The sequence below is a fragment of the Apium graveolens genome, chromosome 3, assembly GCF_009905375.1.
Source record: "Apium graveolens cultivar Ventura chromosome 3, ASM990537v1, whole genome shotgun sequence".
NCBI classification, from domain to species: domain Eukaryota; kingdom Viridiplantae; phylum Streptophyta; class Magnoliopsida; order Apiales; family Apiaceae; genus Apium; species Apium graveolens.
The window spans coordinates 15,679,509-15,751,597 of NC_133649.1; the positions used below are offsets into that span (position 1 = coordinate 15,679,509).

Below are 72,089 nucleotides of genomic sequence, written 5' to 3' on the forward strand. Positions count from 1 at the left end.
GATTTTTTAGAGGATCCAACCGTACGGATGTTAAGAAATACTCATTTTAGTCACATGAAAAAAGTACGGATGTTAGGATATATCGATTTTAGTCATACGAAAAACTTATTAAAAAATTTGAAATTCATTTTGCATGCCAGGATTAGAAAAATCTGGTAAAAGTACCCCTCCCGACAACCAGACTCGTTCCCGATTTACGGGATTAATTTTTTAAAATGATTTTTTGACGATCCAACCGTACGGATGTTAGGATATATCGATTTTAGTCATATGAAAAAATTATTAAAAAATTTGAAATTCATTTTGCATGCCAGGATTAGAAAAATCTGGTAAAAGTACCCCTCCCGACAACGAGACTCGTTCCCGATTTACAGGATTAATTTTTTAAAATGATTTTTCGACGATCCAACCGTACGGATGTTGGGATATATCGATTTTAGTCATACGAAAAAATTATTAAAAAATTTGAAATTCATTTTGCATGCCAGGATTAGAAAAATCTGGTAAAAGTACCCCTCCCGACAACGAGACTCATTCCCGATTTACAGGATTAATTTTTTAAAATGATTTTTCGACGATCCAACCGTACGGATGTTAAGATATATCGATTTTAGTCATAAGAAAAAATTATTAAATTCATCTTGAATGACGAAAATTGAAAAATCTGGTAAAATCACTACTTCCAAACACAAGATTCGTTCCCGACTACCAATATAATTTTTTTGTATAATTTTTTCAACGATCCAACCGTGTGAATGTTAAGATATATTGATTGAAGTCATATACACAAATTATCAAATATAAATATATGAATACATATATGTGTAAAATAGTTTTTAATATTTAATTTACTTAAATTTTAATAAAAATTCTATTGAAATATAAGCTGTATAAGGGCAAAACATGTGAAAATTGAAGCGGCAAATGGACCGCTCTTTCCCATTTTTCCCCAAATGACACCCCGCCTTAACAAATAGTGCAGTCTAATTGCTTCACAGATCTGAATGTCTCTCTCTCATCTCTCTCTTCCTTTCTCTCTCCCCCGCTCTTCTCCCTGTCTACTCTCCTGGTTATGCAAAATTTATACATACATAAATGTTTATTTTGATTTTAGCCTTTTTTGATTGATTTGTATGTTCATTTTCCCCTAATCTTCCCAATTCTAGGGCTCAAACTCAAAATTTTCTCCATTAAAATCAATGGCATCTTCACTCTCAAGAACTCTATTTTGTTCTCTTTTCTCAATATCTCGTACAAAACTATCTCATATTACTACTACAAATCTCTCCTCTCTCTCGTATTGCACTGACTCGTCGAGAAACATGTCTGATTTAGAAATGGAAAATGTACCTGACTCGCCACTTGACTCAGTAGTTGACTCAGTAACTGACAGCTCCCAAGGTGGAAGGCTCTCAGAGACCTGCTTCTGTTGAGTACTTGATCGAAAAGGGCCTCGATTACGACATTTATAAGATCTAAATTCTTCTATTTAGGGGGCAATTGATCTTCTATTGGCCGTATACAAGAGGAAATTTAAGTTTTTAGGGGGTTATTTGACCTATGGATATAAGGTATGCATACTGTCTTGAGCTGAATTCATTGTTTTCTTAACATTGTCTTGAACTGAATTCATTCTTTTCATTAACTGAAATGGCTTCTTATCTTTTTATTGATAAAAATTATGCGAGACTTATTTTTAATTACCTAGCAGGACTTCTCACCTTAGACCTGTTAGTAGATTACTAGAGAGTAGGATGAATTTTAACTTGGTTAATAAAACTGATAATTACATTTCAGTATAAGCTTGTATTAGAAGAATCTCATTCCCATTGAACGGGTTTAAATCTCATGATTCGATTGCTAGCTAAATGAAAGGTTTGTATGACTAGTTCTTGGCCCTTAGACAAATTGGATATGCTCTTGTGCCGATGATTGTCAGATGAGTGATGTTGGGTGTTGACCAACTTGTAATCCTCCACATGCTCGATATTCCACCAGCTGCCGAGGCATTGAATGGAGTGAAAATATAGTTGGTGGATGCTGTGTTTCCTCTTTTGAAGAGTTAGTTCTTACACTCTTTGGTTGTAAGTTGTAACTTATAAATGAAAAAGAAATAATTAGAACATCGGTATAACTTTTTATTTAATACCTTTATGTATTATAACTTGTAACAGGTGTTGTTGCAACAACTGATGTTGTCGAGGCATGCACTGGAGTTAACTGTGCAGTAATGGTTGGTGGATTCCCTATAGGGTCTTTGCAGAGTAAATCAAAATCTTTTGTCGGGCACCCGCTCAAATCAACATGTGAGTTTCCATTCAAATCGAATTGAGTACTCTCCTCAATTCATTATATATGAGCTTGCTTAATTATGTCTGTTTATATAAGTAAATGTTTTGACATTCACTGGCTTGAATTTTGTAATTTTTCATGTACAGATTAAATTTTAAAAATTGATTATGTGTACTGGTGTTAATTTGGAAGCTCATGTTCAATTTTTAAAATAGGCTATATATTGGTGTGGTATGTTCAGAGTCTTATTTCAATGTTGTCTCATGGTGGTCTAGGGAGAGGACTACAGTTGTGGACCATTGTCCTTATTTGTAATATTCATATATTCATTTAAAATTTTACATCAACTTTTTATGTGCCTTGTAGTGATGATTTTGTTTAGTGAGATATGAATATAGTGAATTCTAAATTATTATACTTTTGCAAGTGTTGAAATTCAGAACTCATGATTCGTTGAGTTATACGATAAGATCCATGTATGATAACAATATATTTATTGTTCCTATATTGGAAAAGATGCTGAAACTAAGGTGTTCTGCTTAGTAATCTTTTAGTTTGATTCATACATCATTAAACATGCTGAAACTAAGGTGTTCTGCTTACTAATCGTTTAGTTTGCATATTTGCGAGATTTAATACTTGATATCACTTTTTAACGTGTTGCCTTGATATCATCACTATCTTTTTTAGCCAAAATTAAGGGTAGTTATTTCGAATAATATTATTCTGCTGGATATACAATCGTTTGAAATGCCCATTCTGTAAAACTTTTGTCTTAGAATGCTAACCCAAACTTATACCTAATAAAAATGACTACTTTTTGCAATACTATTTTCAATTACTTATAATTGATAACTTTGTGATTTGTCATGTGCCTACATTTTTGCATCTTTAGATCAATGATGACTATTATTATGTTGATTATTAGCTAATATTGTGTTACGCCAAAAACATGTATTTTATGTTGTCAGCAAGTGAGGTGGAGGAATGGGTTTAGAACCATGCATCTTTTCATCAGGAGCAGGATTTTGTTCTCTAGTTAGAGAAAATGAGGCCATGTGCCTAAGCACTATACATTGTTTTGTTTGAAACTCATAGCCACGTAAGCGACAATATATATCGTGTCATGTACTTGACAGTTTTATAACCTTTTAGTTAAAAAGTTTTTTATACAATATATTTATCATCTATGTTCAGCTTCTATGGGTCATGTTATGATTTCTATTCTACAAGAAGCTATAGGTAGCTGCCCTTATTCTGTATTTGAAATCACCCTGGGTTTCCTTCTCAAAGATACTGCTTATGACGTTGTTGCGTACTAATACATGTTCTTTTTGTTCCTAATCATTTTTACGTGTTTTCAATGATTGTTTGGTTAGAGCCAGTTGTGCTGACATTTGAATTTTTATCACAGTGAATAATCAGTGTTATGCCGAGAAACAAGCTATCGACAAAGTGAGTTTTGACCTTCTGGACTTCCAAGTGAATCAAGTTTGGGAAGTTAGTGCACACCAGAAACACCAGCAGTTGCATAAGAAAATTTAAAGTCGTTACAAATGGTAAAACTTGAAATGGACTTAACATCATCTATGCTACAAGTTTGTGATACCATGAAAGGCAAGGAGGAAAGGAGAGGCCCAATTGGGAATAAGGGGCAGGTTGATGGATTGTTATTTTTTGAAATTTTTGTAGCATGTTCATTCTATAGTGTAGCTTATTTTTATTTGGATATGGAAAATTATTCTTTTGGCTACATGTAGAACTTTTGTTTGGATATGCAAAGCCAATGAGGGCATTCATCAAAATACTTGTTATATTTTTTATGAGACAATACTTTCAATATCCAAGTTTCATAAAAAGCATTGTATTTTTTAGAACTAAAACAATATTTCTAATAACAAAAATCAGTGTCTAAAAAAAATTAAAAACCTTGTATGCAAGGTACTCGAACCACACGTTGGGAAAGGATAACCGTTGTATGTAGTAGTTCAAGCCATACATTTAGAAAAAAAAACTGTTGTCTGTAGACCATGGTTACAAGAGTTTTCTTATCTCATTTTTGTTGTGTGTTTGGGTACACAACAACGTTTATATGACACAAAATGTTGTATTTCTTATTTTAATGTCATACTATTAGTGATAATATACACTAGTGTTTCCAGACTTTGGGAAAACACTTGAGTAATGTTATTTGTTGCAACGAAAACTACGCAAAAATGTTATCTTTTCTGGATATAATACAACGGGCTTAATGACATGGTGGTTGTCTATGTAGACTCACACAACAGTTTTTTCCCGTTGTCTGATCCATGTAAGAGACGGCGGCTCAATAGTCAACGGTTTTTCAGGGTATCAGATAACGGGCAAAAACCGTTGTGTGAGCCGGTTTTCCTTGTAGTGAGAGCTAGTGACAAGTGGATGGCAATTGTAGTGGTCAATTTAAGCTCAAATTTTAAAATTTTGTAACGCAACAAGAATCGAATTCATTAATTTTTTAAATAGCTAGTCATAACATTATCAACGTTCAACACTTGTTTCAATAAATTAAAGAAAATTTATTTGCAGTTTTTTTATTTAATTTACAATTTTAAAACCAATATATACTTAAAGAGAAAAATAGAAGGCTTATGTACAATTAACCTGAACTCCAGTTTACTCATAGTTTAAAATCAATCAATTTAATATTTGGTTATTAAGCATCACTTGGATACAGTTTTTCTCGGCAAATTTAATAGGGCTTAAGGATCCTAAGTTACTTTAGATAATTATCTAAAAATTAAGTGAGTTTTAAATACAAAATTAAGGCTATTTAAAAAAAATGCAGGGATCAAATTTATTATTACAAAAAACTAGCTCTATAGCCCGTGTAATGCACGGGCATGCTCTATAGTGTGTTAATTCAATTTTATTTTATAACTGTAATTGCTAATGGTATCTTTATGTTTTTTTTCCGATGGATAAATGATATATTTATTTGTGTATGTGAGCATGAGTATTTGTGGTATGATTACAATGTTGTTGCGATTATTTATTTTAATTACAATTATTGACAATATATGCATGTCGTTGCCTGGTGGATTGAGTACGTATTGGTTTGAATATGTATAAGTTATTTTTTGGATGTGGTGATATTTGGGTTAAGCGTATTCCTGAAAATTTGAGTGAAACAATATAGGTCAGAAGTGGTATTTCTTGTTGTCCATTACTAATGGCGATCCATGTGGGTTGTTTTTAAAATATTTGTGGTATTTCTTGTCGTCCACTGCTAAAGGTGATCCACGGGGGTTGTTGTAAAAGTGTTTGTGCTTATTTGAGAATACTGCAAATTATAGTAGTTTGTACAGTTATAATTTTATTTTTGATTGTTATTAGAATATTTATTCTTGACCTCAATAACGTTTCACATCTCTCATTCAATATTAACAAATACATAGTTCTGAACATGTTAGGCTTATTCTGGTTTCATTTGATACAAAAAGTCAAAAACATTACTAAGATTAGTTGTTTCAGTCGTTTTCATTCTTTTAAGTTGTGACGTGTAAGGTCGCAACTAAACATCAATATAAACCAACACGATCATATGTTTAATGAAGGCTATAAGCCAAAAATTACATGTGTGTCTGTATTCATTTTCTACCATACATTTCAAAGAAAATAACAAATGAGAAATATAATGGTATGTAACTCACTTTGGACGATTAAAGAGAATAATAACAAGATATCTTGGAGGTCGATTACTTATACATAATACAATCTTTAGCCAGTGTGATGCACGGGTATTCTCTAAATATGTATAAAAAATTAATTTGTTCATAATTATTCAATTTGTTTGTATGTTAAAAATGTGATTAAAAATATTTTATGTATTTGATGTGCTAAAAATGTGATTGATTAGTGATACAACACTTAATGTCAATACAAGTTTGAATTGTACTTATATATATATATATATATATAAGAAAGTTCCTTAATCTTTGTCTAAATTCGAATTTATTTGTACCATAAAAATATAATGGTTAAAGTGACAATAGTATATATAATTTATCTAATTAAATGCATAAATAGTTCAATGCACATATGTATGCTCGATATGTAATTTTTTCAGTTGACATCTAACTCATATGTTATTAATTATCAAATTTATAATATGAATACGTGAATTATAAATGTTAATATTTAGAATTTTAAATTTCACTAAAATATTAAAAAGTACTTAATTTGAATTAGGTTTATGTTTGATATATTTCTCACGTATAAGTATTGGATGATATATTATTATGAATAATATTATTGACAAAATATATGTATATATGGACTTATTACTCAAACATAAATCTAAATCAAAATAAGTAGTTTTTGATATATATTTCAGTGATATTTAAAAATATAAATATTAATGGTGCATTAATTGAAAGAATAAATGTGAAATAAATTTCATTAAATTATGAACGAACATGAAAATATGTATAATTCGTTGATTTTTTAAGATTATTTTATGTGTTTATATTATAATTGCGGTTAGATTATTTTTTGTTTCAAAAATGTGATTGATGAGTAAAAATTAGTAGCCCGATCGAGTATTCAATTCGAGTATTCGCTTTTAAAATGATAGTCTAGTTCGAATAAGTACATATACATGTGTGTGTGTATGTATGTTTATATTTATGTATATATGTATATATGAATATGTATATGTGTATACTAATCATGTAAAATTAATAAATTTTAACAAATGATTATTTAGTTAAATAAATTTTACATTTACGTTAATGTATTTATAAAGTACACAATGGTGAAGCATATTAATGATGCGTCAATTAATATATATTAATTATGAGCAACAAATATTATATAAGTATTAATAGTCAACTAATAAATATTAATTGTGAGAATAAATGTAAAATAAATATTATATAGATATTAAGTAGGGGCATAATAGTCATATAAATTAATTTATTATATATATATATATATATATTAGTTAATAGATTAATTAGCTATTAAGTATATTTCAATAAAAATTAATTATTAATGCGTAGAGAATTAAATATCTTATAATAATGGAGGTATTAATACGAAATAAATATGATGGGGATAAAATGTGTTTTTACATCTTAGGGGATATAACAGTCATTTTACTTGATTAAATTGTCTCATTGAAACCCCTGCTTGCTCTATTATATATATAATAGATGTCATTCAACTTTTATATGCAAAATTCTATCAATTTATAATTTTCCTAAAATTAACTCTAGGCCTCGTTTGTTTCATCAATTATGTGGTTATATAGAAACTTTAATTTTCCCGTAACTAAGTTACAATTACAAGTTTCAAGTTAAATTAAAAACCCGTGTTTGGTTTATTACTATGCAACTAGCTCTATAGCCCGTGTAATGCATGGGCATGCTCTATATTACGTGATTTGATGTTATTTTGACTGTAATTATTAATAATATATCCATGTTGTTTCTTGATTAACTAAATACCTCTATTTATAAGATTGAGATCGATGACGTAATCAACGTGTTTTCTCTCAAAATGAATTGAATATTCGGTAATGAAATCAAAATATATGATCAAAATATAACGCAAATGAAAGCACACATTTTTCATGAAAATAATTACAACTCATAGGAGACAACTCATAAGAATGAAATATTACGGAGTTAATTAAAGAGTTAATACAGTTGTTTACATGGTACAATTAGTGATACAATTAATATGAGATAATTCTTATTTTTCTTAGTAGAAAATGTAATGATCGAATATGAAAGCCGACATCTTGAATATAATATTGTACAATTGACAGTATAAATACATTTTCCAATATACTTCATTTTTAATGATAAATATATTAATAACTAGGTTAGTAATCCATGGTTATAGAAATTAGAAATTGGACAAACAGGTTGAACTACCGATTTGTGATTTATTAAAGGTCAGGAATTTATCGGAATGTTAAATCGGAATAAAATAGGACATATTTTTATATTATTTTTAAAATATATAAGTAAAATAATTGAGATGTGTAAACTTGACATGTTGTCATTTGTACATCCATAACAAGTTATAATATTGTGTGCATTAATTATTAAAATAATAAGAGTATCAATAATCATTATGCCTCCCTCTCTTCATTTTCCTTGTCATCTTCCCTTATCTTTCCAGTTTCCATTCGGCGGTCGTTTAGTTCATTCACTTAAAATTGCAGCTTTTCACCAACTCAAAGCCTAATATATTTTTTCTTCCTTTTCTTCTCTGCAGAGCCTCAAATCATGTGCTTGATTCGTCAATTTTGACCGAAAATGCCAAAAATGTTTTATGCTCCGATTTTGCTCCATAATATCGTTTGGTTGCCATCCGGTGATTTATCAGCGAAAATTGCCGATTTTTGTAACACTGCAGTAATCTTATAAATCTTTTACTTATACCTCTGATTTTTTTAAACTGGTTAAGGTAAGAAATATAATTCACCTTACTATTGTAAAACATTGTTGTAATCGTAATGAACTTAATATTTTAATAATTTATCATATATATTCAAAATCTACAAACTAGTATTAGTTTATATTCGATTTGATCATATAATAAGAATTTCGACTTTATTATAAAACCCCTTCATAACCCACTCTTTTATTGGTATACAAAAAGAATATCTCATATTTTTTTTAATTTAATGCTTGATGCACTAAATTGTTATTTAGTTGAAAATAAATTTATTTCATATGGAGTTTAAAAAAAATAGGAATTTAGTATATATATATATATATGTATGTAGGCAAATATTTTTAAATTTTAAATATCTAATTATAGGTAGTTAATATTCAATAATAAATGGTAACATATATAAAATTGTTAATATTAATGAGTTAGGTGTAATTAGCATATGTTGATAAATATGATAATTATTTGTATTTTTTTAATAAAGAGTAATAATGACTTGGGTGTAATTAATACATGATATTAAATTTAACAATTGTTTGTATTTATTTATGAGGGGTAATGTAGTAATTTTAAGTGAAATAAAATGTCTCATCCAAGCCCCTATTTGCTCTATTATATATATAACTAGCATAATAACTAAATCTACTATAAAAGTCCAGTTTTTCTCTCCATCTCTGTGAGAGCCTAGTTTTTCTCTCCATCTCTGTAACCAAAGGGATTTGTGGGAGGCCATCATGGCGCGCTATCAGAATATTGAAGACCAGATGAACGACATGAGTATAGAGGATGAGGAAAATGAAGACCTAGTTTTTGAAGGGGATTTTGTAGAGGAGACCAACAAGTATAAGTTATGTCTCGTTGGAAGATTCTTAACGGAGAAAAATATAAACACCAGGGCTATGAAAACGAAAATGGCTGACATTTGGAAGCCTACCATGGGAGTGAATATAAAAGAACTGGAGCAGGGCATCTTTTTGTTTCAATTTTACCACAAAGAAGATATGGCTTGGGTGCAGAATGGGGGACCTTGGACCTTCGATAACGCTATATTATGTGTAGAGGCTATACCATCAGGAGAGGATCCGGTAAAGGTACCACTTTGGTTTTTATATATTTGGATACAGATTCATGATTTTCCAGTTGGGTACATGTCCGAAATGGTTGGCAAACAGTTAGGGAATTTTTTTGGCGAGTTTTTGATGTACGATGTGAAGAATAACACAGCCATATGGAGGGAGTGCATGAGAGTGAAAATAAGGATTGATGTGAGAAAGCCTTTGAAAAGGAAGAAGAAAGTTGCTCGTAAAAACGGACAGGATTTTGTTGTGACTTGTAAGTACGAAAGGTTGGGAGAGTTTTGTTTCTTTTGCGGTCTGGTATCTCACACAGATCGTTTCTGCAGGAGGAATATAGATAGGAGGGATGGAGAGGGAACTAAAGAATGGGGAGCTTGTCTTAGAGCGCCACCACGTAGGGCGGCCGGACAAAGTTCTAGTAAGTGGCTTAGGGAGGAGGGTGACATGGAATGGGAGGAGAGAGTTGGGCGGAAAAATAGTAAAGCGGGGTTTTCGGGAGAAAAATATGGGACAAAGGATATGATGAGATGTGATAAGAGTAATATACGGAGTAATGAGATTGGGAAGTTAATGGAAGTTGGTTCAAATATTAATGATATTAATAACTCTGGTATGATGGGCAATCAAGTAATATCAAATCTATTATCTGGGCCAGGGGAAGAGGAACCCATTGGGCTTAATGTGGAGGGTCGAAAAAGAAGCAGGACTGTACACGAAACTCAGATAACCATGGATACTGATGGTGTGTTACAAATTACAGATTTTACTCCAAATGAGGATGGGTCAAAAAATGGACAAGGGGTGGGTTCTGGTCTCCAGGCCCACCTAATATTATGAGTACTCTAAGTTGGAATTGCTGCGGGCTTGGGACCCCGTGGGCCGTTCAATTCCTAACGGAAACAATATTCCAGAAGAAACCCAACATAGTCTTTCTGTGTGAAACTTTATGTAAAAAGGATACGATAGAGAAGGTTAAAAATATGGTGAAATTTGAAGGAGCTTTTGCCGTTGACGTTGATGGGAGAAGTGGTGGTATTGCAATGTTATGGAGGAATCAAGTGGAGGTGCAGTTGTTATCATATAGTAAAAACCATATTGATGTGGAGGTTGTTATTAGAGGATGGAATAAATTCAGGCTGACAGGAATTTACGGTGAACCAGACCGCTCTAAAAGACGTGAAACATGGAAGTTAATAAGGGATTTACAACCTAAGTCGATGTTACCATGATGTTTGTTGGGAGATATGAATAATATTGTTAAGCAAGAAGATAAGAGAGGTGGACTTCCTTATCCATCATGGCTGATTCAAGGTTTTCAAGAAGTGTTGGAAGATTGTGGTATGTGCGATATAGATCTGAGAGGGTATCCGTATACTTGGGAACGTGGCCATGGTACCGAGGATTGGGTGGAGGTTAGATTAGATAGGGCGTTGATGTCCAAAACTTTTAATGATCTGTTTACAGAAATCAAGTTGACAAATCTGGAGATTAGCACCTCAGATCACAGTCCGATTTTTTTAGAACCAGTGAAGATCACCCATGCTGTGATTTCTAAAGTTTTCAGGTTTGAAAACGCATGGCTTCGAGAGCCAATGTGTCGTCAAATTGTTGAAGAAGTTTGGTATAGGCATCAAGGGCGTCCTCTGCAAGATAAGTTAAGTGAATGTGCTACTCTGTTGCAAGTGTGGGAAGAAGAAATTACGGGAAGTTTCAAGAGTAGAATATTGCAGTGTAAGAAGTTTCTAAAGAGTACTAAAGGTATGAGAGACGCGCAGTCAGTGAAACAGTTTCAAGAAACCTCAAACAGATTAAATGAAATTTACAATCAACAGGAGGTTTTCTGGAGACAGAGATGTAAGCATTTGTGGTTGAAAGAGGGTGATCAGAATAGTAAATATTTTCATGCTGCAACTAAAAATCGGAGGAAAACGAATCAGATTACTACCCTTGTTAATGATGAAGGCCAAGAAGTGGGGTGGGATTCAGGTTTGGAAAGCACTATGATAGATTATTTCACTAAGATTTGTGCTGCTTCAGAAACAGAATGGAACCCAATATTTGAAGGTGTGTCGAGAAGAATAAATCAAGTACAGAATGAAAGCTTGATAGCTCAGGTCGAAGATAATGAGGTAAAACGAGCATTGTTCAGCATGCACCCCGACAAGTCTCCTGGCCCAGATGGCATGAGCCCTGGGTTTAATCAAAAGTTATGGGGTATTGTTGGTCAAGATTTGGTGGAGTTAGTTCGTAATTTCTTCATAACAGGCGAGTTGAAGGATGGTTTAGGGAATACAAACATAGCTTTAATTCCTAAGAAGAAAAATCCCATTAATATGATGGATCTTCGGCCCATATCTTTGTGTAATGTGAGTTACAAAGTCATTTCCAAGGTCCTGGCAAATAGATTGAAGTCGATGCTTTTCTATTTGATTCCTGAAACTCAAAGCGCTTTTATCCCGGGTAGATTAATAACGGATAACATCATGGTGTCTTATGAAGTGATGCATTTAATAAAGCGCAAAACTCAATGTAAAGTGGGGTGGATGGCGTTGAAATTAGATATGAGCAAAGCCTACGATCGTGTGGAGTGGAGTTTTTTGAGAGAGATGTTGAAGCAAATGGGTTTTGCAAATCATGTTGTGGGGTTGATGTTGGCTTGTGTGTGTTCAGCTAAGTATCAGATTTGCCACACAGGTAGAAGGTTTGGTTCTATAATCCCTAATCGTGGTATCCGTCAAGGAGATCCACTCTCGTCTTATTTATTCCTGATATGCATGGAAGGCTTATCTGTGCTAATTAAAGAGTATGAAAAAAGGAATAATTTGACTGGTATTCAGGTGGCTCGAAGAGCGCCTCGGTTAACCCACATATTTTTTGCCGATGACACTTATATTTTCTGTAAAGCGAATGAGAGAGAGGCAGATCATATTGTTGATTTGTTACAAATTTTTGAGCATGCTTCAGGTCAAAAGATTAATGCTGCTAAATCTTCTGTATTTTTTAGCAGAAATACTGCACAGGAATTTCGAGATGCAATATGTGCTATGCTGCGTTTCAAAGAGGCGGGTGATAATATGACTTATCTGGGTTTACCTAGTATGTTGGGGCGTAATAAATCAGCCATGCTGGGATATCTAAAAGTTCGTATGAAGGAGAAAGTGCAGGGGTGGGATAAGAAATGGTTATCGAGAGGAGGGAAGGAATTGTTGTTGAAAACTGTAGCACAGGCGTTACCTAACTACACCATGAGTCTATTTCTTCTTCCTCAGCAACTATATACTGATATGGAGCGAGTCATGAACAAATTTTGGTGGAAGAGTTCGAATACTAATAAGGGCATTCACTGGATGCAATGGGATCGTATGTGTACGAAGAAATCAAATGGTGGTCTGGGTTTTCGAAAATTACAAGATTTTAATGTGGCTCTTTTGGGTAAACAGGGTTGGAGATTACTTGTCAAAACAGGAAGTCTAGTTGAGAGAGTTTTTAAAGCAAGATATTATCCTGAGGGTTCTTTTTTGTCAGCCAATGTGGGTAGCAATCCCAGTTATATCTGGAGATCGATTATGGAAGCTCAGATTGTCTTGAAGCGAGGGGCTGTTCGTCGAGTGGGCACAGGTACAACAGTCAGCATAACCAAAGATCCTTGGCTTCCTAACGATGATCCTTATGTCCACACAGATAATGAAGCTATCAGGGATAGGAATGTTGATGCTCTGATGATACCAGGACAGTATGCTTGGGATGTCGATGTTGTAAAGGATGTCTTTATTGATAGAGATGCTAAGCTCATTCTGTCTATACCGTTGAGAGATGCTGATTCAGATTGCTGGTTCTGGAAATGGGATAAAAAGAAGCAATATACAGTGCGTTCAGCTTATACAGCAATTCAAGAAGTCAAGCAAAGTTACATCCAGAATGATAGTATCTCATGGAAGAAGCTGTGGAATGCTAAAGTGCCTTTGAAGGTAAAGCATTTTATATGGAGTGCAGTTCGTAATATACTACCTACGAAGGACCAGTTATTGACTAGAAGGGTCGATGTCAATGATAAATGTCCGGTGTGTAATGATGAAATAGAAATAGTGTACCACGTTCTGGTAACATGCTCAATGGCAAAGCAATATTGGAATGATTTAGGCATTAATACTGAGGAGAATAATAGTTCAAGCTTCGACAGGTGGGTAAACTCAATTTTTCAGAAATGTAAGATTATAGAATTGCAGGAGGTGTTTATGGTTTGCTGGTCTCTTTGGAATAATAAAAACGAGGTGATATGGAATCAACGTGGAAAGGAGTACTCAGATGTTTGTAAATTGGCAAAGCTCTTACTTAACCAATGGAAGAATGCTCAAGATAAGTCGTTCGATCATTTTCTTGGTTTTATGGGCCAAGAAGACGGCAAAGAGCGTTGGGAGTATCCACAGGAAGGTAAGGTTAAGTTTAACGTCGATGCAGCAATATTTGAAAACTCTTCTACATATTGTTTATCCATGGTTGCTCGAGATCATAGAGGCGAACTGGTAGTTGCTGGAACTAGTTGCAGGGAAGGTCGTATAGCTCCTGACTTGGCCGAGGCTCTGGGTATCAAAGAAGCTTTGAGTTGGATCAAATATAATCTAAAGCAACCGGCGATAGTGGAGACTGATTGTTTAGCAGTGGTACAAGCAATTCGGTGCTCTTCAACCCATCTGTCTTATCTGGGCAGAGTTATAGAGGAGTGTAGGTATTTAATTTCAGAGTTAAATCATCGTATGGTGACGTTAATTTTTGTTAAACGATCCGCGAACAAAGTGGCTCACTTCTTAGCGAGGCACAATAGTTCTGTAGCTGATCGTATATGGAGTGGGAATTGTGTTTACCCAGAACTCTATCATGTACTGAACAAGGATTTGGTTTGTTAATGAAACATTTTCTTTGGCAAAAAAAAAACATAATAACCCGTGCGAGGCACGAGTCATTTTCTAGAATTTTTGTATGCATCATACAATTATAATGTTCTTAGTTGTTTTCTTATTTGTAAATGTTGTACAATATCTAACGTATTTTAAATACAAGTTGATTGTTTATCAACATTATTATTTCCATACAAGACATTACCAAATTACATAACGTTTCTAATATAGCTCATTAAGCAAAATATATATATTCTTGTTTGTGTTGTGTTATTTGTATTTAATGAATGAATATAAACCGGATAATCAGTGTACGTTTAAAATGAAATGATTAAACTTAATATGTAGAATGCCGTTACTATGTTTACAAAGAAAAAATTAAAAATTAACATATATGCTCAATATAGAGTTGACCAAAAATTTTGAATTTTATTTAAATAAACTATATGTACTACTCTGTATTATTACTGAGTTCACGACTAACTTACAATTAACTTACTCAATTTAAAAATATAAAAAATGCATAACTGAAGTCAGAATGACTTGCAATCATAATATAAAATAATGTAAAACTTACATTATTGTTAATATTAAAGTTGATTTTAATGAAAAATATTAGTTTTTGAAATTCAATGTATGTATTGGGAAAATGTTAGTTTTTTATTTACACTATTGTTAACAAAGTAAGATTAAGTTATATGTATGTGTGTGTTAGCATGTAAATTATTGTATGTTACACCTCTTAGTAAATTATGATGGTTTCAAGTATTTATATGCTAAATATCTGTCTTAGTTTCGATCTTCTTTCCTTTCAATCAGTCGCCTGCCTTATCTGAAAGTCATCTTAAGTCCTGATATTATCTCATGATAAATATCTTTTGAACCTTAAGTTTTGATAACTTAAGTTCTGATATCTTAAGTTCTGTCTTCAGTATAAGTGTTGATTTCCAGTTAAGTACTGATTTGTCCTGTTAGGTAAGATCTGAAAACTAAACACAAATCATATTACACATGACACTATCAAATATATCTAACAATATTAACAATCAAAAGTGTGCATTGGCAAACGTGTACAACACAAATGTGAAAAGTATTTAGGGACGGAGGGAGTATTGATTTATTTTAGTCTGACGCGCTTATAAGCGAAACATGATTTTGTTTGGTCGGTTGGCTACCACCTTTCTAAAAAATATGTTTAACACCTTCCAAACAATGTTTAAACAAATATTATTTAATCAAAATAAATAAATCATGTATCTCATATAACTACAAACTCTATGAATTATAATTCAGCTTGATATCTAAGAGCACTCAACTTCTTTCTTGGTAGGAAATCAAACACTTCCAAAATTAATTTTATTAATTCAAATTATAATATAATAAAATATTTATTAAATCAAAGAAAAATTAAAAAAACAATAGCAAATCATCCATATACACTTATATTTAAGACTCTCACTTTCGTATAGGCCCTACACCCGCCATATAGATTGCAGAACAAGAAAAGATTTTTTAAAATTTTAACTATTGAAATTTTGAATCCTTCAATAATATATAATACCTAAACAAATAATACGTAATATTTTAATTTTATTAATTTCAATAATATATAACTATTATTTTTATAATTTAGTTTTACAAAATAACAAAATCATAAAATTATAAATATTATAATCATCTCTGCATCGCACGGTTATGGCCTAGTTATAAATTAAACTTCAAATGCCATAAACGGTTTCAAATGCCATAAACGGTACATAGGAGTACTACTACTTGTACTCCGAACAGAAAAAGAAGATACAGACAACGAGCAGCTTATCCTAAATAATGTATATTTGAACAAATAATGTCCGACAAGAACTAGAACATCAGCATAAAAAATCTCTATATATACCCATGTTAACGTCCCATATTCATTCATACTCTTATATATTTTATGCTATCACAAATATTTAACTACTTCATCTAAAATCTTAAATCTAACTTTGCTTTTCAACTTTAATAAATATAAAAAAAAATCCTTTTTCAGTCTACGTATATACTTTACAGTGAATATGGCCGGCGATGGTGCTGTAAGCTCTAGCAACGGGAAAGTTTATCCAGGAAAGCTCACCACACGTGTTGTGGTAGCATGCATTGTTGCTGCTATGGGCGGAATGATCTTCGGTTATGATCTTGGTGTATCTGGTATATATTACGTTCATGATAAATACACACATAAATGTGTCAAATACTTTGTTATGTTTATATTTTTTGTGCATGCTCAATTACTTATAATATATTTTTTTTGTTTCGCTCTTTAGGCGGGGTGACCTCGATGGATTCGTTCTTGGAACAGTTCTTTCCATCTGTATATCGAAAACAAATGGCTGACGATTCGACCAATCAGTACTGCAAATTTGATAGTCAGATACTGACGACGTTCACTTCATCATTATACGTAGCAGCTCTATTGTCATCTCTTTTTGTGGCTTCTTGGGTCACACGAAGGCTAGGTCGAAAGCTATCTATGCTTGCGGGTGGTATTCTGTTCTGTGCTGGTGCTCTCATTAATGGTCTTGCTCAGAATATTGTCATGCTCATTGTTGGCAGGATTTTACTTGGTTTCGGTATTGGATTCGGAAATCAGGTATCATTATATGCTTTTAATTTACAAAGTCATACATTACTTATAAAATACTCCATTGAAGCATCTCTGTTGTTCAGCCTCTAGCAGCATACCCAGTTATTGTGTTCACTCGTGTTAGCACAGCCTATAATTAATTTAAATAAGTATATTTAACTAGGAGTACTTAATAAGCATGAAAACAGAAAAAAGCAATACATTCGTGAATAATATTTGTATATTTCTCAAACGTTAAATTGTTTTCGTCCTCCATAATCATCCCAGTTATTCACCAGGCTCAGTATCAGATACTGTTCTTACTGATTTGTATGCATATGATTGTTGAAATCCAAACCCTGAAAATTTTGAAGATAACTCCGTAAATACATATCACTTAGGGTGTATTGAGTATCAGAAAATCCTTATATGAGGAGGGGCACGATTCCTTAGGACACACGCTTCACCCGAGCACTCTCTTAACCTTCTTATTCAACTGATAATTTGAATAATTTGTCTCTGATTTTGTATTGATCCCCTTGTTTGTTAGTTTGTTTATTGAATTACTACTTAAATTGATAATTTGTTATAAGTCTCATACAAGTTGTTCAAATATTTATTTAACTGCTGCTGTCGCTTATACATTTGATGTCATTATTCTGCTAACAAGTTTGCTACAAGTTTTGAGGTGTTGATGCGTATTAGTATTTGCTTGAATGATTTATCGAAATCCTGAGTATTGTTAATCAGTGTACATTATAGTTATTAACAAATCTGTTTAAACGTTGTTTGTTTGTCTTGTTCTCTGCTATTTGCTTTAAGTTAGTCATGTTAATTATTCAAGTTTTTATAATGTTATTACGTTGTTTTGTAACTACAGGCAGTGCCACTCTACCTATCCGAAATGGCACCGTCCAAGTACAGAGGAGCCCTCAATTTTTGCTTTCAATTATCAATCACTCTAGGTATCCTCATAGCAAATCTTGTGAACTTTTGGTTTGCACAGATTGAAGGAGGTTGGGGATGGCGTTTGAGTTTAGGAGGAGCGATTGTTCCTGCTCTGTTCATGATTGTTGGATCATTGTTTCTCCCTGAAACTCCTAACTCATTGATTGAAATGGGGAAGCAAGATCAGGCTAAAGCAGAATTACTGAAAATTCGTGGTGTCGATAATGTTGACGAGGAGTTTGAAGATCTTGTTGCAGCGAGTGAAGCATCTAAGAAAGTGGAGCATCCTTGGAGAAATCTCTTGCAACGAAAGTATAGGCCACACCTTGTAATGGCTATACTTATTCCATTCTTTCAGCAAATTACTGGCATTAATGTTATCATGTTCTATGCCCCGGTTCTGTTTAGAACTATTGGTTTCGGGAGTAGCGCCTCTCTTACATCTGCTGTCATCACTGGTTTAGTAAACGTGATTGCGACTTTTGTGGCTATATATGTTGTTGATAAGTTCGGCCGGAAAGTTCTTTTCTATGAAGGAGGTATTCAGATGATTATATGCCAGGTATACATATTCAATTCAATAAACTATATGCTATTTTTTATGTTTCGTGGACTTAGCCCTACGTATTTTGAGACGCAAGCTCTTACTTTATTTTGTATGTATTTTTTTTTGACAGATTATTGTTGCAATCCTTATTGGCAAAGAATTTGGAATATCCGGCGACAGTGATAATTTATCCAAGGGGTATGCTATTGCTATTGTTGCTTTCATATGCATGTATGTGGCTGGATTTGCCTGGTCGTGGGGGCCTCTAGGCTGGTTAGTACCAAGTGAGATTTTTCCACTCGAAATTCGATCGGCTGCACAAAGTATTACAGTTTCAGTGAACATGTTTTTCACATTTGTCATTGCTCAACTCTTTTTGATGATGCTCTGTCGGATGAAATTTGGCCTTTTCGTGTTCTTTGCATTCTGTGTCGTAGTAATGACCGTGTTCGTGCACTACTTGTTGCCTGAGACTAAAGGTATTCCTATCGAAGATATGGCAATGGTATGGAAGTCACATGCATTCTGGAAAAGTTTCGTGAATGATGATGTTGATGATGAGAAGCCCAAAAAATGCTCTCCGTGATGAAATTTTATTGAATAAATTATACTTTTTTTATGTTGAGTTGCTAGGTATTTTATGTCTGTAGCGAAACATTGGTAGGTAGCTAGAGTGAGTGGATTTAATTTTTTGAATTGCAATCTTTGAGACTTAATTTGCAATTGTTAATGTGTTATAATCTTGTCAAATTTTACTTTATAAGACAGTGTGTAGTTTCTTCCTGATATAAAGGCCTTCTGGTATACACCTACCATATTAAAATTCTACATTGGTGTGACATGCTTGGTTTACACATCTCAGTTCTCTGTCCAGTGCTAAAATAAAGCATCCAATGTAGCACTCTTAACTTATTTTCCCTCGAAAGTTATAACCTGTACATGTAGGCAGATAACAAAATACTACATATTCTAGAAAGGTATGACCCAATTACATATTCAGAATATTTCTTGAAGACCTGTATCTAGTTATGTTAATGCTGCAGAATGCTGATTTATTACTGTCCATTCCATTATGTCTGAGAAACTTGAGCAGAAAATTATCCGTTTCAGACAGAAATTACTGCACTGTTATAGTTAGTATTATATATTTGTTTGAGAATCTACCTTAACCTTGTCCTTTGTGATATTTATTTGAGCATCTAGATTAACAGTCTCCTTTGCATAGTGGTAGCTTGGCAAAGTCTTGCATCTTGAAACACTTGTTGGCTTTAGCCTATCCTGCAGGGGCTTTGTGTACTCTTCCTTTTCTTTTGAGAATGCTGAGACAGAATTATTATCAAGTTGTATAGATACTTCGTTTGATCCACAACTTTCCTCTTCTCCCGCTACATCAAATAACAGCCTCTTCCTTGTAGCTGATTTCTGGTTTCTGTTAGGTCGATCATATTGCTTAGTTATTTCTGTTGAGCAATTTTCTTGCTGGCGGGTTGCCATCCAACGTTCGAGCCAATTCCAGCCCATGTTAGATTCCACATCAGATTCGGATCTGGTGTGTTTTTTCTTAGAACAGACTCTCAGCTAAAAGATCAAACACCAGTTATGAACTTGATATGATTATTTTTGTCACAAATTATTTATATTTTATTTAGTCATATATTTTGACAATTTACCTGTTGCGAGAAGGCATAGGCTAATGCTCTTTCACGCCTTGTTGCTTCTAATCTGTTCTGCATTCTCAGCTTTTGATATATTGCTGCTTACGGTGCTATCATCCCAGTCCTCCTGCAATTCTCAGATAAAATAGAATGGTCAAGCTACGGTGGTTGGTTCATTATTTGATTCAGGTGGCATGTCTGCAATTCTATTTTTTTAGTTAGATTGCCAATTGCTAACTAATCATCAATTCTATTTGCTGCTTTAATTGTCTATAGAAATTGATTTGTTCTGCCTTTGTGTTGCACTTGTTGAGGCAAACTCTCATTTTCCTCTTGAAAGGAGTGAAGTGTTGAGTTTCCAGTTTGAACTTCTATAGATGTTCCAACAGACTCGCTCCTTTTACTTTCTGCTCCTACAGCGAACTCTTCCTTACATTCCATCAAGCTGAGTCCTTCCTGGCGCCTCCGAGCCTGAAAAGACATTAAACATAAATTCAGAAACTAGAACCAGTGCACTGCATGCATGGTTTGGAATGCAAATTCACCCCTTCAGTTCTAGCAACATTGAATATAAACTGTAGCAATGCGCCTTTTACTATGGTAACATTGTTGTGATAATATGAGTTACAAATTAAGTACGCAAAGAATGTGTAAGGCTGACTGTGAATTGACCAGAAAGCTTCTTAATGCTGACTGGATCACAATTGCTGCATCATCTTTGCGAAACAAATTAGAGGTTGAGTTCTGTTTTTCTTCTTGTATATCTACTGCGTGACTGTAGCCTCGGAGCTCCAAACAGAAGAAGCAGGATCATCTACACAGGTCGAACTAAATTCGGGTTCAGTTGATACAGTGACTTTAGAGCTCCTTACAGAAGCTGAATCCTCCTCCGCAAGAACAGAATTGAATTCATCCCCACACAGGTACGATCTAACTGAGCTCTTCCATCTTTTTCGTTCTAAATTACTTCTGACCTGATCGATAAATAACTCAAATGTGTAAATTGTGCAACAAAAGGGGAAGTGAAACCATGTTAAAATGGCAAAGGTATAATGATTGCAGAATGCAGTACTAATGTACCATGGTCTCGAGAGTTATACGATGATAAATAATACTCCTTCCGTCCCAATTTATCTGTCTTGTTTGACTTTTGATAGTCAAATTGACTCAACTTTGACGGTGAGCTCACCTGCCCTATGATGGAGCTTATTATGCTGCTCAGGTATATTGTTTTGAAGGAAGTTTATAATTTAAGCACCTTGATCAATTTTTTCTATGAGTTTTAATTACGAAATGTAACAGACAATCCAGTGCTCGTAGCATACCTTGATAATATTATTAACTGATAGGTGATGCAGTTTAGTTTAAGTAACCTAGGTTTAAATTTGGAAAGTAGGCATGTAGCTGATTAAACTTCTTAGTTTCTCCTGTTTCTACTTCTGTACAGAATTCTCTTAATCATATCTTATTCTCCACGAATTGTGGACTATTCTCCCCGGTGATTTAAGGTCGGAAGATTATCAGCTGTATATAAGTTAAAACTACACTCCGTCAATTGATTCAACAAATTGATAGAGTCTATAATGGACATGGATGATATAAACTAACAGCTGGTCTACTTTTGAATGTTATGATGTTACAAATTCTTATATGATTCCATATGATTCTGCAATCACTGGCTCATGTTGCTCATCTCTAGTCAATAAAGCATTGTCATACCATAATCACACCTTCTCTCCATAATTAAGACTAGTACATTTGTTCTAATTCTCCTAGTATCTAGTCTTTGTTCTTAATTAAGACTAGTACCTTGCCCGTGCTAAGCATCGGAAACAAATTCATTCTTTTTTATTATTAAAATTATAAAATTTTAAGTTAATTATTAAGTATAATGTTGGTGAACAATAGTGACATAATAATTTAAAATTCATGCAAGTTATAAAAAAACTTGAACAAATATTTGGTGCTAACTTCTATCCGTCTTCTTCTTATCATAGGGTAACTTTATAATGCTATTGAAACTGCACTTTCAACATAAAGCTAACCGTGTATGAAAGTAGGATTTAAATTTGTACTGCTTAATTTATTCACATTAATACAATTTAATAGAAACCTTCAGATGATGATGGAGTGAGACTTGGACCATCCTTTTAAAATTTTTATGAGTAAAATCTTTGTACACATGTATATTTATATAAAAATCCTGAGCTTATCAGAACTTATCTTTTAGTTTGAAATTTGAATTTTAAAATTTAAATAATATGAAGAGCTATGTATGTAGTTATCCTAAAATATTAGTAATAACTTTTAAAAGTATCTTATAAAAAAAATTCATAATTGCTTATAATTTTGAAATTCTATGTATTATGTACATATGTGGTGGCAAATTAGATCTATATTATAAGATTTGTGTAGAGAATTACATAACAAAGTTATTCAAAATTATTATATATTTGAATCAAATTGAGTTCCAAATATTGGACTAAATAAGAGTGCTCATTAGAGAATGTCATATATATATATATGTATGTATATATAATTTTAGGTGTTGTACTTTTTTTAATAGTCAAATGTAATTTTGTGTTTTATATTTCTTAATATTAAAATTTAATTATTAGATAAGTTCTAATTTTTAAAATTTATATTTTTTCAAATTATGATGAGATTATTATATAATAGTTTTTGGTATTTTTATATATAGTTACATATTTAAATGTTAACTTCAAAATATGAGGTTGCAAAATTTTATATTTTTTTAATTTTTCAGTTACGGATTTTAACCGTTAAATTCAAAATATGAAGTTGCAAAAATTTGTTTGGTATAAATCTTTGAAAATTAATAAAATAGTTCAAAACGGTTTTTAAATATTAAAATGTTAATATTATATATTAGCTCTAAATTTTATATTGGCCGAAATAAAACTTGATTACTTACATTTACTTTTTTAATTTATGAGATTATATAATATAAGTAATGGTTTTTGAATATTAAAATGTAAATATTGTGTATTAGCTCTAAATTTTATATTGTCTGAAATGAAACTTGATTACTTACCTTTATTTTTAAATTTAAATTACAATTTAATAGCAGAAGCTCAACCTTTACAAGAGAGGATTTTTAAATGTTTTTTTGGTATAATAATTTTGGCTACAGAAACTTAACCTTTATATGGGAGGATATATTAACTCTAAATTTTATATTGGCTGAAAAAAACTTGATTCAGTTCTATGGAGTCCACCTTTTTATCGGAGTCCTCGGAGTCCATCTACGTTCTGCAAATAAAATATATCGTAAAACGTGTTATTTTGCAAAACATGTTACACAAATAGCATAACTTCAACAAAATCATGCAAATCTCATATATTTACGGTACAATATGTATGTTCTGCAATATGTTCTGCAACATGAACATTTATGTTCTGCAAATTAAACATGTTTTGTAGAATATATATTTTTGCAATGTTCTGCTTGTAAAATGTATGCAATCTACAAGATTTTTGATAGAATAGTGATGTTTGTCGAAAAATAATATGTTTTGCAATATTTTAAGCTATATTTTACTTGCAGAACATATATGGACTCCGAGGACTCCAATTAAAGGTGCACTCCATAGAACTTTACTCTACTTACATAATGATCAAATAGAAACCAATATTAAAATAAAAATTAGAAACTACTCCAATTCATTCATTTTTTGCGTCTCATTCATTATTTTCTCTGCCAAACCTATATATGATGTTCCGTCAACCTTTTTCTATCAATTTGTTATCGGATGTATCACCTCCCTCCCGCCTCCTCCCTCCTCTAACCTCATCCATTGACAAAACTATACCTGCATACATATACATACAATCATGTATGTCTATATCATCCCCAGTGGTAATTAATATTAATTTCATCACTGATTAATATGAATTTGAGCACCAAACACCTTTAATATTGAGATGTTGCAATTTTCACAATGGTGGTTGTGTGAATTAAAGGTGTTGGTGAAGATTGATTTCATTTTTTCTAATTTTGATACCTAGAACAAAATTGAGAAATGGAGATGATAGTTGTTATAGGTAAATGTGGGAGAAGATCACATGTCTATGTTGGTGATGCAGGAAGTGGTGATGTAATGCATAGCCATACACACATATGTATAGCTATTATTTTTAGTGATTTTTGGTATTACAAATTAGTGAATTTTTAATACATATTAGTGATTTTTTGGAGAAGCTAAACCATATAAATATTATAAAAATATTTTTTATCAATTAATTTCATAATTTTTACTATTTAATGTGATTATAAGGTGATTTGAATAAATTTTAATAATTATATCCCATTCAATTTTATTTTAATTAGCTAATTTGATAATTTCTAAATCAATTTTAGTGATAATTAAGGCATTTACTTTATACTTAATTTTTTAAAAAATCCTTGTAAAATAAACATTGACGTTTCGTATGTTTACCAAGTTATTTAAAATGCTAAGACTTATAGAAAACCCTCTTACAGTAATTTGTACTACGAAAGTGGGAGGCTTAAATATAAGTGTATATGGATGATTTGCTATTGTTTTTAAATTTTTTCTTGATTTAATAAATATTTTATTATATTATAATTTGAATTAATAAAATTAATTTTGGAAGTGTTTGATTTCCTACCAAGAAAGAAGTTGAGTGCTCTTAGATTTCAAGCTGAATTATAATTCATAGAGTTTGTAGTTATACGAGATACAAGATTTATTTATTTTGATTAAATAATATTTGTTTAAACATTTTTTGGAAGATGTTAACATATTTTTTAGGAAGGTGGTAATCAACCGACCAAACAATTTCGCTTATAATAGTATGGCATTTGAAGTTTAACTTATAACTAGCATATACCCCGTGCGATGCACGGACTGATTATAATATTTATAATTTTATTATTTTGTTATCTCGTAAAACTAAATTATAAAAATAATGGTTATATATTATTAAAATTAATAAAATTAAAATATTTACGTATTATTTTTTTATGTATTATATATTATCGAAGGATTCAAAATTTCAGTAGTTAAAATTTTAAAAAGTTTTTTCTTCTTCCGCAATCTATATGGCGGGTGTAGGGCCTATACGAAAGTGGGAGTCTTAAATATAAGTGTATATGGATGAGTTGCTATTGTTTTTTAATTTTTCTTTGATTTAATAAATATTTTATTATATTATAATTTAAATTAATAAAATTAATTTTGGAAGTGTTTGATTTCTTACCAAGAAAGAAGTTGAGTGCTCTTGGATATCAAACTGAATTATAATTCATAGAGTTTGTAGTTATATGAGATACATGATTTATTTGTTTAGATTAAATAATATTTGTTTAAACATTTTTTTGAAGGTTTTAACATATTTTTTAGGAAGGTGGTAACCAACCGAACAAACAAAATCATGTTTCGCTTATAATAGTATAGCATAGATGAGCAGATTCATGTTATTGTATTTTCGTAAGATTAAACAAAATTAGCAATACAATTCTATATAACAAGAAACCTTGAAGACAAACTGTTTGGTAATTTTAAAATAAGTAATTTATAATTTAAAATTAATAAGTGATTTATAAGTGTTAAGTAAATAAATACTTATAAATTAAAAAAGTGTTTGAATAATTTTACTATTAAGTCAGAATTTTTTATAATTAAATGACCCAAAATAAATGTTTTTTAAAAATAATTATCTTAATTGATAAATTTTAAATTAAAAAGACATGTAAAAATATAAATATTTAAACTAAATTTAAAATAAAAAAGCGAAAAATCAAAATAAGTCAGGAAAAAATACGTTGTTAGTAACATTCAACTTATGAGTTTATAAGTTTATTATAAGTTGATGACTTATAAGTTTGGACAACAAATACTCGATAAGTACTTATGGTATATAAGTGAATAATTAACTTATATTGTATGTACCAAAGGCCCATTATATACGGTTAAAGAAGAGAGCTAGTGACAAGTGGATGGCAATTGTAGTGGTCAATTTAAGCTCGAATTTTCCAATTTTGTAACGCAACAAGAATCGAATTCATGAATTTTTTAAATAGCTAGTCATAACATTATCAACATTCAACACTTGTTTCAATAAATTAAAGAAAATTTATTTGCAGTTTTTTTATTTAATTTACAATTTTAAAACCAATATATACTTAAAGAGAAAAATAGAAGGCTTATGTACAATTAACCTGAACTCCAGTTTACTCATAGTTTAAAATCAATCAATTTAATATTTGGTTATTAAGCATCACTTGGATACAGTTTTTCTCGGCAAATTTAATAGGGCTTAAGGATCCTAAGTTACTTTAGATAATTATCTAAAAATTAAGTGAGTTTTAAATACAAAATTAAGGCTATTTAAAAAAAATGCAGGGATCAAATTTATTATTACAAAAAACTAGCTCTATAGCCCGTGTAATGCACGGGCATGCTCTATAGTGTGTTAATTCAATTTTATTTTATAACTGTAATTGCTAATGGTATCTTTATGTTATTTTCCGATGGATAAATGATATATTTATTTGTGTATGTGAGCATGAGTATTTGTGGTATGATTACATTGTTGTTGCGATTATTTATTTTAATTACAATTATTGACAATATATGCATGTCGTTGCCCGGTGGATTGAGTACGTATTTGTTTGAATATGTATAAGTTATTTTTTGGATGTGGTGATATTTGGGTTAAGCGTATTCTTGAAAATTTGAGTGAAACAATATAGGTCAGAAGTGGTATTTCTTGTTGTCCATTACTAATGGCGATCCATGTGGGTTGTTTTTAAAATATTTGTGGTATTTCTTGTCGTCCACTGCTAAAGGTGATCCACGGGGGTTGTTGTAAAAGAGTTTGTGCTTATTTGAGAATACTGCAAATTATAGTAGTTTGTACAGTTATAATTTTATTTTTGATTGTTATTAGAATATTTATTCTTGACCTCAATAACTTTTCACATCTCTCATTCAATATTAACAAATACATAGTTCTGAACATGTTAGGCTTATTCTGGTTTCATTTGATACAAAAAGTCAAAAACATTACTAAGATTAGTTGTTTCAGTCGTTGTCATTCTTTTAAGTTGTGACGTGTAAGGTCGCAACTAAACATCAATATAAACCAACACGATCATATGTTTAATGAAGGCTATAAGCCAAAAATTACATGTGTGTCTGTATTCATTTTTTACCATACATTTCAAAGAAAATAACAAATGAGAAATATAATGGTATGTAACTCACTTTGGACGATTAAAGAGAATAATAACAAGATATCTTGGAGGTCGATTACTTATACATAATACAATCTTTAGCCAGTGTGATGCACGGGTATTCTCTAAATATGTATAAAATATTAATTTGTTCATAATTATTCAATTTGTTTGTATGTTAAAAATGTGATTAAAAATATTTTATGTATTTGATGTGCTAAAAATGTGATTGATTAGTGATACAACACTTAATGTCAATACAAGTTTGAATTGTACTTATATATATATATATATATATATATGAAAGTTCCTTAATCTTTGTCTAAATTCGAATTTATTTGTACCATAAAAATATAATGGTTAAAGTGACAATAGTATATATAATTTATCTAATTAAATGCATAAATAGTTCAATGCACATATGTATGCTCGATACGTAATTTTTTCAGTTGACATCTAACTCATATGTTATTAATTATCAAATTTATAATATGAATACGTGAATTATAAATGTTAATATTTAGAATTTTAAATTTCACTAAAATATTAAAAAGTACTTAATTTGAATTAGGTTTATGTTTGATATATTTCTCACGTATAAGTATTGGATGATATATTATTATGAATAATATTATTGACAAAATATATGTATATATGGACTTATTACTCAAACATAAATCTAAATCAAAATAAGTAGTTTTTGATATATATTTCAGTGATATTTAAAAATATAAATATTAATGGTGCATTAATTGAAAGAATAAATGTGAAATAAATTTCATTAAATTATGAACGAACATGAAAATATGTATAATTCGTTGATTTTTTAAGATTATTTTATGTGTTTATATTATAATTGCGGTTAGATTATTTTTTGTCTCAAAAATATGATTGATGAGTAAAAATTAGTAGCCCGATCAAGTATTCAATTCGAGTATTCGCTTTTAAAATGATAGTCTAGTTCGAATAAGTACATATACATGTGTGTGTGTATGTATGTTTATATTTATGTATATATGTATATATGAATATGTATATATAAATATGTATATGTGTATACTAATCATGTAAAATTAATAAATTTTAACAAATAATTATTTAGTTAAATAAATTTTACATTTACGTTAATGTATTTATAAAGTACACAATGGTGAAGCATATTAATGATGCGTCAATTAATATATATTAATTATGAGCAACAAATATTATATAAGTATTAATAGTCAACTAATAAATATTAATTGTGAGAATAAATGTAAAATAAATATTATATAGATATTAAGTAGGGGCATAATAGTCATATAAATTAATTTATTATATATATATATATTAGTTAATAGATTAATTAGCTATTAAGTATATTTCAATAAAAATTAATTATTAATGCGTAGAGAATTAAATATCTTATAATAATGGAGGTATTAATACGAAATAAATATGATGGGGATAAAATGTGTTTTTACATCTTAGGGGATATAACAGTCATTTTACTTGATTAAATTGTCTCATTGAAACCCATGCTTGCTCTATTATATATATAATAGATGTCATTCAACTTTTATATGCAAAATTCTATCAATTTATAATTTTCCTAAAATTAACTCTAGGCCTCGTTTGTTTCATCAATTATGTGGTTATATAGAAACTTTAATTTTCCCGTAACTAAGTTACAATTACAAGTTTCAAGTTAAATTAAAAACCCGTGTTTGGTTTATTACTATGCAACTAGCTCTATAGCCCGTGTAATGCATGGGCATGCTCTATATTACGTGATTTGATGTTATTTTGACTGTAATTATTAATAATATATCCATGTTGTTTCTTGATTAACTAAATACCTCTATTTATAAGATTGAGATCGATGACGTAATCAACGTGTTTTCTCTCAAAATGAATTGAATATTCGGTAATGAAATCAAAATATATGATCAAAATATAACGCAAATGAAAGCACACATTTTTCATGAAAATAATTACAATTCATAGGAGACAACTCATAAGAATGAAATATTACGGAGTTAATTAAAGAGTTAATACAGTTGTTTACATGGTACAATTAGTGATATAATTAATATGAGATAATTCTTATTTTTCTTAGTAGAAAATGTAATGATCGAATATGAAAGCCGACATCTTGAATATAATATTGTACAATTGACAGTATAAATACATTTTCCAATATACTTCATTTTTAATGATAAATATATTAATAACTAGGTTAGTAATCCATGGTTATAGAAATTAGAAATTGGACAAACAGGTTGAACTACCGATTTGTGATTTATCAAAGGTCAGGAATTTATCGGAATGTTAAATCGGAATAAAATAGGACATATTTTTATATTATTTTTAAAATATATAAGTAAAATAATTGAGATGTGTAAACTTGACATGTTGTCATTTGTACATCCATAACAAGTTATAATATTGTGTGCATTAATTATTAAAATAATAAGAGTATCAATAATCATTATGCCTCCCTCTCTTCATTTTCCTTGTCATCTTCCCTTGTCTTTCCAGTTTCCATTCGGCGGCCGTTTAGTTCATTCACTTAAAATTGCAGCTTTTCACCAACTCAAAGCCTAATATATTTTTTCTTCCTTTTCTTCTCTGCAGAGCCTCAAATCATGTGCTTGATTCGTCAATTTTGACCGAAAATGCCAAAAATGTTTTATGCTCCGATTTTGCTCCATAATATCGTTTGGTTGCCTTCCGGTGATTTATCGGCGAAAAGTGCCGATTTTTGTAACACTGCAGTAATCTTATAAATCTTTAACTTATACCTCTGATTTTTTTAAACTGGTTAAGGTAAGAAATATAATTCACCTTACTATTGTAAAACATTGTTGTAATCGTAATGAACTTAATATTTTAATAATTTATCATATATATTCAAAATCTACAAACTAGTATTAGTTTATATTCGATTTGATCATATAATAAGAATCTCGACTTTATTATAAAACCCCTTCATAACCCACTCTTTTATTGGTATACAAAAAGAATATCTCATATTTTTTTTAATTTAATGCTTGATGCACTAAATTGTTATTTAGTTGAAAATAAATTTATTTTATATGGAGTTTAAAAAAAATAGGAATTTAGTATATATATATATATGTAGGCAAATATTATTAAATTTTAAATATCTAATTATAGGTAGTTAATATTCAATAATAAATGGTAACATATATAAAATTGTTAATATTAATGAGTTAGGTGTAATTAGCATATGTTGATAAATATGATAATTATTTGTATTTTTTTAATAAAGAGTAATAATGACTTGGGTGTAATTAATACATGATATTAAATTTAACAATTGTTTGTATTTATTTATGAGGGGTAATGTAGTAATTTTAAGTGAAATAAAATGTCTCATCCAAGCCCCTATTTGCTCTATTATATATATAACTAGCATAATAACTAAATCTACTATGAAAGTCCAGTTTTTCTCTCCATCTGTGTGAGAGCCTAGTTTTTCTCTCCATCTCTGTAACCAAAGGGATTTGTGGGAGGCCATCATGGCACGCTATCAGAATATTGAAGACCAGATGAACGACATGAGTATAGAGGATGAGGAAAATGAAGACCTAGTTTTTGAAGGGGATTTTGTAGAGGAGACCAACAAGTATAAGTTATGTCTCGTTGGAAGATTCTTAACGGAGAAAAATATAAACACCAGGGCTATGAAAACGAAAATGGCTGACATTTGGAAGCCTACCATGGGAGTGAATATAAAAGAACTGGAGCAGGGCATCTTTTTGTTTCAATTTTACCACAAAGAAGATATGGCTTGGGTGCAGAATGGGGGACCTTGGACCTTCGATAACCCTATGTTATGTGTAGAGGCTATACCATCAGGAGAGGATCCGGTAAAGGTACCACTTTGGTTCTTAAATATTTGGATACAGATTCAAGATTTTCCAGTTGGGTACATGTCCGAAATGGTTGGCAAACAGTTAGGGAATTTTTTTGGCGAGTTTTTGATGTACGATGTGAAGAATAACACAGCCATATGGAGGGAGTGCATGAGAGTGAAAATAAGGATTGATGTGAGAAAGCCTTTAAAAAGGAAGAAGAAAGTTGCTCGTAAAAACGGACAGGATTTTGTTGTGACTTGTAAGTACGAAAGGTTGGGAGAGTTTTGTTTCTTTTGCGGTCTGGTATCTCACACAGATCGTTTCTGCAGGAGGAATATAGATAGGAGGGATGGAGAGGGAACTAAAGAATGGGGAGCTTGGCTTAGAGCGCCACCACGTAGGACGGCCGGACAAAGTTCTAGTAAGTGGCTTAGGGAGGAGGGTGACATGGAATGGGAGGAGAGAGTTGGGCGGGAAAACAGTAAAGCGGGGTTTTCGGGAGAAAAATATGGGACAAAGGATATGATGAGATGTGATAAGAGTAATATACGGAGTAATGAGATTGGGAAGTTAATGGAAGTTGGTTCAAATATTAATGATATTAATAACTCTGGTATGATGGGCAATCAAGTAATATCAAATCTATTATCTGGGCCAGGGGAAGAGGAACCCATTGGGCTTAATGTGGAGGGTCGAAAAAGAAGCAGGACTGTACACGAAACTCAGATAACCATGGATACTGATGGTGTGTTACAAATTACAGATTTTACTCCAAATGAGGATGGGTCAAAAAATGGACAAGGGGTGGGTTCTGGTCTCCAGGCCCACCTAATATTATGAGTACTCTAAGTTGGAATTGCTGCGGGCTTGGGACCCCGTGGGCCGTTCAATTCCTAACGGAAACAATATTCCAGAAGAAACCCAACATAGTCTTTCTGTGTGAAACTTTATGTAAAAAGGATACGATAGAGAAGGTTAAAAATATGGTGAAATTTGAAGGAGCTTTTGTCGTTGACGTTGATGGGAGAAGTGGTGGTATTGCAATGTTATGGAGGAATCAAGTGGAGGTGCAGTTGTTATCATATAGTAAAAACCATATTGATGTGGAGGTTGTTATTAGAGGATGGAATAAATTCAGGCTGACAGGAATTTACGGTGAACCAGACCGCTCTAAAAGACGTGAAACATGGAAGTTAATAAGGGATTTACAACCTAAGTCGATGTTACCATGATGTTTGTTGGGAGATATGAATAATATTGTTAAGCAAGAAGATAAGAGAGGTGGACTTCCTTATCCATCATGGCTGATTCAAGGTTTTCAAGAAGTGTTGGAAGATTGTGGTCTGTGCGATATAGATCTGAGAGGGTATCCGTATACTTGGGAACGTGGCCATGGTACCGAGGATTGGGTGGAGGTTAGATTAGATAGGGCGTTGATGTCCAAAACTTTTAATGATCTGTTTACAGAAATCAAGTTGACAAATCTGGAGATTAGCACCTCAGATCACAGTCCGATTTTTTTAGAACCAGTGAAGATCACCCATGCTGTGATTTCTAAAGTTTTCAGGTTTGAAAACGCATGGCTTCGAGAGCCAATGTGTCGTCAAATTGTTGAAGAAGTTTGGTATAGGAAACAAGGGCGTCCTCTGCAAGATAAGTTAAGTGAATGTGCTACTCTTTTGCAAGTGTGGGAAGAAGAAATTACGGGAAGTTTCAAGAGTAGAATATTGCAGTGTAAGAAGTTTCTAAAGAGTACTAAAGGTATGAGAGACGCGCAGTCAGTGAAACAGTTTCAAGAAACCTCAAACAGATTAAATGAAATTTACAATCAACAGGAGGTTTTCTGGAGATAGAGATGTAAGCATTTGTGGTTGAAAGAGGGTGATCAGAATAGTAAATACTTTCATGCTGCAACTAAAAATTGGAGGAAAACGAATCAGATTACTACCCTTGTTAATGATGAAGGCCAAGAAGTGGGGTGGGATTCAGGTTTGGAAAGCACTATGATAGATTATTTCACTAAGATTTGTGCTGCTTCAGAAACAGAATGGAACCCAATATTTGAAGGTGTGTCGAGAAGAATAAATCAAGTACAGAATGAAAGCTTGATAGCTCAGGTCGAAGATAATGAGGTAAAACGAGCATTGTTCAGCATGCACCCCGACAAGTCTCCTGGCCCAGATGGCATGAGCCCTGGGTTTAATCAAAAGTTCTGGGGTATTGTTGGTCAAGATTTGGTGGAGTTAGTTCGTAATTTCTTCATAACAGTCGAGTTGAAGGATGGTTTAGGGAATACAAACATAGTTTTAATTCCTAAGAAGAAAAATCCCATTAATATGATGGATCTTCGGCCCATATCTTTGTGTAATGTGAGTTACAAAGTCATTTCCAAGGTCCTGGCAAATAGATTGAAGTCGATGCTTTCCTATTTGATTCCTGAAACTCAAAGCGCTTTTATCCCGGGTAGATTAATAACGGATAATATCATGGTGTCTTATGAAGTGATGCATTTAATGAAGCGCAAAACTCAATGTAAAGTGGGGTGGATGGCGTTGAAATTGGATATGAGCAAAGCCTACGATCGTGTGGAGTGGAGTTTTTTTAGAGAGATGTTGAAGCAAATGGGTTTTGCAAATCAGGTTGTGGGGTTGATGCTGGCTTGTGTGTGTTCAGCTAAGTATCAGATTTGCCACACAGGTAGAAGGTTTGGTTCTATAATCCCTAATCGTGGTATCCGTCAAGGAGATCCACTCTCGTCTTATTTATTCCTGATATGCATGGAAGGCTTATTTGTGCTAATTAAAGAGTATGAAAAAAGGAATAATTTGACTGGTATTCAGGTGGCTCGAAGAGCGCCTCGGTTAACCCACATATTTTTTGCCGATGACACTTATATTTTCTGTAAAGCGAATGAGAGAGAGGCAGATCATATTGTTGATTTGTTACAAATTTTTGAGCATGCTTCAGGTCAAAAGATTAATGCTGCTAAATCTTCTGTATTTTTTAGCAGAAATACTGTACAGGAATTTCGAGATGCAATATGTGCTATGCTGCGTTTCAAAGAGGCGGGTGATAATACGACTTATCTGGGTTTACCTAGTATGTTGGGGCGTAATAAATCAGCCATGCTGGGATATCTAAAAGATCGTATGAAGGAGAAAGTGCAGCGGTGGGATAAGAAATGGTTATCGAGAGGAGGGAAGGAATTGTTGTTGAAAACTGTAGCACAGGCGTTACCTAACTACACCATGAGTCTATTTCTTCTTCCTCAGCAACTATGTACTGATATGGAGCGAGTCATGAACAAATTTTGGTGGAAGAGTTCGAATACTAATAAGGGCATTCACTGGATGCAATGGGATCGTATGTGTACGAAGAAATCAAATGGTGGTCTGGGTTTTCGAAAATTACAAGATTTTAATGTGGCTCTTTTGGGTAAACAGGGTTGGAGATTACTTGTCAAAACAGGAAGTCTAGTTGAGAGAGTTTTTAAAGCAAGATATTATCCTGAGGGTTCTTTTTTGTCAGCCAATGTGGGTAGCAATCCCAGTTATATCTGGAGATCGATTATGGAAGCTCAGATTGTCTTGAAGCGAGGGGCTGTTCGTCGAGTGGGCACAGGTACAACAGTCAGCATAACCAAAGATCCTTGGCTTCCTAACGATGATCCTTATGTCCACACAGATAATGAAGCTATCAGGGATAGGAATGTTGATGCTCTGATGATACCAGGACAGTATGCTTGGGATGTCGATGTTGTAAAGGATGTCTTTATTGATAGAGATGCTAAGCTCATTCTGTCTATACCGTTGAGAGATGCTGATTCAGATTGCTGGTTCTGGAAATGGGATAAAAAGGGGCAATATACAGTGCGTTCAGCTTATACAGCAATTCAAGAAGTCAAGCAAAGTTACATCCAGAATGATAGTATCTCATGGAAGAAGCTGTGGAATGCTAAAGTGCCTTTGAAGGTAAAGCATTTTATATGGAGTGCAGTTCGTAATATACTACCTACGAAGGACCAGTTGTTGACTAGAAGGGTCGATGTCAATGATAAATGTCCGGTGTGTAATGATGAAATAGAAATAGTGTACCACGTTCTGGTAACATGCTCAATGGCAAAGCAATATTGGAATGATTTAGGAATTAATACTGAGGAGAATAATAGTTCAAGCTTCGACAGGTGGGTAAACTCACTTTTTCAGAAATGTAAGATTATAAAATTGCAGGAGGTGTTTATGGTTTGCTGGTCTCTTTGGAATAATAAAAACGAGGTGATATGGAATCAACGTGGAAAGGAGTACTCAGATGTTTGTAAATTGGCAAAGCTCTTACTTAACCAATGGAAGAATGCTCAAGATAAGTCGTTCGATCATTTTCTTGGTTTTATGGGCCAAGAAGACGGCAAAGAGCGTTGGGAGTATCCACAGGAAGGTAAGGTTAAGTTTAACGTCGATGCAGCAATATTTGAAAACTCTTCTACATATTGTTTATCCATGGTTGCTCGAGATCATAGAGGTGAACTGGTAGTTGCTGGAACTAGTTGCAGGGAAGGTCGTATAGCTCCTGACTTGGCCGAGGCTCTGGGTATCAAAGAAGCTTTGAGTTGGATCAAATATAATCTAAAGCAACCGGCGATAGTGGAGACTGATTGTTTAGCAGTGGTACAAGCAATTCGGTGCTCTTCAACCCATCTGTCTTATCTGGGCAGAGTTATAGAGGAGTGTAGGTATTTAATTTCAGAGTTAAATCATCGTATGGTGACGTTAATTTTTGTTAAACGATCCGCGAACAAAGTGGCTCACTTCTTAGCGAGGCACAATAGTTCTGTAGCTGATCGTATATGGAGTGGGAATTGTGTTTACCCAGAACTCTATCATGTACTGAACAAGGATTTGGTTTGTTAATGAAACATTTTCTTTGGCAAAAAAAAAAACATAATAACCCGTGCGAGGCACGAGTCATTTTCTAGAATTTTTTTATGCATCATACAATTATAATGTTCTTAGTTGTTTTCTTATTTGTAAATGTTGTACAATATCTAACGTATTTTAAATACAAGTTGATTGTTTATCAATATCTAAGGTATAATGATTGCAGAATGCAGTACTAATGTACCATGGTCTCGAGAGTCATAGGTGCCAACATAGGAGTACTACTACTTGTACTCCGAACAGAAAAAGAAGATACAGACAACGAGCAGCTTATCCTAAATAATGTATATTTGAACAAATAATGTCCGACAAGAACTAGAACATCAGCATAAAAAATCTCTATATATACCCATGTTAACGTCCCATATTCATTCATACTCTTATATATTTTATGCTATCACAAATATTTAACCACTTCATCTAAAATCTTAAATCTAACTTTGCTTTTCAACTTTAATAAATATAAAAAAAAATCTTTTTTCAGTCTACGTATATACTTTACAGTGAATATGGCCGGCGATGGTGCTGTAAGCTCTAGCAACGGGAAAGTTTATCCAGGAAAGCTCACCACACGTGTTGTGGTAGCATGCATTGTTGCTGCTATGGGCGGAATGATCTTCGGTTATGATCTTGGTGTATCTGGTATATATTACGTTCATGATAAATACACACATAAATTTGTCAAATACTTTGTTATGTTTATATTTTTTGTGCATGCTCAATTACTTATAATATATTTTTTTGTTTCGCTCTTTAGGCGGGGTGACCTCGATGGATTCGTTCTTGGAACAGTTCTTTCCATCTGTATATCGAAAACAAATGGCTGACGATTCGACCAATCAGTACTGCAAATTTGATAGTCAGATACTGACGACGTTCACTTCATCATTATACGTAGCAGCTCTATTGTCATCTCTTTTTGTGGCTTCTTGGGTCACACGAAGGCTAGGTCGAAAGCTATCTATGCTTGCGGGTGGTATTCTGTTCTGTGCTGGTGCTCTCATTAATGGTCTTGCTCAGAATATTGTCATGCTCATTGTTGGCAGGATTTTACTTGGTTTCGGTATTGGATTCGGAAATCAGGTATCATTATATGCTTTTAATTTACAAAGTCATACATTACTTATAAAATACTCCATTGAAGCATCTCTGTTGTTCAGCCTCTAGCAGCATACCCAGTTATTGTGTTCACTCGTGTTAGCACAGCCTATAATTAATTTAAATAAGTATATTTAACTAGGAGTACTTAATAAGCATGAAAACAGAAAAAAGCAATACATTCGTGAATAATATTTGTATATTTCTCAAACGTTAAATTGTTTTCGTCCTCCATAATCATCCCAGTTATTCACCAGGCTCAGTATCAGATACTGTTCTTACTGATTTATATGCATATGATTGTTGAAATCCAAACCCTGAAAATTTTGATAGGTGATGCAGTTTAGTTTAAGTAACCTAGGTTTAAATTTGGAAAGTAGGCATGTAGCTGATTAAACTTCTTAGTTTCTCCTGTTTCTACTTCTGTACAGAATTCTCTTAATCATATCTTATTCTCCACGAATTGTGGACTATTCTCCCCGGTGATTTAAGGTCGGAAGATTATCAGCTGTATATAAGTTAAAACTACACTCCGTCAATTGATTCAACAAATTGATAGAGTCTATAATGGACATGGATGATATAAACTAACAGCTGGTCTACTTTTGAATGTTATGATGTTACAAATTCTTATATGATTCCATATGATTCTGCAATCACTGGCTCATGTTGCTCATCTCTAGTCAATAAAGCATTGTCATACCATAATCACACCTTCTCTCCATAATTAAGACTAGTACATTTGTTCTAATTCTCCTAGTATCTAGTCTTTGTTCTTAATTAAGACTAGTACCTTGCCCGTGCTAAGCATCGGAAACAAATTCATTCTTTTTTATTATTAAAATTATAAAATTTTAAGTTAATTATTAAGTATAATGTTGGTGAACAATAGTGACATAATAATTTAAAATTCATGCAAGTTATAAAAAAACTTGAACAAATATTTGGTGCTAACTTCTATCCGTCTTCTTCTTATCATAGGGTAACTTTATAATGCTATTGAAACTGCACTTTCAACATAAAGCTAACCGTGTATGAAAGTAGGATTTAAATTTGTACTGCTTAATTTATTCACATTAATACAATTTAATAGAAACCTTCAGATGATGATGGAGTGAGACTTGGACCATCCTTTTAAAATTTTTATGAGTAAAATCTTTGTACACATGTATATTTATATAAAAATCCTGAGCTTATCAGAACTTATCTTTTAGTTTGAAATTTGAATTTTAAAATTTAAATAATATGAAGAGCTATGTATGTAGTTATCCTAAAATATTAGTAATAACTTTTAAAAGTATCTTATAAAAAAAATTTCATAATTGCTTATAATTTTGAAATTCTATGTATTAGGTACATATGTGGTGGCAAATTAGATCTATATTATAAGATTTGTGTAGAGAATTACATAACAAAGTTATTCAAAATTATTATATATTTGAATCAAATTGAGTTCTAAAAATTGGACTAAATAAGAGTGCTCATTAGAGAATGTCATATATATATATATGTATGTATATATAATTTTAGGTGTTGTACTTTTTTTAATAGTCAAATGTAATTTTGTGTTTTATATTTCTTAATATTAAAATTTAATTATTAGATAAGTTCTAATTTTTAAAATTTATATTTTTTCAAACTATGATGAGATTATTATATAATAGTTTTTGGTATTTTTATATATAGTTACATATTTAAATGTTAACTTCAAAATATGAGGTTGCAAAATTTTATATTTTTTTAATTTTTCAGTTACGGATTTTAACTGTTAAATTCAAAATATGAAGTTGCAAAAATTTGTTTGGTATAAATATCTTTGAAAATTAATAAAATAGTTCAAAACGGTTTTTAAATATTAAAATGTTAATATTATATATTAGCTCTAAATTTTATATTGGCTGAAATAAAACTTGATTACTTACATTTACTTTTTTAATTTATGAGATTATATAATATAAGTAATGGTTTTTGAATATTAAAATGTAAATATTGTGTATTAGCTCTAAATTTTATATTGTCTGAAATGAAACTTGATTACTTACCTTTATTTTTAAATTTAAATTACAATTTAATAGCAGAAACTCAACCTTTACAAGAGAGGATTTTTAAATGTTTTTTTGGTATAATAATTTTGGCTACAGAAACTTAACCTTTATATGGGAGGATATATTAACTCTAAATTTTATATTGGCTGAAAAAAACTTGATTACTTACATAATGATCAAATAGAAACCAATATTAAAATAAAAATTAGAAACTACTCCAATTCATTCATTTTTTGCGTCTCATTCATTATTTTCTCTGCCAAACCTATATATGATGTTCCGTCAACCTTTTTCTATCAATTTGTTATCGGATGTATCACCTCCCTCCCGCCTCCTCCCTCCTCTAACCTCATCCATTGACAAAACTATACCTGCATACATATACATACAATCATGTATGTCTATATCATCCCCAGTGGTAATTAATATTAATTTCATCACTGATTAATATGAATTTGAGCACCAAACACCTTTAATATTGAGATGTTGCGATTTTCACAATGGTGGTTGCGTGAATTAAAGGTGTTGGTGAAGATTGATTTCATTTTTTCTAATTTTGATACCTAGAACAAAATTGAGAAATGGAGATGATAGTTGTTATAGGTAAATGTGGGAGAAGATCACATGTCTATGTTGGTGATGCAGGAAGTGGTGATGTAATGCATAGCCATACACACATATGTATAGCTATTATTTTTAGTGATTTTTGGTATTACAAATTAGTGAATTTTTAATACATATTAGTGATTTTTTGGAGAAGCTAAACCATATAAATATTATAAAAATATTTTTTATCAATTAATTTCATAATTTTTACTATTTAATGTGATTATAAGGTGATTTGAATAAATTTTAATAATTATATCCCATTCAATTTTATTTTAATTAGCTAATTTGATAATTTCTAAATCAATTTTAGTGATAATTAAGGCATTTACTTTATACTTAATTTTTTAAAAAATCCTTGTAAAATAAACATTGACGTTTCGTATGTTTACCAAGTTATTTAAAATGCTAAGACTTATAGAAAACCCTCTTAAAGTAATTTGTACTACTTGATTGGCTGATTTTCATTTTTTTAACTAGTAATATGTATAAAAAGATTCGGTGATTTTGAAGCTTATAATTAAATATCAATAAATTTTTTTAATTAAGGCAATTTATTGTATTATTTATTTAGTAATTTTAATTATTTAATATTAATGTTTTGGAGAATATAAGTAGGTGAGTTAGAAATCGTGATTGATGATTTATATTTAATAGTGTTTACCGAGTTTTTGAATGATGATTTTCTTTAAAAATTGGATGTTATTCTAATTTTTTAGTTTTGAGATGAATTGTAACTATAAAAAAAAAATTATCCAAACAAAGTATTTGTATGATTAATGCTTTCAAAATTATGATTTTTATTTTTAAGATATTTTAATGATCCCAAAATTTATGATTTTCTTTCTAGCTTTATATTTTAATAAATAAGTGTTTTGAAATTTGGTAAATAATACTTTTTGATAATAAATCAATGTTTGAAATGACTAAAAAACATGAACCCTGTATTTTGAATGCATGTGACTTGGGGGAAAGGCAAAGTTCTCCGCTGGTTAGCGGCCAGCGAGAGGGGAAAAGGGTTGGTGGGCTTGGTAGTTTCTAGTTTCTATTATAAATTAGTTTTTATTTGAGTAGGACCGTAATATAAGTAACGGTTTTTGAATATTAAAATGTAAATAATGTATATTAGCTCTAAATTTTATATTGTCTGAAATGAAACTTGATTACTTACCTTTATTTTTTTAATTTAAATTACAATTTAATAGCAGAAGCTCAACCTTTAAATGAGAGGATTTCTTAAATATTTTTTGGTATAAAAATCATTGAAAATAATAAAAATAGTTTAGACTCCTAGTAGAGTACCCTTCTGATTGACTGGATTGGACTTCTTTTCTATTTTATCCTATCAGAGTTCTGATCATTGAATATATATTATGTTTTTTTAGGGTTGGTCCTTATCCGATGTTATGTTTGTTACAAAATAAAATATGTTTTAAAATAATTTTTAACGTATCCAATATACTAGCCGTAAGTTATAAACATTCGAGTCAGTATGTGTAAGATTATTTTTACTAAGACGCTTTTTGGTGGTTGCATTTTTTTGATTTTTTACTTTAATTTTGCAGTTAACAAAAAAACATCTCTCAAAGCAGATGAAAACTTTGGACTGGAAATTGGATGAGCGAAAGGAAATATCTAATATCAAGTGACATGAGTAATTTTTTCTATCAATTATTATCTTGCCTTAAGTAATTTATGAACAAAAAGAGGCTTCCCATGCAATAACAAATTTCAATTAACAGCAATAGCACAATCATGTTTGGTTAACAAGGAGTTTCTAGCTTCTCTGTATAAAGAAATGAATTTTCCGTTGACAGTAATCTAACTTCCAAATTCATGAAAATAATGGAAAGGAAAGTAGCAGAACAATAAAAACATCAACAATGTCAATGACTTGGTAATATAAGTATGTGTAAGTTTCATGATATTAATCAGCATGTGATACGGGGAGAGTAATAAAAAGTAAATATTTTGAGGGAAAATGATATAGGTTAAGCTACCCTATTGTGTTTGATTATACGACTCTCTGACATACACATGCCCATGTTATATATATGGGTTATTCTTTTATTTAACGGTCCTCCTCAAGATGGGTGATAAATATCAATCATTACCATCTTGTTATATATATTATTCCACTCCTTAGATCATAATCCCTTTGTCGGAAAATTAGCTAGTTGTCCACCAGTTCTTGTGTAACTCAGCTACAAACTCTTTGCATCAATATTCTCTTTAATAAAGAATCGATCAATTTTAATGTGTTTCGTCCTATCATGCTGGACGAGATTGTTGGCGATATTGATTATTGACTTGTTGTCGCACCGAAGTTTCATCAGTACTCTCTTGAATAAACGTAGTTCAACCAGCAGTTTCCTAATCCGGATCATCTCACATAAGTTTGGAGCCATAGCTCTGTACTCCGCCCCCGCAGTTGAACGAGCAACCACGGCTTGTTTCTTACTACGCCAAGACACAAGGTTGCCTCCGACAAATACACAATAACCAGATGTAGATCTCCTATCATCCAAGCTACTTGCCCTATCAGCGTCACAATAGCCCTTAACTTCAGTATTACCATTAGCTCTAAACCATAAACCTTTCCCTGGACAGCCTTTTAAGTACCTCAGTATCCTCAGAGTTGCTTCCCAATACTCTATTCTAGGATCATGCATGTATCTATTAACAATGTTAACAACGTATATAATATCAGGATATGTATGACATAAGTAAATGAGTCGTCCAACTAGCCTTTGGTAACTCTTTTTATCAACAGGATCCCCTGACTCACTACACAATTTATGATTTTGTTCGATTGGTGTTGGGGTTATTCGACAACCCAACATCTCTGTTTTCGTAAGCAAATCAAGCACATACTTCCTTTGAGAAAATACAATCCCGTTATCAGATTGAGCAACCTCAATACCAAGAAATTATATCAAGAGACCTAAATCTTTAACTTCAAACTCTATGCCGAGTCATTTTTTTAGTAGCACAATTTCTTCTGTATCATCCTCGTAATAATAATATCATCAATCTAGACGGCTAAAATAGTAACCCGACCCCTTATATGCCTGTAGAAGATAGTGTGATCACCACTGCACTGTTTATATCCCATTATAAGGACAACATGCCGAAATTTATCAAACCATTCCCTTGGTGATTGTTTAAGCCTATACAGAGTTTTCTTCAACCTGCATACCATTCCAATCATCTTCATAGTGCCAAAGCCGGGTGGAATCTCCAAATAGATTTCTTCTTGCAAGTCTCTATGTAAAAACACATTCTTAGAGCATCTCCAAAAGACTCTTAGCTCACTCTTTAAAAATAATATAAAAAAATTAGCTCCTGGCAAGATAGTGTAGGTTCATCTCCAACAATAATTTTTAAACTCACTCTTTATATATTATTTTATAATTAAAAGTACACTGAAGTTATAAAAGGACAAAAGAATAGGGAGAGAGAAAGAAAGTGGAGAGATTATTTTAATATAAAATGTAAGATAAGAGCTAGGTAGAGGCTCTTAGAATTGAGGAGATAATAGATGCTCTTAAGCTTTTAAAGAGCCTCTAACAGTCTATTGGAGCTCAAATTTAACATCACTCTCTATTTTTAAACTTAAGAGCCCATATAAAGAGTTTGTTGGAGATGCTCTTAACATATAGTTGATACAAGGGCCACACAAAATTTACAGCACATGAAATTAACAATCTCACAGAGCTCATCTTAGCCACCGGTGCAAATGTGCCGTCATAGTCTATTCCATATGTTTGACTATAACCTTTCTTCACCGACCTTGCCTTGTATTGTTCTACTTTAACTTCGGGGGTTTGCTTGACAAAAAAAATTCACTTGCATCCAACTACAGTTTTTCCTTTTGAACGACGAACAAGCACCCAAGTTTTATTTTTTTTCAATGCACTAAACTCCTCATGCATTGCTCCAAGCGATTTTGGATCCTGCTTTGCTTCCTACCAATTTCTTGGTATAGACACTGATTGTAATGATGTAATAAATATTTTGTATGCAGGTGTGATGGATGTATATGATACATAATTAGATATATCATGCTCAAAGCCATACCTAATTGGAGGTTTTTCCAGCGGAAGCTCTAGGCTTTCTACGAACAGCAATACGAAGAGATTCATTAATAATAGGAGATTCATTACCATTTGTTCCAGGAGACAACGATAAAGGACTTCGAGAGGGACCATCAGAGACATTTGGGACAACATGTTACCTGGACTGTGATTTTTTTTGCTCTCGTGTCATCTTCGACTTGTGGTGTGGATTGTAATGTTTCTCCAATATCATCCTGTACTCCAGCTTTTTGTCTTCTTCTATACACTTTCAAGTTTGTATCAACAATCTTCTTTTTTCCTCCTCCTAGAACCTTCTCTCCTTCTCCTCCTAGAACATTTACTTCTTCCATTGGACATGGTATTATTCCGACAATAACTTCATTTGAACCTTGCATTATTCCATCTCAAACACTATCAAGAGAGTTCTCCTCCTTTCTACTGATATTTCTAATAACAGGAGAATCTTTTAGTTGTGCAAGAGGTTGTGTCTTCCCTCCATAAAATGGTTCTTGCTCCCTAAAGGTGACATCCATACTTACAAATACGCGCTTCTCAGATGAACACCAACATTGATAACCTTTCTAGGTACCTGAATATCGCACGAAGATACACTTCAATGCTCGGGGATCAAGCTTGCTTACTGATAGCCGATGGTCCCGCACAAAGTAAACACATCGAAACACCTTAGGGGGAATTGCATACACATTTTCTCCCATCAACAACTCACAAGGAGATTTGAAGCCTAGTACTTGTGAAGGCATCCTGTTAATAAGATAAGATGCAGTCAACACAGCCTCGCTCCATAAAATATTTGGAACATTTGTTGTAAACATTAGTGACCTGGCCACCTCCAATAAAAGACAATTTGTTCGCTCAGCTACACCATTTTGTGCTGGTGTATCCAGATATGTAGTTTGATGCACAATCCCTTGAGCAGATAAATATGATGCAAATTTCTTATTCAAATATTCAGTGTCGTTATCTGTTCTAAGAACACAAACTTCTGCATTAAACTGTTTAATATCATAAGCAAAAAATCCTGGAAGCAGACAAGAACTTCAGATTTATTCTTCATTAAATAAACCCATGTCATTCGAGTATAACAAGTAATAAAAGTAACAAACCACTTAAAACCTCTAATGAAAGTAACTGGACAAGGTTCCCAAATATCAGAATGTATTAAATAAAAAGGTTTTACACTTCTCAATCATGAACGGCTATAACTCATTCGTGTATGTTTTCCAAACTCACAAGCATCACAAATAACTTTATTACTACCTACTTTATTCAATAATTCGGGTCTTAATTTCCTAAGGCTTTCAAAAGGCACGTGGTCGAGATGACAATGCTCTAATATTACTGTAGCTTCAACTTCCTCAGTAGTTGTAACGGTAAGAGTAACATCATGACTTTCCTTATTCATATAACACAGTTCATCATGCCCGATGTCAGTCCCAAGCGTTCTCTTCGTGTCCCTCTCCTAGAAAGAACATGAATTCTGATCAAATATTAATTGACAATCTAATTGATCAATGATGAAACTGACAGAAAGTAAATTAACTGAGAATGAGGGAACATGTAAAACATATTCAACTGCAAGGGATGGTGTGCATTTGATAGAACCAATTCCTTCTATAGTTTGGAGACTTCCGTCTGTTGTTTGGATAGTCTCTTTATGTGATGGTGGATATCTGAAATATGTATCAAACCCACTACATGATCCTGTAACATTTTTAGATGCACCTGAATCTATTATCTAATCCAAAGAATATGGTTTAAATGATGCAAGTGCTCGTGATGGAATACCTGAGCCGGTATGAGCATAATCTGCTACATTACCAAGAAAAGAATAAATTGAACCTTGAGTTTTGGACCTTTCCATCCTCTGCTTATATGTCTGAAGTTCTTCCAATTCAGAATTTTTTGTTGATTCTCCAGTATCACTCTTTTCTGCGATAACTAAGTTAGCTCGGCCAGCAAAACGCCCACGTCCTCGACCATGAGCACATCCTCTGAAGGTTTCTCGGCTACTGCGACTACCTTCACCTCGTCCATTAGCATGTGACAAAGGGCAATTCCAGCTAATATGCCCGTTTTTTCTACAAATATAGCATTCTCTATCATTAGTGATAGGTGCCAACAGTGCAGAACGGACCGGAACTGACGAATTTCCACTCGAAGTCATCACCTTCATCCCAGACTCCTCATGACTTCCTCCATACGAGGAAGAGGGACCGATGGTAAATCATAGCTCTTCTAGTCTCAAATTCTGAATTCAAACATTTCATGAGTTGAATCACATGCCTCCTTTCCACTCATGTATTAGTTATACTAGTACTAGCACTATCAGTAATTGTCAACGGGTCGTAATAGTCTAGCTCAGACCAAAGTCGCTTTAACTCGGTGCTATATTCTGTAATACTTTTTTCTCCCTGCTTCATTGCATCTATTTTATCCTGAATATCCATCACAATCATCATATTCCCGATTCCTGAAAATTGTTTGGATAAAATTTTCTAGATTTCAGCAGCACTTCATATCCCTTCAACCAAACCAGCAATTGCCGGACTAAGAGAAACCACTAAGGAATTACTGGTCTTCCATGTCTTCTACGATACACTAGTTTTATCTGTTTGTTCCTTACAAGTTTCTTCAATGTAGTGTTCTAAGTCTTTAGCCTCCAATATCAGCTTCACCCTTCGAGACCAACTCAAGTAATTCTTTACACCTTCAAGCTTTTACTTTATCAAAAATAATTCTAACCTCTGTGATTGTATATTCTCGGTTCTCGCGCTGGCCTCTTGGGAATATGTTCCCTCTCCTTTAGATGCCAACATCTTGGCCATGCCCTCCAAAATCTCCTTCAAATCAGCTGTAGTGATTGTTGTGTCCATCTTAATCACCACTTTATCACTCTAACAAAATGCCTGAGGTCGACTACTCGAGAATTATCAAGTAAGACATTCGATATTCATGTACATAGCCAAAGATTTTTCTCCCTAAATCTCTTTTTGTATGCTACTGATCTTTAAAACTACCAAAAAAAGAGGTAAAAATAAGGAATCGAGGTAGGGTTTGTTTTTTAGTTATGGAAACAAAGTAACACCGTCAGCCACTGGCGACGGAACCACCGGTGAAATCGGCGCCAAGGACAAAGGGGCTCTGATACCAAGTAAATATTTTGAGGGAAAAGGATATAGGTTAAGTTACTCTATCCTATTTATTTATACGACTCTTAGACATACACATGCTATTCTTTTATCGGCTTTTCCATAATATAGTAAGAAAAATTTCGAGAGAGTATAAGTTATATAATTATGGTCACAACTTAATTTTTGAAAGAGTTTTTTAAAGCAAGTGCATATACTATGTTAGCTAATATTTTATTATGGAAGAGTGTTAAATTGTCCAATCATTTTATGAGTAGCATTTGACTATGGATGATAGTAACTATAATATGAGGACTCATTCCTCACCAGTAGCATTAGCATTCCATGCTTCATTAGTGTGGATCAAGCATTTACAATAACTTGCAATTGGTACAATTGCATTCACACAACATTTTTCTAATACTACATTTTAGCTTATCATGTGCATATGCAGGCAGGCGAGGTGAAGTCCAATCTTAATCAACTCCTCGTGAATGCAGCATCTGTATTAAAATCTCAGTTGGTGGACCGTCTCACCAGTTATGGTGATATTCTAAGTGTTGACGACATGATTCTTCTTGCTAGTAAGTGTTACGAAACACTTGAAGGATTAGGAGACAATTATACATCCTGATTCTTCTTGCTAATAAGTGTTACGATACGAAACACTTGAAGGATTAGGAGACAATTATACATCCTTCAGTGCTGAAATTAACACCAAGAGAGAGCTCTTGTTGCTAAAAAGAAAGAAGATTGGAATGAATGGGACATGAAGGCTGGTCATATTCACAAATTGCACTCTCTGTACGAAGCACGACAGAAGTTATCCAGTGCCCAAGACAAACTGTCTACAGCCAAGACACAAGCAGATTCTTTAAACTTAAAAAGAGAAGAGATGGAAGGTGCATTGCGTAAGCTTACCGAGGAATGTCATGAGGCAGAAGAGAAAGTTAAGATCTTCACTGCATAGAGAGATCAATGGAAAGAGGCTCATATAATACTGAAGCTGAAGTTGGAAATTTGGATGCCGAGAATGAGGAAGCTCGTGCGGCAGTTAAGGCGATTAAATATAATGCTGCAAATAAAGAATATGAGAAAATAAGAAATCACTTGCTGCAGTTAGTAAGGAAGTAACAGAATAGTTTAACTTGAAAGAAATCTTCCTGGTTACTAGTCTAGCCTCTTTCTTTAGCTCTTTCTGTTTGGACTCTGGCATCACAACTATTTTACAAGTGGACCCTATATGTTCTAAAGTAATAGATCATTCATCAATTGCATTCGAGAACAAATCACCCAAGGTATTCTGAGCCACTTCATGAACTAAATTCTTAACTGCAATATCCTGGTCTTTCTCTAATAACATTTTTGAAATTGATTTTTCAGGGTCTCGCTATTTGTTGAAAGCGATGATGCAATATCTACCCAAAAAGCAATAGCCAATAGTAGTTACAAAAAAAAAATCAATCCGACAACCCAGCCAAAGGTTTATCCACTGTAAGAAAAAGAATTCACGGGTCTTTTCTGGTTAGCTTAGCGGCAACCTTGGACATCTTGGGATAAGAGCTCACCAAATCTTTCTTCGACCATTTAATAAGATGGTAGATATATTTATGAACTACTCAGTTTCAGATTGATTCTGCATGATTGACAGATCCATTTAAGTTTTTCATTGACAGTTTGATTGGAGAGTTTAAATAGTTTTCAAATTGTATAGAAATTGCCATAACACATTGATGTTTAGTTGTAAATTGTTATACAGAAGAAGAGTGTTCTTTTTTTGTCTCCGACGAGTGTTCTGTTTGGTTGCAAGTAAAGTGTCAAATCTTAAAATAAGTAATTTTCAGTGTACAAGTGACTTATAAGTTTATAAGTGATAAGTAGATGAAAATTTATAAATTAATACCTGTTTGTTTTCCACTTATAGTTTTCAAATTGTATAGAAATTGCCATAACACATTGCTGTTTGGTTGTAAATTGTTATACAGAAGAGTGTTGCAACTAAAATGTCAAATTTTATTTAGCAAAAAAAAAAAAATGCCAAATTTTAAAATAAGTAACTTTCATTCACTGTACAAGTGACTTATAAGTTTATAAGTGATAACTTATAAGTGATAAGTAGATGAAAATTTACAAGTTAATATAGGCACAGGTGAGAAGACTTTGGGAAGTATAATGGTAATTAAAAGGGGAGGGCCGAGGGGTCACTATTTTGAGGTTTCTCCAGCCTCGCAGAAACCATCTTTAATAAAGAGCATTAGAGCATGCATTGTGCTTAAGGTTAACGATAAACAACTAGATTCAAGCCAAAAGTCACACTTTAAACTTGGAAGTTTTATCCATGATTTGCAAGTTTTGCACTCTTTGCTCGATGAATCAGCTATAGAACTACAAGAAAAATTGATAAGGGTAACTAATGTGTGTGTGTGTATTCATGTCTATGATTGATTTGGCCACCTTACATATGTATATCCATGTCTATCTTATAAACTGTACATAAAATTGATGCTGCAACTAATTTTACAATCATCTGAATGGAGCTATATTATACCAATGCTTCTTCTTGGCGGCTCTTATAGGAACATCTGTCAATAGATTGAAATAGAAGATAGCAGTTAGCTATCTACGCTTTATACAAGATAAAATAGCAATGCGTATATGTAGATTATTCACCTCCTCTTTCGTACAATGAGTTGTAATGTATCTCACTCCAAAAGCTCAGCCATAACTCTGCAAACAATTATTTATATATAAGCAAAACGGATGCACGGCTTTTAACTGTAGCCATATCTCAAGTTCACGTCAAACATTTAATCTATGCATGACAAATATTTTCTTTTATATATTATCTTCTACCAATAAGCATTGAAATATTTACAGATACTCTCTTAAATTTATCGCTCACTGTTACACGGACAGCAAACCAACAAACCAAGTTCCAAAACTTAACAGTGAATATTCACAAACACCACACTGGTTAACCCATTTTTATAGATCTGACCTAAGATTACCAAATTAGTGCTGAAATTAACACATTGATGGTATTTAGCATGTAAATCAACAAATTAGGCATCTTAAGCATTTCATCTGACTGTTGCACTTCAAAATATGATAACCACAACATATTATACTACTGCACAGAGGCAGATTCGGTAAAGGAACCAAGAATGCACAGTTGATATGCCTCAGGTTTGTGCACACAAATATTGTAGTCAGGTATCTATATATGTATAACTGTTAAATTTCTTTAAGTACGTTTTTGTAATATTAATAATAGCAAAACTTAAAACAATAATGCAGGGCTCATAATAACCCTTTCAACCAGCAGTCATCATACTAAAATAACCAAAAGATTGCAAAACATGATAATCGATCTGTACATGAATAACACAACGGTTACCATGTCACGGGATAAGTATGTGTTATATACACAAAGTAAATAGGAGTATATGTTTATGATCTTACAGACTTTACCCTAAGAAATTCAAAAAGAGAATAAACCAAGTGAACAACCAAGAAGGAAACAGTAATAATGTACAGATACCTCTTGATGGATTCTCGTCCTTGGGAACTATCTCAATGTAACACTTATCGCGAAAAGAGGTAACTAGACAAATTTTTGCTGAGAACTGCAAACAAGCTCTACCAGGGTCAAGAGCCACTAAAGTTGTACAAGAGGAAATGAAAGGTAAACAAAACAGGAATTAAACTACTAAAAGGGTCATATGAAAAGCTTAGTACATGGGGGTACATCAAATCAAAAAAAATGCAGGCCCTTCTACCATGAATCTTGGTCTTAAATATATTATCTTCACCAACTCCCCATAAGTCTCTCCATGAACTCTCACAAAGACACTATCAGCATTCCAGAATTTCATTTTTGTGGAAAATTTTGCAATAATGTATAGTAAGAACTTAAACATCCTCTTACGCTAAAAATTACGAGCTAAAAAAAATATATTTGTCAGAGACTAAAAAAAGAGTCTAATTAACCTATGCTGGAGAATAAAATTTGCTGGCATGCTTAAGCCTATCTATTGTGGAGACTGGGTACAGTACTTAGCATAGAATCAGACAATATTTGTACATAGCAATTAACTGCTGTATATCTGACGAAAGAACATTTAACAATACAGGTGTTAAAAGAATTCAACTTTGACTTACACGATCTGCTGCTGCCTGTAAAGTAACATGATCTCCCCATTCTCCCGATCTAGTAAATTTAATTTTTTGGAACACGGGTCAGAAAGGAAGCCAAGAAACAATAACAAAATGCGTTCACATTTGAGGGGAGGATATATTAGATGCAGCATAATATAACATATAACCTTTTCATTGTCTTCAAATAGCTTCTATACTTCATGGGGATGTAGCCTTCATATAGTTTTCTGTTGTGTTTAAGCTGAAAGATGAGTTGCGGTATATTGATTAGAATGTACAGAAGTTGCAACCTATTTCCACAAAACATACAGGATGGAACCTAATAAATAAAGAAATCTTTTCTTGAAAGAATAATTAAAAGCAATATGCAGTTTTCATGTTTAACATATAATTTATTCTCAATATTTTCTGTAAGGAAGGGACTTTGTCAACAGCTTTTTGAAAAGCTCAGTAATAGAGGTGATCTTTACACATGATAGATGAAGAGTGTTAACTATGAGGTGCAGAGCACTTAATAGATTCTACATAGAGAACGATTGCTCTCAGTTGGCATCATTTACTGATAATTTGGGAGAAAACTAGTTGTATATGGTAACACTGAAATTTTGCAATCCAAGCTCCAAAACGTTACTTACTATACAACAAGTTATTAAGAATACAAATCAGGCAGTAATAAGGCCATGAGAATACCTTTTCCAACAAATACAAACCAAAAACAAACTCTCCCTTTATTCATACTCAACCACAGTGGATCAGGAAAGGTTGTAAGTTGCCTTTTTATGCCATTATTTGGAACACCTAGTGTTCGCAAACATGCAATTGTTTCGACCTCTAGAGGAATTTGCAATTGTCTTTGTTTATAACACGCTAAAACTCTAGAGGAATTTGCAATTGTCTTTGTTTATAACACGCTAAAGGTTATTATGTTATGAACTATATAATAATTTTCTCTGTCGTTCTCCAGATATTAGAGAAAGAGCACAACAAAGATTATGTTTAAATGAATTGCACCAAGAAATGAAGTTTGATATATCAAGTATTTACTTACCTATCAAAATTTGTAAGAAATACATTCAAAAAGAAAATGATTTATAAGGAACATATAAATTTCACCTGTTTGACGACCTGCTTCCTTACATGTTTGTGATATTCTGGATTATGAAACAGCTGATCTGCAAGAGCTCGAAACTATCGAGCAAGTAAAAAAAGGAAATCATATAAAGGCCGTTCTATATCAGGGCAGTGCATACAATAGATATAATATGGTTCGAAAATGATTTGACAATTAAAAGGGTAAAAAATAAATCTTAAAGTTTTTGTTGTTAGCCACACAGGTGGATCCCAATGTATCATTAAAAGTTTGTACTCTATATATCAAAGATTGTACACACTTAAGGAAATAATAGTACGCTTGTGGAAAAATCAATTTATTAGTATGTATTAAATAGATGTCATCAGTTGTTAAAAGTAGAAATACTTATGTCAGTAAAAAACCTGACAGTTTCCATCCCCCTCCATCTGTAGTTCTGCTAAATCATACGCTGCCAACCTGAATAAAGAAAAAGAATTAAGAAATTAAGGGAACTTTCACAGTTAATATCTAGAGAAATTAATTATAGACATGTACATATATCAGTTCACTGTAAGTTTAATAGAAGAGAAAATTCGACTTGAAGAATTATTTGTTACTGAAACATGAATTTAAAATTAATAATAATAACTTTTAGTATTCAAAGCTGGTGATTTCATAACCTTTCAGAGAGAGTTTCGTGATCTAAGGTTGCATCGTTAACATCAGGTATATCCCCATTAATCCGAGGAGTGTGCTGTCAACAAAGTGATTCAGTCAAACATGAACATGGTCAGAATATACAATATTGAATATATCATCTCCTGATAAAAGATAAACATATATATCAAAATAAAACACACAGCAACATGGTATGAAGCATGTACACAACTAAAAGTTGAAGCACATATGCACAATTACATATACAAACAACCTTTAATATTTTCTTAAAATATAATCCATTGGTTCCCTACCATAAATCTTAATTTCATGTTTCAGATCTCTCTAACAAGACCATAAAATTTGTTCACGCAACAGACTCAATGATTGTATTTTTATGTGCATATGAAACTGAGAATACAAATGCAGTATCTCTGTTTATCACTTACTACCTTTATCCTAAATAATCAGAAATCCGTTTTTGTTAAAAACAGAGAGAACTGATCTAACCAGTGAACTTCGAAGGGAAGCGAAAGTAGATAAATAATAGGTTTAAAAGATAATAAAAGCCTCAGAAGTTGCCATACATTAAATTAACTATTTCCATAAAATGTCATTTCAACAAAGAGTGAGTATGAACTATATAATAATAAATTTACAATTTTTTATATTCACTTCTCTTCCCCATCAGTTGAGTTGAGGCTACAAGATGTCATGGAGTTCCTATTAAATCGTTAATACAAGTAGTTGGAGAATGATACCACATTTTCATTTCCAGCTAATGTCACGGAACATTTTAGGAAAAGAAGATCATGTTTCAAAAGTCTTCATTTTAAAAAAGATCGAAGCAATTCTATTAGTACCAATATATCTTAACAAATATCTCGATAATTAAACACTAAATTTTTACCTATCTCGCCCTGTGACACGAAGAAAAACAAGAAAAGCAGATCCAGACTAGACTCAGAAAAAAATTGGTCAGTTCAAACATTGGATTTTATTTGTGGCATTTTGTGATATGCAGAAAAACAAGAAAAGCAGATTCAAACTAGACTTTGTAGGAAGAAGTTGGTCCTTAAGAATACGTGGGGCTCACAATTCATCAAAATACAGATCATTTTAACAATATGAATAGGTTTAACCGAATTGATGTTTGCCACCAGTCCACCACCAGCGTCAGCTCCAAATTCACCTTTCTTCCTCCTTGTCTCCAAGAGTAAGACTAACGTTCTTCAACCACAGCCGTAGATTTCTACTTCTCGACACAAATTCATCCACGCCATTTTTGAGACTTATAAAGAGTGAATACAGCAATAAAATTACAGGCCAAAATAGCTCAAGAAATAATGTTATTTTCAAGACAAATCAGACATATCTTTACTAAATTAGTCACCCTTTTTCTCCCCTTTCTCTACTATTCTCCATTTATACTGCTACGTTCGAGAATTAGTAAAAGCAGTCATACTGTCTCTTCTTCTCTGCTCTCCCTCTATATTTAATGTGTGCGAGAAATAATATTCATTGATTTGAATGACACCTGGTGGTAGCTGCGTGATTGGTGATTTTTAACCTCCATTCAGATTTCGGATTACAGATCTATTCAAGTGGCTTAAGGAAGTGGTGGTAGCTTGTGGTGAAGGTGGAAGTATTATTCTTTTTTTGCTGCTAACTGCTACCTTTCTTTCTATATATTGTTTAAGATGAGAAGGGGTGGCAAGATGACGGTGGGGAAGGTGGAAGGGTTACATAATGATGGTGGAGCTGCTGTTTATGTGTATTTGCTTCTCTTTAATACAGTCGATGAAAGTGTTAACCATGTTGTAATTCAGACAACCTGAACGTGACATATAGGGGCAAATTTATACAAATTCCTATTTCATAAAACCTAATGAAGAAACAAGTGTGTTCTTATCTGAAAACATACAAACTAGAAAATATATACAGTAGAGGAGGAATACACCCTCCAGGCAGTAAATTATATCAGCAAAACTTGAAAACATCAATTTCAAATACCATAAACAGAGGTAGAATGAATTCACACAACAAGCAATAGAAAATCCATGTTCTCAAACAACCATATTTAGAAATATACAATGAAACGGGAACATACTCTCTAGGCTCTAGCTTTTATTAACCTCGAAAGTCTAACTATATCAGCAGAACTAATGAAAAACATCAATTGCGAATACCATAAACAAAGGTAAAGATAAATACCACAAACTTATAAAACTTAAGTAAACATAATTTATCACATCATACAAGGCATGAACTTGCCATACCGGGATAGAGTCCAAATGCGATAACATCTTCCCAAGCTTTCCATGATTTTTAACATTTTCTTCTTCAGCTAAAATCTTGGCAATTGTTTGATCATCCTCTGTATCACTAGAACTGCTATTAGAACTTGAGCTCCAGCTCAAACTAGCACTTGCACCAACATAAGGATTCTCCATATCAAGTCAATCCCTAATGCACATAAAACACAAAATAACAAACAAGTCAACCAAGATTCACATCCCATCATCAAAACATATATCATAACAAAAACCCAATTGCAAAAACCAATAAAGTTGGCATCTTTATTTAAAATTCACCTATATAAGTATGATCCTACCTATTTACAGAAAATTGGATGAAATAAATAAAAAATTACCTAATTAAAGACACCCAGATTGTAAAATTTCAGTTGAAATTTAAGATAGATAACAGAGAGTAAAAACTAAGGGAAAAGAAAACGTAAAGGGTAAAAAAAGAGAAAGGGCTGCAGATTAGGTGGGAGATGAGATGAGTTGAAACATGGATAACGAACGCTGCACGTAAGACATTCGACTAATTTCAAACTAAAAACCTTCTTTATCGTGTCAATACGATGCGACTTCTAGAAAGAAAATCGAGTCTGTCCGAAACAGTCTCCTATTATAATTTTTTTTTTATATCATCAAATCTCCCCTGTTTATCGATTTTTATAATATTTATCTAGGTAATAGTGGCACAATTAATCAGGCCTAATAGCATAAGGCGATTAAGACATTTATGGGCCGATTATCGAACTGATATAAAAATTAACGTTCCTCCCGGAATTCACGTGTAACGCCTCAAGAATGAATATTGAGGTTTGAAAATTTTGGTATGATCACTGCACTTATACGTTTTATTACTCATGAAAGGCGAATTATTGAGGTGAATCGAGTGATAACCCCTCTCATTCTTCTCCTTGCAGGTCCGACCGAAGGACGCTCCGCATGGACGAAAAACGTTCTACCATCATCAGAAATTTCGTCGTAACATTTGACGCCGCCCATGTAAACGTACAAGAAAGCTTAAACCAAAATTGAAACAATTAACATCTCCGGTGGAGGATGATCTGAGATTGATTGATGAATCCTGCTGGCCGTAAATCTTGAAAGCAGATATGAGTTTCGATCCCTATTATTATGCATCTATAACTTCGTCATGAATTGGAAGAACGAAATCTCTTATGAAATTAAAAAAAAGTGTTTGCGTTCCAAAACTCCAGGAAAGTAATATTATTACTTATTATTGTGCATGAATATTATCAAATTCGTGAATAGAGTTTTGATCTATGTGGATGATATCATCTTTGGTTCTACTAATGAAAAGTTTTGTCAAAGATTCTCCAAACTTATGCAGAGTGAATATGAAATGATTATGATGGGGAAATTAAGTTACTTTCTTGGACTACAAGTCACTCAAAGAAGTGGTGGAATCTTCATCAGCCAAACTAAGTATGTTAAAGATTTATTGAAAAAGTTTGGCATGGTTGATTGTTCACCTGCATCTACACATATGTCTACTGCAACAAAGTTGGATGAAGATAGAAAGGGCAAAAGTGTAGATATTTCAAGCTATAGAGGGATGATTGGATCATTACTTTACTTAACTGCAAGTAGACCAGACATCATGTTTACAACATGTCTATGTGCAAGATTTCAAGCCAATCCAAAAGAATCACATTTGATGGCTGTAAAGAGGATATTCAGATATTTGAAGGGGACTCCAAACTTGGGATTATGGTATCTTAAGGGAACTGGTTTTGAAGCTGTTGGCTACACAGATGCAGATTTTGCTGGATGCAGGGTTGACAGAAAGAGTACTGGTGGAAGTTGTCAATTTCTTGGTCAAATACTTGTATCCTGGTATACCAAGAAATAACAATATGTCTCAACTTCTACAACAGAGACTGAATACATAGCTGCGGAAAGTTATTGTGCTCAAGTGCTTTGGATTAGAAATCAGCTAATGGATTATGGCCTAGTGTTACACAAAATTCCTATCATGTGTGACAATACTAGTGCTATATCTATAGTAGTTAATCCAGTTAATCATTCTAGAACAAAGCACATTGATGTAAGGTACCATTTTATTAGAGAACATGCCACAAATGGTACCATTGAGCTCATTTTTGTTTTAACTGAAAAACAATTAGGTGACATTTTTACTAAACTTTTGGATGAAACAACTTTCACTAGACTTGTAGATGAAATTGGAATGCTTAATTCTTCGTCCTAAGGCAAGAACTCAGCTAATGTGTTGCAACAGATTAATTTCTAGTAAATTAAAATTAATTTGATTTAATTAAGAAATTAACTGAAATATGAATTATAAATATTTCACAAATCTCTGCCTATTTATTTTTCAAAAACAAAAATTTAACTTGAAAATTTTCAAATTCTAAGTAAACTGTTAAGTTGTTAATTTATATCTTTAATATGTAAAATTAACATAAGGCAGAATTAAACTGTTCAAAAGTAAATAGAGAACTGAGTTCTCGATAAGTCTACTTAACTTATCGACAAGTTTTAAGACTTCTCGAGTGAGTTCTCGATAAATCAATTTACTGACTTCTCGAGTGACTTCTCGATAAGCTTTATTATAACTTATCGATAAATCCTTGTAGAGTTCTCTAGTAGTTTTAATTCACAGAGTTCTCTACAAGTATAATTTTTAGACTTATCAATAACTCAGAACTAAAATAATTTAATTAAAAAATTAATTTGGTAAAATACTTTTGGCAAATTTATTCTAATTTTATTTTGAATTTATTCAAATAAAAGTTGGAATTAATTCAGTCCATTTCTGGACAAACTGGGTATTTATTTGACATCTCGATTAGTCAATTTTTAGTTCTCTCTAAGAGTAATTGAAAAGGACTTCTCGATATGTAATTTCATTTCTTAAAATGACTTCTCGATAGACTAATTCCAAACGTCTATTTTTGAGTTCTCGACAAGTCATTTGCTTTTACTATAAATACCCAGACATCTCGATACATATACATACTTACAACTTTTGAGATCTCAAATGACTTAGCTTTTCAATCCAAAACCGATTTCTCTCTCGTTTTCACTCTTTTCTCACTAATTTTTCTTACTCGTTCACACTTATCAATCAACAATGACACTCAACATTGTTAGAGCAACTATCTCAGAGAAAGGAACAAACTACCTAGCTTTTAATGATGCTAACTAAGCCCTTGATAGTTTCAAGGGGTTTGTAAAAAATCTGTCTGAATCTTACCTTGCAGGAGCTTTAACTGCTAACCCGGTGTTGTACCTAGATGTGTTGCATGAGTCTTGGACAACAGTTATGGTAAGTACTGTTATGAATGACAATTATGTATCTCTGGTGGTAACTTGCTCAGTTGGAGACAACAAATTGAGTTTAATGAGCAAGATGTGAACATAGCATTGGGTCTTCCTGTTGGGTTTCGAGCACATAAACACAACGAAAATAGTAATTAAAAACGTAAAAAATCAGAATTTTCGAAACCCACCACAGGATTCATGCGAAAAACATATATTTAATTCGTAGATCAGATTGTTTACCTTAAGAAGCTTTACCAATTGGTTGACTAATGGAGATCCAAAGCTTGTTCAATCAACACGCATCCCGCTCTCGCGATCTACGATCTATCGATATCCACACGAATGCTTGAACTCAAGGATTGAATGTGTACTAGCACAAACCCGTTTCTTCTTGCTCTCTCCATCTTCTCTCTTGGTGGCTAGGGTTTTGGTTAAGTCTTGCACGCCAAAAAAATCAGCCACACAAAAGATATTATATAGAGTAGAAAAACAAATTATAACTCTTAACTAATTAGGAGTTATTATTAATTCGAAATTTCTATTTATATTATAATTAAGTCTCACTTAATTATTTAACAAATAAATTTCATAATTAATATTAGTAAATTCGAATATCAATATTTATCTAATTAATTAAGTTAAACTTAATTAATATTATAAATAATTTAAATTAATTTAACTTAATTTAAATCCAATTTAAATTAAATAATCCTTCCAGCACTCTTTGTCTGTGACCCTATAGGTTATTATTACGTTGGCAATGAATTTTAAATCTAATTTAAAATCATAAACATTGAGCGGCATCTAGTAGTACATCATTGTTACCCAAGTAATAATAATTGAATCGGTGATCGATTAAACCTTTCGTAAATAATGTACAATGTAATATAATCCCTTTAATCGCATATTATAGATTAAACTAGAGGCATGTAATGTGTCATCCTCATCAATGTTTAATCCAGGTTTCCTTGATCAATGAGTAGACTATCATATCAAATCAACATTTGAGCGTGGCCACGCATTTCGTAGTCTAGCTCACACAGGAGGCCAATAATATCACTCCTAAAATAGGAGGGTTAAATCCCATCTAAATCATTCATATTTCTCATACGATTCATAATATACCCAATGTCCACTTTTATCATTACCCGATCAAGGATAACTTTTAATGGAATCAATGTATATTAATTCTCGTATAGAAATATAATGACTTTAGGTCTAAGGACCATTACATCATTATCACTGTGAGAATTACTTATGACACAACAGACATGTAGAATCTCACATCAGGTCTGTCCAGCACCATGTACATATACATCTGCCTGTGTCTTTGACTTTGGTATCACTATACCTATGATCAATGAGATGTGATCACCAGTCAACAAACACACTAGTCTTAATGCATTATTATTGTCCCTTAATAATAATACTCGACTAGGGACCTTTAGGAATATTGATACTATTCTCATAATCTCATTTCTAAGTCACGTACTTAGAGATATAGAATTGCATATCATATTCCTAGGAAATTTATTAATCTAACATTTATATCGCATTAAATTAAGAATTAATTATTTATAAAAAGAATAATCGATAGAACATAAACATTAATAATCCTAATGTCTTAAACTAAAACATCATAGTGTTGTCTCTAGGGCACCAACACTAACAATCTCCCACTTGCACTAGAGCCAATCACCCATGTATCTAATACTCATGGAACTAGTATGACCATCGTGCTTCTGCTGCGACAAAGCCTTAGTCAGTGGGTCTGCAACACTATCATTATTATGCACTTTACATTTATATCTCCTTGATCATTAATCTCATTATTAAGGTGATATCGCTTAAGGACATGCCTAAACAGTCTCCTTGGCTGTTTCAAAAATATCAATAAATTCGGCTTCCATTATAGAATCATCAATGTTCTTGCTGTGAACTATTCCAGCTAACATCACTTATATTTAGACAAAACACAAACCAGACATAGACACATAATCATCCTTGTCTATCCAGAAATTAGGTTAAGAAACTAGTATCAGTGTAACCCTTTACAACCAGTTCCCTATCTTCTCCATATACCAAAAATAAATAATCCTCTTTAAGTAATTAAGAATATTCTTGAAAATAATCCAGTGACCCTCACCTGGATTAGACTGGTATCTGCTCGTCATGCTCAAAGCATACGAAACATCAGGATAAATACATATCATTGTACACATTATAGATCCAATTGCTAAAGCATATAGAGCTATCTCAAATGGCCCTTATCATCTAATGATTTAGGGGGAAGTTTTTTTTGAGATCACTGTCCCATGAGACATCGAAACATATCATTTCTTGATCTCCTATAACCTAAAATGATGCAATATTTAATCAATGTATGTACTCCGACTTGGTCGATTAATCATTTCAATCTATCTCTATAGATCTTGATCCCTAATATATAGGTAATATCGCCTAAGTCTTTCACCGAGAAACTATTTCTCAACCAAGTCTTAACAGCCTGTAGAGAAGGTATGTCATTCCTTATTTGTTATATGTCATCTACATATAATACTAGAAATATCACATGGCTCCCACTAACCTTCTTGCAAACACATGGTTCATCTTCGTTTTGAATAAAGCCAAACACTTTGACCGTTTTATCAAAATAAATATTCATTCTCCTTGAGGCTTGCTTCAATCTATAAATAGATAGAAGCAATTACAAACTATCTTAGCAAACTTTGGATCGATAAAACCCAGGTTGTATCATATATACATCCTCTTCAAGGCTCCCATATAAGAAAGCAGTTTTGACATCCATTTGTCAAATCTCATAGTCAAAGTAAGCAACTATTGCTAACAAAATTCTGATGGACTTGACCATAGTAACCGGTAAAAAAGTCTCATCATAGTCTATACCATGAATTTATTTGAAACTTTTTGCCACAAGTCACGTCTTATAGGTCTGTACTTTACCATCCATGTCAGTTTTCTTCTTGAAAACCCACTTGCACCCTATAGGTTTTACCCCTTCGAGTGGATCAACTTAAGTCAATACTTTATTTTGATACATGGATTTCATCGCGGATTTCTTGGCCTCCAGCCATCTCTCGGAGTCTGGACTGTTCATAGTATCTTGGTAGGTGTGAGGCTTATCATTATCCGTAAGCATCACAGCACCATCTTGAGTCAAAAGAAATCCATAATTTCTCCCGGACTCATGGTGAATCCTACTAGATCTACGAATAACCTGTGTTTCCTAAACATGATTACTTTTAATATTTTGATATACATCCTGATCTTATTCCAACTCTGGTTCAATGTTATCATATGGTTCTCGATCTTCATCGAGATATATTATCCTCCCACTGATTTTCTTAGAAAGTAGTTCTCCCTCAAAAAATACAGCGACCCGAGCAACAGACACTTTGTTCTCGAAAGGATTATAAAACTATACCCTAGTCTCACTTGAATATCCCACATAATAACATCTATCTAATTTTGGTCCAAGCTTGTCAGAGACTAAACGTTTTAAAAATGCTTCACATCCCCAAATTTCCATAAATGACATGTTATGACATTCATCACTTTATATCTCATACGAAGTATTTTGAACCGCTTTAGTCAGAACTTGGTTAAGTGTATATGCAACCGTTTCCAGAGTATAACCCTAGAAACTGAATGGAAGATCCGCTTGACTCATCATTGATCGCACTATGTCCAACAAGGTACGATTTCTCCTCTCAGAATCTCTATTCCATTGAGGTGTTCCAGAAGGAGTAAGTTACAATACATTATCACACTCCTTCAAGAAACTCTTGAAATTGAGGTTTAACTATTCTCCTCCACGATCTGATCGTAAAACTTTTATGCTTTTTCCTTGTTTTTTTTCTACTTCGGCCTTATATTCTTTGAACATTTCAAAAGAATCAGATTTGTTCTTCATAAGAACCACATATCCATATCTACTGAAATCATCACTAAATGTTATGAAGTAGTATAAGCCCCCACTTTCCATCATACGAATTCGACCACATACATCATTATTGAAAGGCATATGTCATAGCCTATTTGTTTATTCGAGGATTTAACTCAACTCAAATAAGAATGTAACAAGTAAATAGTGGATCTACCGTCAAAGAGATCTCTCAAAGTAACATCTGTCAAAGGATTCAGAAACAATGTTCATCTACAGACTTGAGGAATTAATTCACTGGAAGAAGTTCAAGAAATTGATCAAGCCTCAGTGATATAAATCAAGATTGTGGATTTAATCAAGTGACAGAGATCTTGTCAGGGTATCAGATAATTACAGGGATTTAATCTGGAGAAAATCAAGTTATCAAAGTCAAGTCATGAAGAAACGTCACAGAAGTTAGTCACTCATGAACCAGACAGTACATCGAGTGTCAACATTGAAATGGTGGAATTGATTCATAATTTTTAGAAGATTTTCAGAAGAATGGTTGATGTTCAAAGAGTGGTATTAATTCTCTATTAATTAATTAAGTCATATAATTTAATTAAGAAAATAAATTATATCTGCAAAGATTAATTTATTAATTAACTGAATTATTTGATTAGTTAATTCTGAATTAATATTATGAATTTTCAGAATTGATTTTGAATTTATATTCAATATTAATTCAGCATGACAATCAATTGAACTGGTATGACAATCAGATTGTCATACCGATTGTCATGCTAGTTCTGGAGATAGTCATACCGATTGTCATGGTAGTACAACAGATTGTCTCATCAAAAGTTCTACCAGCTATGGGATTGTCTTGCTAGTTCAATCAATTGTCATGCCGATTGTCTTGCTAGTTCAATCAATTGTCATGTCGATTATCTTGCCAGTTCAACGGATTGTCTCACCGATTGTCTTTCCAGTTCAATTGATTTGTGTTGATTGATTTTATTAAAGACAACAACAGCAAACATTTAGATCATCAATCAGACATTCAACATACTTCAACAACTCAAGAACAAAAGCACAGCAGCCGAAACAAACATTACATCTCTCACTGCTGAAACCAGATCATTAATTTCTAGCAATTAAAATTAAATCTAAACCACTAGAAATCATTCTCTTGTTCTTGTGTAACTATCTAGCGGATCAAAATCCCTAGAACTTAATCTCAAATTGCTTTTAGCATTTGATCTTTTTATTGCAAAAATAGAAAAAGTTCATGTCGAATTTATTCTAAATTTGTGATAATCTATTTGAGATTAATCCCTAATAAACGATATTGTTGTTGTAACACCTTTCAAGTTTAATAATAGTTTTATTTAACTTAAATTTTGTTTTACTTTTTTTATTCCGCATTATATTCGATTAAACGGTATAGTTTGTATTCAACCCCCCTTATACAAACATATTGGTACCTAACAATTGGTATCAGAGTCTTCTGATTAACGAACAAATCAAGATCCTAGACTTTTGTGATTTTTCAACTCCTTGAATTTTTATTTATTCAAAAATTCATAATGACTTCACGAAAAGTTGGAACCATTAAAATTCCACTGTTTGATAAAGAAAATTATATTATGTGGAAGAAGAAGATGCTCTTATTTTTATAAGTTGCAAATCCCTAATATCTGGACGTGTTAAAGAATGGTCCAAAAATTCCGATGGTTATTGAACCAGAGGTTATAGAAGATAATGTTGTAATTACCAAAGCCAAAACCTATGCAAAAGAGCCTGAGGATTTTACTCCTGCTGAAAAGGAAGAAGCCTCCTTGGATGCCAGCCTTCAATTAATTTTAGTTGATTCCCTTGATTCCTTGATGAACAGACATGTGATGAACTGTAAAAATTCCAAACACATCTGGGAAACTATTAAGGTGATTAATGAAGACACATAGGAAGTTAGGGAGAACAAGTTAGAGATCCTAACCTCTGAGTATGAACATTTTAAATCCAATCCAGGAGAAGGAATTACTGAAGTGTTTGAGAGGTACAATGCATTGATCAACAACCTAAACATAAATGGAAAATATTATTCAATCAGGGAGGTCAACAAAAAGTTCCTTTTAACACTGCCAACTCATCTTGAACATAGAATCACTGTCATAAGAGAAGCGAGAGATCTTAGTGAGATTTTTTTGGAAAGGCTCTATGGTGTGTTAAAAACCTATTTGAAGCAGATTCAGCAAAAGGAAGTCTACGGGAAAGGTAGAGTGGTCAGCACGTCTACTGCTCTAGTAGCTGAAGGTCAACAACAACAATAACAATCTCAACAGTCAGAGAGAATGGTACAGTCTTCCAAGGCTGAGGAAAATGTGATAGTAGCAGAATATGATCCTCCTACTACAAATCAATCTGGTGATGATTTTTACTCCTTGGAAGAGCTGGAGCAATTGGAAGATGAGTCAATGGCCCAGATTGTCAAGAGATTCTCCAATGTCAGATTCAAGAGAAATCCCAACTTCAAGTACAAGTCCAACTACAACAGATTCCAGAAAGGTGGATCTTCATCCTCTAACACCAGCAGTGGTGGATACAAAACAGGGATGGTTGATCGGAGCACCATTCGATGCTTTAACTGCAATGAGTTGGGACACTTTGCCACAGAATGCAGAAAGCCAAACCAAGTAAGGAAAAACTCTTATGATTCAAATCAGAAGAGTAACTCTGAAAGGGCTTATCTGGCAAAGAGAAGAAGCTGGGATGATACTAATAGTGAAGATGAAGAAGATGGGAATCTTGCTCTTATGGCCATTGATGGAAATACTTCATCGTCAAGAAAAGAGGTAAAATTTACTGATGCTGAATTAGTTTATCATCTAGGAGGTTCCTTAGATTGTGCTCATCGTGATAATGAAATGTTAATTCAACAGATCAAAGACCTTGAGAAAGAGGTCAATAAATTAAGACTTGTGCACATTAATCAAGACAAATTAAAAGAACAAGTATCTTTTCTAGAGAATAGAGTTAACTGTTATAGACAACTCGAAACTATTCTTAAAGACAAGATCACCGGTCTTAAGACTAAGGTTAAAGCTTACTTTATTTCTTGTTCGAAGGATAAAGAGTTCTACAATAAGCAAGCTATTAATAAAACATCTGGATTAGGTTTTGATTACAATGTTGCTATTGGAGAATTAGGCATAAACTCCCCTCCTCATGTCTGTGCTAAAGGTAGGGAAGTACCACATGTGCTTAAGGGTGTTGATAAACCCCTCTATAAAGAATCAATTGTTAAACCATTTGATGAGACCTCCTTTATTATTCAAGAAGAAATACATGCTGAAAATCTTGCTAATGAGAAGGTTGTTTCCAAGCCAAGTGTGTCGAAAGTTCCATTTAAAGTTGTGAAAGCAACTGAGACTAACTCAGACACACATTAGTTGGATAACAAAAATGCCATGTCTACCATGCATAATTTGCCTGTTGTTAATCCCTCTCATAAAGTATGTGGTGTTCCTAATTGTATGTCTTGTGCTTTTAATTTGATGTATGCTTATTTTAATGGTAAGCATATTTCTAGTGATAAGACTACTCCTCGTCAGCATGTGAATAATAGGAAGCATGATAGGTCTAAGACTGCTAGTCCTCCTAAGGCTAGAAAGGAGACATTTGTGCCTAAGCCTAAACAGAAATTTGTTAAGGTTGTTTACAAGGTCAAATGTCCAGTCATTGAGAAAGTTAAGAATGTTGTTTTTCCTGACAAAGGTCAATTCTACAAGTATGTCGGGCCCAACCAAGTTTGGGTTCCGAAGAAGGTTTAATCCATTTGTGTTGTAGGGCATTAAACAGGTGGAACCGGTAGTGTGGATTCTTGACAGTGGATCATTAAGACATATGACCGGAGATAGATCCCTGATATCAAATGTGGTGGAGAAAGTTGGCCCAGTGGTTACCTTTGGAGATAACAGCAAAGGTTTAACTGAGGGATATGGCTGTTTGCAAGCTGGAAATGTTATCATTGAAGATGTGTACAAGTGCACTCCTGGTTGGTGAGTCAAAAGAGGAAGTCAATGCGCCACAATTCATGGACTTTGCAGTTGCAGATATATTGGACTATGCAATCTCTTCTTCACAATCTCACTTCAGGTTGGTATGAACTAGTGTACTACTCAAGCAATTGTCAAGGACATGGTATGGCACTCTAACTGAAGTTACAGTTTAATATGAACTAGTAGAGTCGTCATATTAATAACTCTCTTATCACTAGGCACAAACATATTATTTTATATGTGCAGTGATATATTGATAATGTTATATGTTGGTCTGCAAACAGACTTGTGCACTCGAACAGTTTTAGGAGAAAATCAAACTTCTTTCTACATTAGTGATTTCTTATTTCATTAAAATCTTTTGAAATCACTATTGTACATCATTTCTCTTAAAAGATTAAATGTATAATTTTCATTCATTTTAGATCTTAAGTACATTTTATCTCTATTGTCATATGTTATGTGATACAGGTTCAGCCTCCAATGGCCTTCTTTTATTGATAGTCATGAGGTTGAAAACCCACAACTTCTATCCCAGACTGTAAAGACAAACACAGAACTAGAACCAACCAACACTCTCTTATCACTAAAATGAAGTATGAATGAGCGTGAGGGAGATAGTGACTTAGTGCACCACATAAGGAAGGTTCTAAAGTCAACCCAGCAGCTCTGTCTCCTACAAAGATGAGTAGTATTTAAACCGAGACAACTGCTAGCCCCCATACATCTTCTCAAAAAGATGTAATGGCTGAAAAGGCAAAAAAATAGTTACTAGATTCATCCTCTCAACAGGGTGCTGAAAGAGATATGTCCTAAGTTCAATCATGTATGAGGATTTAGGAATAACTTTTATGTAATTTGTTTTGATTTCATTGATATTAATAAAAGGCTTGTTTTGTTTTTATTACGGGCTCTATCTATTTAAATGTTTAAATAAGATATACCACAGTTTAGAGTAAAGCTTTTTATGGATTGTGATGAGATCATAATAATGAGACCTAAAAGATGAAAACTCTAAACTTAAATAGTTCTTGGTCGTAGGATTACTAACTGGTAATTAATAATCTGCAAAGATCGGTACATACCATGCTTGCTTCATTATGAAGGATGTCTGTTCTCATAGACATTTGTGTGGTGACACTATAGCTAGTCTGTAGGTGCTTATTATAGAATAAGTTCACTGAACATGACTCACACAGCTGAACAACTGATGGAGTTCACTCACGTGTCAGCAGTTGTTCACATAGTGATAGTTGTACAAGTATCCTTAGACTTGAGGTCATCATAGTCATCTTGTGTACACTGAACTATGCTTTGGTTTATTTCTTAGTCTCAAGGGACAATTATAAGGGCTCTACTGGGTATAGGAATGTGTACACGAAGATAGTGTATGATCAATAAAGGATCTATACCTTCCAGTGTAGAAAGAGAATGTTCAATGCTGATCCACTTATGTTAGTTCAGGAATCTCTGGCCAGAGTGAATGAAATTAGAAAGGAGTTTCTAATTTACATCAAATAGAACTAAGCATAGTGAATGAGAAAGCAAGTGATTAAATAAGATAGGCTTGACACAAGTTCCATGCCTTGTATTTAACCATGACATTGCAGGGTAGAAGAAATTAATTGTACGGAAACTACTCACTGAATAGGTTCTTGGTATTCTAAGCAGTGAATTCGTATTATCCGGATAGTCGCGATATGCTGAGAAGTATCCCTCACGATGTAGAATAAATATGATTAATTAATTAATCATTTTTAATGAATTAGAGAATTTATATAAATAATGATAAAATAGTTTTATTATTATTTATTTCTACTACCGGCTTAATATTGAACCTACAGGGTCACACCATAAAAGAGAATGATTCAATGGTGGAGAAATTAATTAATAATGGCTGATAATTATTTATTTATGAAATATAATTAATTGGCAAATTTAATAATTGATTAAATGAGATTTAATTGATTATAAATTAATTAAGAAAAAGTTCTTAATATTATTAATTAAGAATTTAATTTTTGGAAATTAAATCAAGTGAGAGAATTATTTCTAAAGTGCTTTGAAAAAGGATTAATAATTAAAAGGTGTTTTAATTATTAGTGAGAATAATAAAGGGTTAATAATAATAATATTTTATGGGAAAATTTTCAGCTGAAAATTTTGCCTATAAATATACTATTATAAACCCTATTTTTGCCTAAACCTAAAAACTTTACAAAACCCTAATTCTCTCCACCTCCTCCTTCATTACATCGTTTTCTTGGTGGATACCGGTGGAGTGCTTCACACTTGAGTAGCAGCTGCTAAGGATCTCCGTTCATCGTTCTTGGATCACTATTAAAGACCTCCATCTTTCCATTAACGTAAAGCTTCTTAAGGTAAACATACTGAACTACGAATTAAATATTATTTTTCGCATGGATCCTGCGGAGGGTTTCGGTTTTTTTAAGATTTAAGTTTACGTTTTCGCTGCGTTTATGTGCTAAAAACCCTTCAATGGCATCAGAGCTACTTGCGAAAAGTTTTTAATTCATTTATGTGTTTAACTGTTTTCGTATATGAGCATGTACGTGATTCGCCATGATTTGATGTTGATATAATATGCTTATATATGTATGGTTTTGAATATATGATATTCATGTGAGTTGTATAATCATAAGATGAATTATGTAATATGTATATATACTGATATATACATGATTTATGTTTGTTCTAATTATGATAATCATATTAGATACGGATTCTGAATTGGCTGCTGTAGATTTGCTGAAATCTGGGTCTGGTGTCCGATTTACGTAAATGAATACCCTATTCCATAGGTAAACGAGCGTTTGAACAAAACTGATAGCTAAAACTATCAACGACTCGTCTGTAAGGCGTTTGACGTCGTTTACTGCCCGTAAACAGTGATTCTTGTTTTTCTGATTTGATTTTGATTTTTGTCATATTTTCTTTTTATGATTAGATAATGGATAATATGATATGTTAAGATCAGATTATGTGTTTTGACATGATTTTATGTGTTGTATGAGCATGGTGGATGGTTATGGCCTTTCGACCTTAGTGTAATGGTTTTGGTTTTGGTTTTAAATATGACTTGCATGTCGTCAATCTTTGTAATCATAAATCTCGAATGTAACTCGAGTTATTCTTGTAAGTTCATTAGATTAGTTTTACTTTCAATCATGTAATGTAATTGAAGACTCAAGAAGGCTATCCAATGGAGTTGATACAAAGAAGAAGACAAGGCATACAAGAAGTCTAAACAAAGAAGAAGACTTATGTAATAAGTAGTTGTATTTATTTCCATCACCATATTAGATTGACCTTGATCTTTATCATGAGCTTGATAAAGATCACATAGGATGGGGCCATAACCAAACACATTTACGTTATTGCACTTTACATTTACTTGTTTGTTTAATTTTATATATGAGATATATGCCTATGTTTACCATGTGATGATAGATTAAGGTGAACTTAAATCAATATAAGGCGTGCTCCAGAAAATCTAGAATAGGAATTGTTTCTTGCTTTAACAATAAATATTATGAATACAATCAAGAGATTCTTGTGTTTATGAAACACGTAATTGAATATGAATTTTCAATATTGAGAGAAAGGATGATTCTGTTAACAACAGATTTCTATCTGTAAGAACGGGTTATTAAGTGACGCCTCTTGACAATGCTCCACCCGATCTGGGAATCATCTGATTATCGATTATTGATTTGAAATATTTAATTTAAAAGGAAGAATCTCTTTATAATATGATTATGATTGTAACGTAATATAATCCCTCTAAAATTAAATAATATCAAGTAGTAATTGGCCAATGACACAACGGGCTTGTGTCGGTCATAGTCTTCCAACATAGTAGAAAGTGGTTCTTATTTTTAAATCATTGTCGTTTCGTGCTACAGCCGAGGGTTTTGATTTCGAAATAAGAAATACTTGTCTATTACATAGAGATGCGTACATTGAATTAGAATCTAAAGGTCGGTACGTGCCACAGCCGTGGGTCGTTGAAGACTGATTCAATTGTACGAAATATTGGGTTAGACTTGACTTAGAATATTGAGTTTGTCGTGCCACAGTCGTGACTCAATTATTTAAGAGGCTAAAGTTATATTAGGGAATAACATAAGATGTAATTGACAAGAGTTGCCTGCCTATTGAACATCACATGACGTTTCGTGCCACAGCCGAGGTTGTGTGATGGAATGTAGGATCCCTATTCCCACTAGCATTATGAATGCTTAATTTTCACTTAGGGGGTTGAATAAATTAGATAAACTAGTGGGAGACACTTATGAATAAAGACCTGATTCATATAGTGTTTTGAAATGAAATTGAATATTTGCTAAGTATTGTTATGTGTTTATCATTTACAGATTTACTATATTCGTCATGTCTTCTGCACTATCACTCCGGAGCATACTAGATGCTCACAAGTTGACTGGTCCTAATTTAGCTGTTTGTTTTCACTGTAACAAGTTGGGGCACTGGAAGAGGAACTGCAAAGTTTACCTTGCAGAATTGAAGAAGAAGAAGAAGGGTAGTAAGACTATCACTTCTGATTCAGGCATGTTCATGATCGAAGTTAATATGTCACTAGGTCAAATTTCTACTTGGGTATTAGATACCGCCTGTAGTTCTCATATTTGCAATTCGTTGCAAGGACTAAAGAGAAGTAGGACTCTTGAAAAAGATGAGGTGATTCTACGTATGGGCAATGGAGCAAGGGTTGCGGCCATATCTTTAGGATCATTTAGTTTACATATGCCTACGGGCAAGACTATTATTTTGAATAACTGTTATTACGTTCCCTCTATTGTGAGGAATATTGTTTCTATTCCTATGTTGAATGTGGATGGTTTTTTATTTATTATTAAGAATAATGAATGTTCTATCCTTAGAGATAATGTTTTTTTTTGGACGTGGCATTTTAAATAATGGTCTATATGTATGTGATGTAGAGCATGATTTACTTCAGATTGAACAAACTAATAAAAGAAAATGAGATGATGAAAATCTGACCTATTTATGGCACTGTAGGCTAGGTCATATTAGTGAAAATAGACCGTGGACATTGCATAAGGAAGGGTTACTTGACCCCTTTGATTTTGAATCATATCCTACATGCGAGTCTTGTCTATTGGGTAAAATGACCAAATTTCCATTTAGT

The 72,089-nt window shown here is 32.7% G+C and overlaps 5 protein-coding genes across 5 annotated transcripts; 4 read left to right on the top strand and 1 right to left on the bottom strand.

The window, feature by feature from the left end:
- Positions 1-11,056: 11,056 nt before the first annotated feature.
- On the top strand, positions 11,057-14,716 carry LOC141713926 (uncharacterized). Its single transcript, XM_074517484.1, has one exon. The coding sequence runs from the start codon at positions 11,057-11,059 to the stop codon at positions 14,714-14,716; it is 3,660 nt and encodes a 1,219-aa protein (XP_074373585.1).
- A 1,929-nt stretch (positions 14,717-16,645) lies between these two features.
- Positions 16,646-19,610, top strand: LOC141711810 (sugar carrier protein C-like). Its single transcript, XM_074514491.1, has 4 exons — positions 16,646-16,894; positions 17,011-17,336; positions 18,190-18,819; positions 18,935-19,610. The coding sequence occupies exons 1-4, from the start codon at positions 16,762-16,764 to the stop codon at positions 19,388-19,390; spliced, it is 1,545 nt and encodes a 514-aa protein (XP_074370592.1). The 5' UTR covers positions 16,646-16,761; the 3' UTR covers positions 19,391-19,610.
- A 13,181-nt stretch (positions 19,611-32,791) lies between these two features.
- On the top strand, positions 32,792-36,451 carry LOC141713927 (uncharacterized). The gene is made up of 2 exons (XM_074517485.1): positions 32,792-33,305; positions 33,423-36,451. The coding sequence occupies exons 1-2, from the start codon at positions 32,792-32,794 to the stop codon at positions 36,449-36,451; spliced, it is 3,543 nt and encodes a 1,180-aa protein (XP_074373586.1).
- A 426-nt stretch (positions 36,452-36,877) lies between these two features.
- Positions 36,878-41,952, top strand: LOC141710608 (sugar carrier protein C-like). Its single transcript, XM_074513176.1, has 3 exons — positions 36,878-37,120; positions 37,236-37,561; positions 41,793-41,952. Exons 1-3 carry the CDS (start codon positions 36,988-36,990, stop codon positions 41,874-41,876), a joined length of 543 nt encoding a protein of 180 aa, XP_074369277.1. The 5' UTR covers positions 36,878-36,987; the 3' UTR covers positions 41,877-41,952.
- A 7,813-nt stretch (positions 41,953-49,765) lies between these two features.
- On the bottom strand, positions 49,766-56,261 carry LOC141711811 (OVARIAN TUMOR DOMAIN-containing deubiquitinating enzyme 11). Its single transcript, XM_074514492.1, has 10 exons — positions 55,996-56,261; positions 55,622-55,808; positions 53,366-53,439; positions 53,108-53,162; positions 52,727-52,801; positions 51,781-51,854; positions 51,617-51,665; positions 50,997-51,081; positions 50,126-50,182; positions 49,766-50,037 (listed from the first exon to the last, which is right to left on the bottom strand). The coding sequence occupies exons 2-10, from the start codon at positions 55,793-55,795 to the stop codon at positions 49,979-49,981; spliced, it is 702 nt and encodes a 233-aa protein (XP_074370593.1). The 5' UTR covers positions 55,796-55,808; positions 55,996-56,261; the 3' UTR covers positions 49,766-49,978.
- Between the last annotated feature and the right edge of the window lie 15,828 nt (positions 56,262-72,089).

Excerpts from the sequence above, each read along its gene's own strand:
- LOC141713926 (XM_074517484.1), top strand. The coding sequence starts at position 11,057 with ATGAATAATATTGTTAAGCAAGAAGATAAGAGAGGTGGACTTCCTTAT.
- LOC141711810 (XM_074514491.1), top strand. The coding sequence starts at position 16,762 with ATGGCCGGCGATGGTGCTGTAAGCTCTAGCAACGGGAAAGTTTATCCA. Across the intron at positions 16,895-17,010 it reads TTATGATCTTGGTGTATCTG|GCGGGGTGACCTCGATGGAT; the intron begins GTATATATTACG and ends TTCGCTCTTTAG. Across the intron at positions 18,820-18,934 it reads TTCAGATGATTATATGCCAG|ATTATTGTTGCAATCCTTAT; the intron begins GTATACATATTC and ends TTTTTTTGACAG.
- LOC141713927 (XM_074517485.1), top strand. The coding sequence starts at position 32,792 with ATGAATAATATTGTTAAGCAAGAAGATAAGAGAGGTGGACTTCCTTAT. Across the intron at positions 33,306-33,422 it reads GTTTCTAAAGAGTACTAAAG|AGGGTGATCAGAATAGTAAA; the intron begins GTATGAGAGACG and ends TGTGGTTGAAAG.
- LOC141710608 (XM_074513176.1), top strand. The coding sequence starts at position 36,988 with ATGGCCGGCGATGGTGCTGTAAGCTCTAGCAACGGGAAAGTTTATCCA. Across the intron at positions 37,121-37,235 it reads TTATGATCTTGGTGTATCTG|GCGGGGTGACCTCGATGGAT; the intron begins GTATATATTACG and ends TTCGCTCTTTAG. Across the intron at positions 37,562-41,792 it reads GTATTGGATTCGGAAATCAG|TTAACAAAAAAACATCTCTC; the intron begins GTATCATTATAT and ends TTAATTTTGCAG.
- LOC141711811 (XM_074514492.1), bottom strand. The coding sequence starts at position 55,795 with ATGGAGAATCCTTATGTTGGTGCAAGTGCTAGTTTGAGCTGGAGCTCA. Across the intron at positions 51,855-52,726 it reads GGAAGCAGGTCGTCAAACAG|CTTAAACACAACAGAAAACT; the intron begins GTGAAATTTATA and ends CTCATCTTTCAG. Across the intron at positions 51,082-51,616 it reads TACAGGCAGCAGCAGATCGT|TTCTCAGCAAAAATTTGTCT; the intron begins GTAAGTCAAAGT and ends GCTTGTTTGCAG.